A 72,089-nucleotide genomic window follows, 5' to 3' on the forward strand; every position below is an offset into this window, starting at 1 on the left:
CCAAGAACACTAGGCATGGCTGTTTGACATGAGTGGAGACTTTGGGGAGCAAGAGACTCATTTGGGAAGGAGACCTGGGCCTTGGGCACCAGTTAAGAATGCAGTTTCCTCCATGAAAACTAAGCAGGCGCACATACACTGGGTGTGTCTTCTTTGTAAGCAAGGACTTTGCTTACAAGGATGTGCTTACTTTGTAAGCAAGAAATCAATGACCTTTACAGAGATACTAAAATTTTTGCTACATAGAAATGGTGATTCAGACAGAGAAATTTTACTGATGAAAAAACAGCTACTTAGAGAACATTTGTAAATCCCATCGCACCCTCTTAACATTCAGTTGGTCACACTGATGGAGCACACTAATGGGACTGCCTTTCACACCACCCAGGTTAAGTGCCTGTGCATTTGCTTACAAGAACTGGGAGGAAATATATGGTGATTTAAAAAGCCAGAGTAGGCCAGGTGCAGTGGCTCATACCTGTAATTCCAGTGCTTTGGAAGGCCAAGGCAAGAGGATCCCTTGAGCCCAGGAGTTTGAGACCAACCTGGGCAATATAGGGAGACCCTGTCTCAAACAAACAAACAAACAAAAGCTAGGTGTAGTGGCACATGCTTGAGCCCCGGAGGTAGAGGCTGCAGTGAGCTCTGACTGGGCCACTGTACTCCAGCCTGGGTGACAGGGCAAGACCTTGTCTTAAAAAAAAAAAAATAATAAATAAATAAATAAAAGGCCAGGGTAGGATGGTGGCATTGTGGGTGATTCTTTTTCCCCCTTTTAAAGTTGACTTTAGTATTACTGTTAAGTATTAATTTGAAATTTTATATATATATACATTTATTTATTTATTTATTTTTTTTCTCACTCTGTCGCCCAGACTGTCACCCAGTGGTGCCATCTCAGCTCACCACAATCTCTGCCTTTTGGGTTCAAGTGATTCTCCTGCCTCAGCCTCCTGAGTAGCTGAGATTACAGGCATGTGCCACTATACCTGGCTCATTTTTGTATTTTTAGTAGAGACGGGGTTTCACCATGTTGAACAGGCTGGTCTTGAACTCCTGGCCTCAAGTGATCCCCTCGCCTTGGACTCCCAAAGCGCTGGGCGTGAGCCACTACGCCCAGCCGATATTTGATATTTTTTTTATAGAACACTTTCATGTTGGGATCCTTAGAAAAATTTTGAATTGAACATTATCTAAACCACTTCATCAGAAATTATTTCAGATTTTAAAAAAGTTCATTAAAAGAAAAACAATTACAGCATATCAAAGGAGATTGCACACACCATACCTTGGCCTAGAGTTCTTTGGCGACAGAAGGAACTCCTTTTCTTCCCTCAGAAACCACTGGGGGCTCACCCCCTAACAGAGTTTAGCATCCATGGTACCTTTTATCAGTAGAAAGCAGTAAAGTCCATTTTGGAGTCAATCAGGGTGTTTAAGAATCCCCGCTTCCTCTCTATTAGCTGTGTGACTCTAAGCAAGAAGTTACACAACTGAGCCTCAGTTTCCTCCTCTGTGAGGTGGGATAATAGTAGCTTCTGAACAGATGAGGAATGAAATACATGTGAAATGCGTTGAGCTGTTTGTCACATGTGTGTACAGAACGTGATTCCTTTCACCATTTCCCACGATTTGTGATTTCATTTACCTCACTGTATTCGCCACACGGGGTCGCGAGGGCAGAGACCCCGTTTTATTGATCTCTGGTACCCCATGCCTGGCCCATGGGGGCTTGCAATTAGGTGTTTACGGAAGAAAGAAAGGGAGCGACTTCGAGGGCTCTGCTGGAAGCTTCGGTAGCGGCTGCGAAAGTTTCCCGCCGCCTCGCCCGGCCGCAACCGGTTTTTTTGTGCTCCTTGCTCGGTGCCCTCAGGCCGCCGTCGCCCCGAGGCTGCCTAGCGTCTCCCCTCAGCTTCTGCTCGGGGGGCAGCGGGTTTCGCCAGCCGCTCCGCCGTCAGAAGGGCGGCCAGGGCTGGGACAGGAATGAATTCCCTGCGGGTCCCGCATTCTCCTCCAGCCCCGGGGGGCCGGCGGCGCGGCGGGAAGTGCTGGGACTCGCGGCGCCCGCGCTCCAGACCCCGCCCCGGGCCGCTACTGTCCGCAGGGCCCGCGGGACGCAGGCTGCTCCGCCACTGGGGCTCCAGGCCGCCTGCACTGTGTCGGGAGCAGAAGCTGGGGCGGGCAGTGCCTTGGTCCCCGCTCGGGGACGCGGTGAATTTTTTTTTTTTTTCTGACTGCCGGAGCCCGTGATGGTGGCGATGGTGACGGTGGTGGCGGGGGCGGGGGGGGCGTGGGCAGAGCTGCGCGGGCTGCCGGGGAGGCGGCCCGGGGAGGCCGCCCTGGGAGGGAGGGGGGCGGGCCGGGGTTTGAGGTGAGCGGCCGTAGTGAGCACTCGGAGGAGCAAGGGGCCAGGCGCAGGCCTCCAGGGTGGGAGGCGCTGACGCAGAGAGGAGGCAGCGGGGCAGCCAAGGGCCTCTGCGGGTAGTGTGCGGAGGCCGGGACGTAGCAGCGCGGAACTCGGAAGAGGATAGACCGGGCTGGTGGAGACGGGGGGAGAGACCAGCCAAAGCTAAAGAGCCAACGGGGCTCGGGGGAGGATAGAGGAGCGGGAGGAAAGGGGAAGGAGAGAAGAAAAGAGGGAGCGAAACCCGGAGAGAAAGTGGGAAGGAGGCCAAGGGGACAGGGGAGGGAGGGGAAGAACGCAGGAACGGGAGCAGAAAGGAAGGAGGGATCCAGAAACTGACCCGGAGTGAGAGAGGAAGGCGGAGAGCAGCTGTGAGGGAGAGGTCTGGAGGGAGCCTCAGCAAAGAGGAGGCTTTGAGGAGGCAAGTCGGGAAGCTGAGAGAGCTCTCTCCATGATTTGCCAAATAAAAAGGCTCAACAAACAGGAACAGTGCATTCCTTGGTACTCCGGTCGCTTGGTCAATAGCAGGCTAGGGCTGGCCTCAGGGGCTGCTGAGTACTTGCAGGTGACAGAACAGGAGGAAAGGGGTCCCAGGCCCCTTGGAAGGAGAGCGGGGCGGGGGGCAGGAAGGAGGGGAAGGAGGTGGTGGTTGGGGGAAAGAAGAGGAGGAGGAGGTGGGGGAAAAGCCAAGAGGAGGAGGAGGAGAAGGAGATGGTGGTGGGGGAAGGAGAGTAGGAGAGGTGTGGGAGGAGAGAGTGGAGGGAAAGGAGAAGAGGAGGAGGGGGAAGCAGTGGGGGTGAAGGAGAGAAGGAAGAGAGCAGAGGGAGAGGGCAGATTTGTTGTCTAGGCACTGGCTGAGGGTCACGATGGAAGGAGGCAGTATTTGTTTTTAAAATTTGTTTAACAAATATTTGCAAAGCAACTACAATGTCGGCACTGCCCTAGGCTCCAGGGCCACAGAGACAACCATTAGCGTCAGCCTCATGCTGTGAGTAGTCTTGTCGGGCGATGTAGAAAATATACATCCCAGGCTGGGCGTGGTGGCTCACACCTGTAATCCTAGTATTTTGGGAGGCTATGGCAGGAGCATTGCTTGAAGCCAGGAGTTTGAGGCCGGCTTGGGAAACATAGTGAAATCCTGTCTCTACAAAAAATAAAAAATTAGTTGGCTGTGGTGGTATGCATCTGTAGTCCCAGCTACTTGGGAGGCCGAGGTGAGAGAATCACTTGAACCCAGGAGTTCAAGACTACAGTGGACTATGATCGAACCACTGCACTCCAGCCTGGGCGACAGTGAGACCCTGTCTCAAAAAAGAAAACATACATCAGAGCAGTATGGGTAATGGACCAGTTACTCAGGTGCACTTTGCCTCCGTTTCCTCGTCTGTAAAATGGGGTTTATTAGGAGACCTACTCTGTAGGGGTTTTTTTTTTTTTTAAAGAATGTAATTGAACAGTCTTTCTTTATAAAGTAATAATGTGGTGGAAAGCACAAAGCACGCAGTCGGAAAGGGTTTACCTGTGAGCATTTGCACTGCTGGGTCTTGAAGGAGAAGGCATTTGCCAAGCGAGAGCAGAATGGGAAGAACTTTCCAGGCAGAGGCCACAGAGGCCGTAAGAAGGAGGGGTGGCAAGGATGACTGTGGGCTTAATGATGGTGGTGGGCATGAGGATTACCTGCAGCAGTAGCACCCTGTGGGGAGGTCTTGCTAAATATTCAGATTCCTGGGCCCCTCAGACCTACAAGATCTGAGTCTCTGGGTAAAGCCTGGAAATCTGTGTTTTAACTTGCTCCCCAGAGACTTCTGATGCATCCCTTTCCTCCACCAGATCCCAGGGCTCTGTCCTGGTTCAGTCTTTATTGTGTTCAGCTGTGCCAGAATAAACACCTTTTTAATGGATCCAGCCTATAACCTGATCCTCCTTCAATCACCTCACCTGAATGACATCTCCTCTCAGAAGTCTTCCCTGACTGTCCAGGCAGAATTAATGGTTCGCTTCCCTGTTCCCCTCTACCTTGAACATCCCTCTACAATTGAATGCTCCTTCATTCCATTTCATTACACCAGCATGTATCAAGGGTCTATTGTTATCTATCACTGAGAGAATGATTGCAAAAACCTTGAATGAACATGGAAAATCCTAATGATCAGATTTCCATTGAAAAGAAAGGGGTGCTCCTTGGGGTGGCGGTGTTGTGTTTATAATTATCAGAAAATGTTTAATAGAAGAAACAAATAATAATCTTGTTAGCATAATTGTGAGTGAACTTTTGCTCTTTTTTTATTCTCAAAAATACCCTAAACATCATGTTTCACGGTCTTTACCGTGAAACACCACAGAAACAACAGAAGCCCCCTGGCCTGACATGTCATACTGGATATGGCCACATGGTGTCCCTCCAGCTCAGTCTAAACCTTCCAGACTACAGCCTTCCACCAGTCTCCGCTTCGCCGAGCAGCTTCGCGGGGCTAGTCGGAGCTGAGGGAACCCTAAGCCAGGGGAACAGCTTCTTGGTGCTGTCACAAGAGTGGAGAGGAGACAAATGAACGTTTCTCAGGCTAGAGGAAGGCAATTTATTTGCTTCCAAGGGTTCCAGTAGACAGTTCTGACACGAAATTTCATGCTGGAGGAAGCTTTAGGATTGTCTGAAGGGAGGGAATGACAAGGGTTTAGATTTGCATAGTAGGTGGGTAGCTTTGTGGCGGTTGGGAGGAGGTTTGGATGACTTGAGAGAGACCAGGAAAAAAGCTTGAGTCTGGACTGAGAAACAGAAGGATTCGGAATTTTTTTGTAGGAGAGGGTAAGGGGCAGCAATGGGGTTGGAAGGAGGGATTGGGGATGTGTTTGCACAGCAAGCATACTATTTATATCACACATCCGTAAGAAAAAAGTTGTAAAGAGGCCCTTTCCCCTCAGTATTTTACTTCAGTTCTCTTGCCAATCTGGCCCCAAACTCTGTTCTTTTTTTTTTTTTTTTTTTTTTTGCCAGTTTGGCCCCAAACTGACTGTTAACCTACATACTGGGAAACTTATTTTTTCGGTTTGATAGCAGACAGGCAAACCTTTTAGCAGCATTTGGATTTCCTGTAGCACAGTGGTTCTCAAACTGGTGTGCATGAGAGTCACCTGGAGAGCTTGTTAGAACAGATGGCTGGGCCCCAACCCAGAGCTCCTCATTCAGTAGGTGTTGGGTGGAACCTGAGAATGTGCATTTTAAGATGTTCTCAGATGATGCTGATACTGCTGGTCTGGAGGACCAACAATGTAAAATAATTAATTTCCTAACAGGTTCTGCCAATGTTCCCTCCACTTAAAAAACCAAAAGCCAAAGAACCCCAGTTCTTCCCCTGGATGATGGGTATTTGTGATTGCAGGCACTTTAAAAAGTGGTAGAACTCACCTTCTGGTTTTAGTTTAATTTTTTGTTTCTTCTCACCACTGTCATTCAACACATAATCGTTTTAGATATTTATTGTTAGCTTCTGCCTGTTTAGAATTTTTGATCTTGTTGCTATGGATGGTGATTTGCTATAAAAACCTTGATGGCTAGGGAGTGGAGTGTTCCAAAGGAAAATGCTCTTATATTCAAGTCAGTTCCTCTGCTCTTATCTGTACACCACACTGTAATCCCTAGGAAGGAGACTCTAGAGGAAAAGGGGAAGGCGGGAAGGCTCAACAGCTGGGACTGCCAGAGGTTTAACCAGTCCCCAGCCCTAGAGGGGTGCACGCACACAGTGGAGCTGTCTCTTCTCCCTTTATGGGGCAGCTGTGGGCTTTGGGGTACCCAAGTCTACAGCAGGAGGGAAATGAGAACTGGTGTCAGCTCCTACAGGTACTTTGGACTTTACCTCTTCGGGTCTTATATTAGTTTCCTATTGCTGTTGTAACAAACTACCATAAATGTCATGGCTTAAAACAACTGAAGTTTATTAGCTTACAGTTCTGGATGTCCAAGTCCAAAATGGGTCTTTTGGGGCTAAAATCAAAGGCTGTGTTCCTGCTGGGGGCTCAAGGGGCGAATCTGCTCCTTGTCTTTTCCAACTTTGTTTTGTTTTGAGACAGGGTCTCCCTCTGTTGCCTGGGCCAGAGTGCAATATAGCTCACTGCAACTTTGAACTCCTGGGCTCAAGCAGTCCTTCTGCCTCAGCCTCTTATGTAGCTATGACTACAAGCACACACCACTACATCTGGCTAATTTTGTTTTTTATTTTTTGTGGACATAGGTTCTTGCTGTGCTGCCCAGGCTGGCCTCAAGCAGTCCACCCGCCTCAGCCTCCCAAAGTGCTGGGATTACAGGCACAAGCTACTGTGCCTAGACCATTTCCAACTTTTACAGACTGCTTGCATTCCTTGGCTCCTGGACACATTACCCTGATTTCTGCTTCCATCACCACCTCTTTTCTGACTCTGAGCCTCTGGTCTTTCTTTTAAAAGGACCCTTGCAATTACATTGGGCCCCCTTAGATAGTCCAGGAAAGTCTCCCCATTTTAACTTAATTCCATCTGCAAAGTCCCTTTGCCACATAAGGTAACATATTCATAAGGTCAAGGGATCAGGATGTGGACTTCTTTGGGGGGGGGTGTACTGTAATGCTCATTTATAAAGTATACTCATAAAAAATTGAAAATACAGTTCAGACAATAGAAGAGGAACAATAAACATTTCTTTCCATTTAAAAAAGAGTTTTTACATAGTTATACTGTATATACAACTTGAAATCCTGGTATTTCAATTAAATATTGTATTTAAATATATTCTAAATTATATAAAATGTGCTAAATTATACTAAATATAGTCTATATTAATACCTATAGCAAACATTTCCATTGACTACATAAATAGTTGAGTGACTGTATCATATTTTACCTAAGCCTTCCCTTAATTTTGGAAATGTAAATCATTTTGATTTTTAAATATAAATAACTCTATGATAAATACTTTTGCTCGTAAGGATTTTTATGTTTGTATTTGTAAGTTTTTCCTTGGGATAGGCTCCTGGATGTGGAGTCACTGGATCAAAGGCTTTTACACAAAAAGGTTTTCAAAGGGTTTATATTAATTTTCAGAACCATCAAGTTCTGAGAATTAGGATGTGAATATCTTTGGTGTCATTAGTCTGCCTACCACAGGCCTCAAGTTTCTCATCTGTAGAATGGTAATAATAATTACTACTCCCCAGGCAGCTGAGAAGATCAAAGACACATCTCTGAAGAAAGTTTGGTAAGCAGTGAAGACCTACACATGTGGTAGTTACTGCTCTCATGACCTGAGCTTACCTGGGTGGGCAGGTTGGGAAAGGGGCTCATGCTCATGACTCACTTATACCACACTACAACCCTGATATTTGAGAGACTGTGTGTGTGTGTGTGCGCATATGCATAGGGTATGGGGTGGGAACAGTTTTCTAAGCAGCAGCCACTTTCTTTCAGACAGGCCCAGCAAACCTATGGAAAACTGTCGGGAACTGTGTTTCTCCACCCTCACTGTGCATCAGAATTACCCCATGAGCTTTTAAGAAGCACAGATTCCCTGAGTTCCATACCCAATGATTCTGCTTCAGTTAGTCCAGGTGGAGCTCAGTCTTCTTGTTTTACCAAAGTTCCCCAGGTGGTTGTGATGCAATAGAGATTAAAAAAACGCTGAACTAGGCCATCTGTGGGAAGCCTGGGGAACAAAACCTGAGAAAAGCTGGAATGGCTTAATGGCAAAAGCAAGACATATAGATGGCTTTAAGAGGCACCAAGGGCTATTACCTCTCCCTGTCTCTCAGCTTTGTGGCCCAACTATTAACCCAGAAAAATCACCCAGTGGGAGCCGGTTGAGGAGCTCTGCTTTTAACAAGACAGTTAAGAGCTTTTGTTTTGTGCCAACAGATGTTGCTTTCCTCAGTCAATAAGGAGGCCAAGACAGGCCTCTAAGCAGCACATTCCTGGAGCAGTCCAAGCTCTGCAAGGGGAAGTGCTCCTTTGACATCCCCTTCTGTTTCACTGGTGAGTAGAGAGGATGTGAGCAGAGGCCTCCCTGACTGTCATGTCCCCTACCTACAACCTCCCAGTGAGCAGGAGGGCAATAATCAGTCTCCCAGGGCAAAAGCAGGAAACTGATTAGTTGGGGACAAGTGAGCGAGGCAGTGAGGGCACCTTTTCTCAGATGTGGTGTTTTTCCAGGATGGTTATTAAGAGGAGCAGCCTCCTTTGACCTGGAAAAAGAGGCCACTTGCAATCTGAGTTTCCAGTTTCAAGATGTGGAAGCATTGCCATAGGGGGCTGCATGGAATTTTAACTGCCAAATTAAGAGGCTTTAAGATTGACTTTGGATTCTGTCCTGTAGACAATACTCACTTCACCCAGAAGCCCTAATCATTTTTGTATAAGAGCAATGGGATACATACATACATACATATATATGCATTGTATGTCAGTGTAATGACTAACATAGTGCCTGACACACGATAAGCACAATAAGCATTACACACACACACACACAGTTTACACTACTTACATACATTATCTCATTTATTCTTCACAAGAACCCTGGGAAGCAGATATTACCATTTTCTCCATTTTACAAATGAAGAAATAGTGACTTAGGTTGATTGTGTCATTTGTCCAGTGATGAAAAGCTGGTGAATGGCAGGACCAGGGTTCAAGCCCAACCACCTGGGTCCAGATCTTGTTCTCTTACTACATTGCCTTTTACCAACAGATGTGTTCATTTGGTTGCAAGAGGCTGTGGGAAAGATTGGTTGGAGGGAGGGTGGGGCAGGAGTGCCTTTTCTAGAAGACCCTGAGGAAAAGGTTGACACATGCACAGTTCAGGGTCTGTTGCTGTCCTCTAACCCTGCCTGGACTCTGAGCCCACCTGAACCAGGGGCAAGGAGACCACTGGAGACCATGGCCCACCAGTGGTTGAGTCTGGAATTGCTAATCAGGGGCTTGATATTTCACATGCCAGGGGGAGCCTTGCATCTCCAGAGCCCACCAAAGCAAAGGATCTTGGCCCCTGCCATATGGCTTGCCCCTTGTCACTGGATTTCTCCTCTCCTTTCCCCTTCCCACCTCCTTCCCCTTCCTCTTCCTCATCATCTTCCTCCTCCTTCTGCTTCTCCTTCCCCTTCTTTTTCTTCTTCTGCTGCTTTTTCTCCCTTTCTCCCCATCTCCTCCACTGCTACCTCTGACTTCTGTCTGTCTGTCCCCTTCATTCAATTAGCATTTACCCCATCAGGTTCTTTGCTGTGTGAGGAGGTTCCAGGCTTGGCTGGAAGCCCTGCTCTGGTGTGAATCAGACTGCCTAGTCCTCTGGGGCTTCTTCCTTAGAGAGCTTGGTCCCATGCTCTTGGTCCTAAGCCCTCAGCCGGACCTTACTGAATGAGCCTATTGCTGATGCTGAATTCAATATGGCTGCCCAAAGGACCCATGGCCTTTGGATATAGTCCTTGGATGGCCCTGCTGACTCTTGCAGGCCTGTATAGCTGTGTTGGTTCAGTCCTGTGGGCCAGAGATTCTTTTTCTTCCTTCTGTAGGGAAAGCTGTTTAGTACTTGTACAGTTGCCAAACTGAAGCCAAGAGAACACTGGCTGCTGAGTGACTGCAGAGTGAACAACCCCAGCTCTCCTGTAGTTCCGACATTTTGCCCTGCTTGCTCTTACCCTTCGTGATTTCTTATGTGTGTGTCAAGGGATGTCTTTGTGGGTGTCCAGACATTCGTATGAACACAAAGCACTGGCTCCTGGGAAGAGAAAAGCGGTAGCTTCTTTATTATCTAACTTTGGAATCTGCATATTAAAATCCATACTGTCTCCAGGGGGATGCTTTAATAGCTCTAACGAGCCTTTCTGTAGGTCTCAAGGGAAACCCACCTAATGGCTGTGCACTAATTGTGAATTTCTATGTGTATCTGATTTGGGCCAGATGTGGCCACTTTACAGTCACTGTTAGATACTAGAAGCCTCTCTAGATTTTACAGATGAGGAAACTAAGGCCCTGAGAGGAGAGTGAGGTTAGGTTTGTATGGCCAGAACCTAAATGCTGCTTCAGTACATCTCCCTGGTTCAGGAAGGCGTTAAGCAGGCTGAGCACTCCGTACACAGGCTAATTTAACAGAGAAATCACCAACCTTGCAGCCATTGGTGAGCCAGTGTGTTATATTCTTGAAGGACCAGCAGACAGGACATCGCCCTGGCTTTACCTTCCAAATCCATGAAGGATGAATAAACTGGGAAATATAGGCTACTCTTTAAAGGAAAGAACTGCAGTTGCTCAGCAGCTATTACCAAAAGCACTGGAGGAAGAACTAATGAAAGGAGTCTGTTGTGGGTTACATTGTATCCCCACAAAAGATATATTTTAGTTTCAACCCTGGGTATTGGAGAAAGTGACTTTATTTGGCAATAGGGTCTTTGCAGATAGAATAAAGTTAAGATGAAATCATTAAGGTGGCCCTAATCCAATATGACTGGTGTCCTTATAAGAAAAGAAAAACACCATGTAAAGACAGGGACGCATAGGGAGAATGTTGTATGATGACAGACACAGAGATTGGAGTGGTGCACATGCAAGCCAAGTAATGACGAGGATTGCTGATCACCACCGGCAGCTAAGAAGAGGCCAGGAAGTATTCTACCAGGGTCTCAGAGGAAACACCACCCCCTCAACACCTTTATTTCATCCTCCTAGCCTCTAGAACCATGGGACAATACTTGTTTTAAGCTACTTGGTTTGTGGCACTTTATTACAGCAGCCTAGGAAACTAATACAGGACCCAACATAGTAAGCCTCTTTTCTGTGTGTACCTGATGCTTTGAGGCATAGGGCCCATGTGAATTGGGCCATCTCATCACGGCCATGATACTATTAGAGAGGGAGGCTGTGTGTGGGGCTTGGGGGAAAACTGGGGGTTGCTTAGAATGGCCTGCGCTACTCAACATCCCCTCTCCTTTCCACTTTCCCATTCCTTTATGCTGTCTCCCTTCCAATCTAAGTTCCAATCCCTTGAATCTGAGCTCTTGGGATCTCAGTTGATTCAAGTGATAGAACGGAAGGTGACTGATATATTCACACACTATTTGCCTCCCCAGCGAGAAGCTTGTTGGTCCAGCTGCATCTTCACTTGCTGGGCTGTCTGGGCCTTGAGTGGGGTTGAGGGGGAAGATGACAGAGAGTGGTGACGTCCAGTTTCTCCGCAACTTCAGGGGGGTGAGCCCTGGCTGTTAGTGTTAGTTCTCCTAGAATCAGCAGCTTGTTCGCCTAGCTATTTTTGTGGTGAACATTGCATTCTTCTTCAACATCCACATTCTCCCTCACTCTTTGTGTAAACTTTGTGATTTGGGAGGGAATGAGCAACCCTAAGAGGTCCAAGTCTAAGCCAGTCAGATAGTTCTACCCCCTCGCCACAGTGCCAACGCACAGATAGACCAGGTCTAAGCCAATTAGCACATGATTCTCCCCTGATCACAGGGGAGTTCTGTTGTGTGATCAAAGGAGTTCATACTTTCTCTGGCTAGATATGAACAAGGAAGTACATCACCCTCAGTGCCTGGCAGCCATCCTGTGACCATGAGGAGAGTCAGCTTCAAATGACCCTTTGGATAAAAGAGCAAAGAATCAGAAAAATCCTGGTTCCTTGACGACTTCAACAAGCCATTAGTCAATCAACATCCTGATATTTGCTCTATTTCTGGATTCTAGTGAGGTGAGTCCTCATCCTCATGTTTCAAACCCATTTGAGTTATTTTGTCATCTTATGTTGTGGTTTTCACATATGACTACACATTTTTTGTTTTCATATTCCTCCTTTAAAAAAGTGGAGCCTAATTTTCCCCTACCATTAGTGTGGGCTTGTCTTCGTGATTTTTTTGTAAAGCATAGAGAATGTGGCAGGAGTGACAGTGAGTGACTTCTGAGATTAGGACATGAAAGCATTGTGTCTTCCTCCTTGCTTTCTCTATTGGATCACTCACTCTTGAGGAAGTCAGTTCCTGTGTCATGAGGGCACTCAAACAGCCCTATGAAGAGGTCCATGTGGTAAGGAACAGAGGACTTCTGCCAACAGTCAGCACTGACTTGCCAGGTATGTGAATGTGCCGTCTTGGAAGCAAGTTCTCCAACTCCAGACAAGCTTTCTAATAACTGTGGCCCCAGCTGACATCTTGACTGCATCCCCACGAAAGAACCTGAGCCAGCACCACCAAGCTAAGCCACTCCTAAATTCCTGACTTGCAGAAAATGTGCGAAAATAAATGTTTATTGTTTTAAGCCATTAAGTTTTGGGGGTAATTTGTTATGTTGCAGAAGATAACTAATACTCTTATATCTGAAGGCATCCTCACAGATGCACCTTCCTAGCTATAATCACTGAGATCCAGTATTGAGTTGAACACAGTTCATTTCACCGGGGTCACTGTCTTTGTTTCATTCTGGAGGCCCAGAGAAGTAGCCAGACCAGAGAGAAGGAATGACTGGGTTGTGTGTCTTGGTCATATGTTTCCCTTGGCCAGCCTGTTGTGACATCATAGGGCATTGGACAGTGCCACAGTTTCCTGTGGCTCAGCATGATGTGGGAGGCACAGAACTAATTCCTAGTCACCAGAGAGAAGTATGAAAGTGGCTGGGTAAATAGAATATGAATAGGGTTTATAGCTGGGAATGAGAAGTGACAGGACATCTGAACTTATATCAGAGTGGGTAGATAATAACAGAAAAGCAGATTGCCACTCCTATTCCAATGCCTTGGTCCTCTGTAACTCTGGGAAAAAGAAGGGAACCTCAGTGGAATGGAGCTTAAAAATAAATTGTAATAGCAAAACAAATTCCTACTTTTTTAAACAAATGAATTTATTGTATATAAATATCTCAATAAAGCTACTTTTTAATTGATACATAATAATTATTCATATTTATGGGGTACATGTGATCTTTTGACAGGTGCATACAATGTGCACTGAAGTTCTATTTCTTGTGTGCTTGAGCTGTGGCCTTAATTTCATAGCCACAACACTGGTAAGAAAACTTGTTTGCTCCCAGTGTGTTCCTTCTTCCCCTGCGCCACAACATAAGCAGTGGATTGACTGTGTCTCAGGCTCTCTTCCCCAGGCAGCTCTCTTCCCTTGTGGGGTCCTGGAGACTCATGTTAACTCGCCTGCAGCCTACATCTTCCTGCTCATAATGTTATTTTACATGTCCCCACTCCCAAGCCTCGACAGCTCTTATTTTGCTGTAGTTCCTCAGACATGAGTTAGCCCTGTTTGGTCTGTAAAAATCTCTCATTTGTGCTGATGTCACCCTTCCTGTCATTACTGGTAAAGAGCGAGTCATTTTTGTATGGTGTCTGATGTTGTTACTGCTCCTTCCAAATCTTTCACCATTTCTTTTCTCTGTTCAGATAATTATTGAGCTGGGGTGAGAGAAGTGTTCTTTCCCAACTGTTACTATTTTTCCACGATGCTCTAAAATGAATAATCTTATTCTCATTTTAATATATAACTGAATATTTCAACCTTTATTGTATTCTTTCTTCATTCTTAGGCTCAAGCACCACTTCTTCCTTGAGGCCTTTGCTCATTTCTCTCCTCCCTTTCTAATGTAGGCCAATCTCCCCATTATGTATTCGTACTTCTGTGGTTTGCATACATTGTATTGTATTAAAATCATCTGTTCATGCATATTTCCCTCTCTGAGAGCTTACAGAAGCAGACACTAGATCTGATTTATTTGTGTATCCTCAGTGCTGGTGTAAAGTAGGTGCTCAGTAAATGTTTGATGAACTAAGGTCTAACAGCTCATAGCGCTGTGGTTCTGTTGAATTTCTATTGCAGATTTGTAGAGATTTCTCAACACTTAGAGCCTAGAAGAAAGGTCAGTATTTTTCCAGAGCTTTTGGCCTTGCTCAAGGGGTTTAGTGCATAAAGGGAATGGTTTAGGAGGAAGGGGTCTGACTTTCCAATACACGTAGATCAGGATTATTTTAAACATAGGAAAGAGGATAATCCTCATTTCTCATTAATAATTAGGATGAAGTTTGCATCCATGTTTCTACTCATATATTAGCTCAAAAATGTTGGTTCTTCAATATAACAAGGAAAACTTGAAATGAGTCCAGCCTTCAAAGGGCTGAATAGGCATGTCCTTCTCTTTCCACTTAAGTTCTGATTGCAGTCATTATCCACTGATGGTTCCTTGCCTCTGCCAGACCCAGACTCAGCAAGTAGTCTGAGTGTGCTCCCTATTGCTCAGGTCTGAGCTGAGCACATGCACAGTGACCTGAATACACAAGCTGGGTAGAGAGCAGCTGAGGACATACTGTCCAGGTATGCACAGCATCAGGAACTACAGACTGCGGCTGGGGTAGGTGGCTTTGGTTTAGGACTTGGTATTTCACAAGAGCTCTCTCCTTGCTCTTGGAGGCCTCTGGCCCTGAAATGATGGCCCCAGTGATGTTCCGTGGGTCTTCTTCCCCACCCTCACTCTACTTCTCTAGCAATTAGACTGGAGCACTGATCATCTGTAGGAAGATGATGATGGCATTCTTCCCTCTCTGGCCTCTTCTCCTACTCCCTGAGCTCAGCCCTGCATTCCTAAGAGGTCCAGTGATGATTCTGTTCTAGGACTCAGGCCAGCATAGCCCTATGTCAGCCTGGCTCCCTCTTCTACCTGAGCTCCAGATCAGCCTACTTCCTGCTGTCTGCTGTTTAGAAATACTCTCTGCAGCCCAGTCTCAACTGGGGCTTTTGGTTCAGCAGGCACCCCTTTCAACAGTCCCCTTACCTGCTTCACTAATTAGGCACCAACTGCTGACTGCAATCACTAATCTCAGGTCTCAGCTGTGGGGCTCGATTCATCCTCTCCAAACACATGCCTATCCAAGGGGAGCAGACACCATTGAAGTTGGTGAAGAGCAGTTTCACATGTGCTCACATCCTCCAATCCCACAGAGGAAATGAGCTACATAAAACCTTTGTTCATCCAATATGCTAGGGACCAGAACAAAAGGATTTAGAATAAACTATGATTGGACTATCCAATTCTTTGATTAAAAAGTACAGGGAAGTTGGTTGCGTGGGCAATTAGAGTGGCTCTAAAATGGCCAATGTTGTCGTTCCAATAAGCTGTTCAACAAGAAATGAGCATTACCCAGGCAGAGGGAAGCCATAATGAGGGAGAGTTACCAGCCATCCATGCTGCCCTTGACACATCATCTTGGGAACCTAGTGTTCGATGGACATTAAGGGATGGCTGTGTGACAATTGCTACCAGTTTAAGGTTTTTGCAAGAGCCACTGGTTATTTCCTCCAGGAATTCATATGCCATATGGGCACTTGTCAGGTGAATTTAGTGCCAGGATTATGTTTATGGAGTTAGAATTTTCTCAGCTGCTTTAACTGAGAGAGAACACCTGGGACATGATCCAGTTCAGTAGTAGCCAATTATTGCTGCATGTTAGACTAACGTGAGTTTAAAAAAATTCCTATTCCCACACTGCATGCCAACCGATTACATCAGAATCTCTGGGAGTGGGACCTAGGCATCAGGATTTTAAAAAGCTTTTTAGGTTATTGAAAGCTGCTAGTCTAGTCACACTTTCCTGATCAAAATCCTGTATTAAAATAGTCTGAATAGTTAATATATACAAAATGATAATTCATAAGCAGCATCTAAATAAATGTAACTACTTAGGTGCAATGCAGAAATTCCTTTGTGCTGGATTTTCATTGCTGTCAGTTATTGCTCTCTATTATCCTGGTTTTCTTTATTCTGCTTTCAGGAAAATCCATAAACATTTGCTTGCTTTGATTCCCAGTGCTGAAAAGTCTTGGGCCTGTTCTGGGAAACTGACAAAGTGCTGCGAGCTTAGAGAAAAATTCCACCTTTGGAACAGAGATCAAATTTTAAAAGCCCTCTTAAATATTTGGAGTTCCTAAATTTCCTTTAAATATTTGGTGTTGAAAGAGATGGAAAAGATGATAACAGAAATGAAAACTCAGACTAAGCAGGGTATCAGAAACTTTAAAAAATATACAAAAACAATGTTACCAAGTTTAAAAATCCTGAAATTAGAGATTAACCATCTGTGCATCATCCAGCTCTTTGATAGTTTCACAGAGTTGAAACAAAACCCATCAGCTTAAACCAACTCCAAAGTGTCAGCATTCAAATTCAACGGAGACTGGCTCATTATGGACCTGCTTTAGATAACTAAAGCCAGCCTCACCCATGTGAAGTTAGTCACAGCCTGAATTCCATTGCCTGTTACTTTTAAAACATTTTATTATTTTATGAAAGTTCCAAAAACATATAGTTTAAAAAGTTAAAGAGTACTATAAGGATTACAATAAGAAGCAACAGTTTTATGCACCACTTCCTCATTCCTGATTTTCTGCTCCCCAGAGATGCTTTGCATTCATTGGCTATTTCTATTGGTATTGATCTCCATATTTCTAAGTAACATGCTTATACTGCTATTTCCTAAACTTTCTGTTTTAGACCTTCCCTATTAACTTCCTATTATGGAAGATAAGGATATCTTTTAGTTCTCTTACCTCTTTTCTACCCTCCCCTCAAACTTCCCTCCTTTGTCACTCCCCTAATATAGTTATAAGTTTTAGTTAGATCAAAATTCAATATTTACCTTCTTATGACCACTTAGGTATATTACAGCTAGCCAGGAAATAACCTATGATTATATTTCCTTTTATTTATGACATTTTATTTTTCTTGGAGTTAATGATTATCTTATTTTCTCAGTTGCTGGGGATTTTTTTTTTTTTTTTTTTGTATACACGTGCCATGGTGGTTTACTGCACCCATCAACCTGTCACCTATATTAAGTATTTCTCCTAATGCTATCCCTCCCCTAGCCCCCCACCCCCAACAGGCCGTGGTGTGTGATGTTCCCCTCCCTGTGTCCATGTGTTCTCACTGTTCAACTCCCACTTTTGAGTGAAAACATGTGGTATTTGGTTTTCTGTTCCTGTGTTAGTTTGCTGAGAATGATGGTTTCCAGCCTCATCCATGACCCTGCAAAGGACATGAACTCATCCCTTTGTATGGCTGCATAGTATTTCATGGTGCATATGTGCCACATTGTCTTTATCCAGTCTGTCATTGATGGGCATTTGGGTTGGTTCCAAGTCTTTGCTATTGTGAATAGTGCTGCAATAAACATAAGTGTGCATGTATCTTTATAGTAGAATGATTTATAATCCTTTGGGTATATACCCAGTAATGAGATTGCTGGGTCAAATGGTATTTCTAGTTCTAGATCCTTGAGGAATTACCACACTGTCTTCCACAATGTTTGAACTAATTTACACTCCCACCAACAGTGTAAAAGCGTCTCCACATCCTCTCCAGCATCTGTTGTTTCCTGACATTTTAATGATTGCCATTCTAACTGGCATGAGATGGTATCTCATTGTGGTTTTGATTTGCATTTCTCTAATGACCAGTGATGATGAGCATTTTTTCATATGTCTGTTGCCCACATAAATGTCTTCTTTTGAGAAATAACTGTTCATATCATTTGCCCACTTTTTGATGGGGTTGCTTTTTTCTTGTAAATGTGTTTAAGTTTCTTGTAGTTTCTGGATATTAGCCCTTTGTCAGATGGATAGATTGCAAAAATTTTCTCCTATTCTGTAGGTTGCCTATTTACTCTGATGATAGTTTCTTTTGCTGTGCAGAAGCTCTTTAGTTTAATTAGATCCCATTTGTCAAGTTTGGCTTTTGTTGCCATTGCTTTTGGTGTTTTAGTCATGAAGTCTTTGACTATGCCTATGTCCTGAATGGCATTGTCTAGGTTTTCTTCTAGAGTTTTTATGGGTTAAGGTCTTACGTTTAAGTCTTTAATCCATCTTGAGTTAATTTTTGTACAAGGTATAAGGAGGGGGTCCAGTTTCAGTTTTCTGCATATGGCTGGCCAGTTTATCCCAACACCATTTATTAAATAGGGAATCCTTTCCCCATTGCTTGTTTTTGCCAGGTTTGTCAAAGATCAGATGATTGTAGATGTGTGGCATTATCTCTGAGGCCTCTGTTCTGTTCCATTGGTCTATGTATCTGTTTTGGTACCAGTACCACGCTGTTTTGGTTACAATAACTTGTAATATAGTTTGAAGTCAGGGAGCCTGCTGCTTCCAGCTTTGTTTTTTTTTTTTTTTTTTTTTTTTTTGCTTAGGATTGTCTTGGCTATATGGACTCTTTTTTGGTTCCATATGAACTTTAAAGCAGTTTTTTCCAATTCTGTGAAGAAAGTCAATGGTAGCTTGATGGGGATGGCATTGAATCTATAAATTACCTTGGGCAGTATGGCCATTTTCAAGATATTGATTCTTCCTACCCATGAGCATGGAATGTTTTTCCATTTGTTTGTGTCCCCTTATTTCCTTGTGCAGTGGTTTGTAGTTCTCCTTGAAGAGGTCCTTCACATCCCTTGTAAGCTGTATTCCTAGGTATTTTATTCTCTTTATAGCAATTGTGAATGTGAGTTCATTCATGATTTGGCCCTCTGTTTGTCTGTTATTGGTGTGTGGGGATGCCTGTGATTTTTGCACATTGATTTTGTATCCTGAGACTTTGCTGAGGTTGCTTATCAGCTTAAGGAGATTTTGGGCTGAGACAATGGGGTTTTCTAAATTGTATAATCATGTTATCTGCAAACAGAGGCAATTTGACTTCCTCCCTTCCTATCTGAATATCCTTTATTTCTTTCTCTTGTCTGATTGCCCTGGCCAGAACTTCCAATACTATGTTGAATAGGAGTGGTGAGAGAGGGCATCCTTGTCTTGTGCTGGTTTTCAAAGGGAATACTTCCAGTTTTTGCCCATTCAGTATATTGGCTGTGGGTTTGTCACAAATAGCTCTTATTATTTTGAGATACGTTCCATCAATACCTAGTTTACTGAGAGTTTTTAGCATGAAGAGGTGTTGAATTTTGCCAAAGGCCTTTTCTGCATCTGTTGAGATAATCATGTGGTTTTTGTCATTGGTTCTGTTTATGTAGTGAATTACATTGATTGATTTGTGTATTTTGAACTAGGCTTGCATCCCAGGAATGAAGCCGACTTGATAGTGGTGGATAAGATTTTTGATGTGCTGGTGGATTTGGTTTGTCAGTATTTTATTGAGGATTTTTGCATCAATGTTGATCAGGGATATTGGCTTGAGATTTTCTTTTCTTCTTGTGTCTCTGCCAGGTTTATCAGGATGATGCTGGCCTCATAAAATGAGTAAGGGAAGAGTCTCTCTTTTTCTATTGTTTGGAATAGTTTCAGAAGGAATGGTACCAGGTCCTCTTTGTACCTCTGGTAGAATTGGGCTGTGAATCCATCTGGTCCTGGACTTTTTTGGTTGGTAGGCTATTCATTACTTCCTCAACTTCAGAACTTGTTATTGGTCTGTTCAGGGATTCGACTTCTTCCTGGTTTAGTCTCGGGAGGGTGTATGTGTTCAGGAATTTATCCATTTCTTCTAGATTTTCTAGTTTATTTGTGTAGAGGTGTTTATAGTATTCTCTGATGGTAGTTTGTATTTCTGTGGGATCAGTGGTGATATCCCTTTTATCATTTTTTATTGTGTCGAGTTGATTCTTCTCTCTTTTCTTATTTATTAGTCTAGTGGTCTGTCTATTTTGTTAATCTTTTCAAAAAACCAGCTCCTGGGTTCATTGATTTTTTGAAGGATTTTCGTGTCTCTGTCTCCTTCAGTTCTGCTCTGATCTTAGTTATTTCTTGTCTTCTGCTAGATTTTGAATTTGTTTGCTCTTGCTTCTCTAGTTCTTTTAGTTGTGATGTTACGGTGTCGATTTTAGATCTTTCCTGGTTTCTCTTGTGAGCATTTAGTGCTATAAATTTCCCTCTAAACACTGTGTTAGCTGCATCCCAGAGATTCTGGTATGTTGTATCTTTGCTCTCATTGTTTCAAATAAGTTACTTATTTCTGCCTTAGTTTCATTATTTACCCAGTAGTCATTCAGGAGCAGGTTGTTCCTGTTTCCATGTAGTTGTGTGGTTTTGAGTGAGTTTCTTAATCCTGAGTTCTAACTTGATTGCACTGTGGTCTGAGAGACAGTTTGTTGTGATTTCTGTTCTTTTGCATTTGCTGAAGAGTGTTTTACTTCCAATAATGTGGTCAATTTTAGAATAAGCGCAATGTGGTGCTGAGAAGAATGTATATTCTGTTGATTTATTGTGGAGAGTTCTGCAGATGTCTATTAGGTCCACTTGGTCCAGAACTGAGTTCAAGTCCTGAATATCCTTATTAATTTTCTGTCTCGTTGATCTGTCTAATATTGACAGTGGGGTGTTAAAGTCTCCCATTATTATTGTGTGGGAGTCTACATCTCTTTGTAGGTCTCTAAGAACTTTATGAATCTGGGTGCTCCTGTATTGGGTGCATATATACTTAGGACAGTTAGCTCTTCTTGTTGCATTGATCCCTTTGCCATTATGTAATGACCTTCTTTGTCTCTTTTGATCTTTATTGGTTTAAAGTCTGTTTTATCAGAGACTAGGATTGCAACCCCTGTGTTTTGTTTTGTTTTTTTTTTTTTTTCTTTCCATTTGTTTGAGAAATATTCCCCCATCCCTTTATTTTGAGCCTATGTGTGTCTCTGCATGTGAGATGGGTCTCCTAAATGCAGCACACTGATGGGTCTTGACTCTTTATCCAATTTGTCAGTCTGTTTCTTTTAATTGGGGCATTTAGCCCATTTACATTTAAGGTTAATATTGTTATGTGTGAATTTGATCCTGTCATTATGATGCTAGCTGGTTATTTTTCCCCTTAGTTGATGTGGTTTCTTTATAGTGATGATGATCTTTATAATTTGGTATGTTTTTGCAGTGGTTGGTACTGGTTGTTCCTTTCCATGTTTAGTGCTTCCTTCAGGAGCTCTTGTAAGGCAGGCCTGGTGGTGACAAAATCTCTCAGCATTTGCTTGTCTGTAAAGGATTTTATTTCTTTTCTTATGAAGTTTAGTTTGGCTGGATATGGAATTCTGGGTTGAAACTTCTTTTCTTTAAGAATGTTGAATATTGGCCCCCACTCTCTTCTGGCTTGTAGGGTTTCTGCAGAGAGATCTGCTGTTAGTCTGATGGGCTTCCCTTTGTGGGTAACCTGACCTTTCTCTCTGGCTGCCCTTAACATTTTTTTCCTTCATTTCAACCTTGGTGATTCTGACGATTATGTGTCTTGGGGTTGCTCTTCTCAAGGAGTATCTTTGTGGTGTTCTCTGTATTTCCTGAATTTGAATGTTGGCCTGTCTTGCTAGGTTGGGGAAGTTCTCCTGGATAATATCCTGAAGTGTGTTTTCCAACTTGATTCTGTTATCCCCATCACTTTCAGGTATACCAGTCAAACGTAGGTTTGGTCTTTTCACATAGTTGCATATTTCTTGGAGGCTTTGCTTATTCCTTTTCATTCTTTTTTCTCTAATCTTGTCTTCATGCTTTATTTCATTAAGTTGATCTTCAATATCTGATATCCTTTCTTCTGCTGGATCGATTTGGCTATTAATACTTGTGTATGCTTCACGAAGTTCTCGTGCTGTGTTTTTCAGCTCTATCAGGTCATTTATATTCTTCTCTAAACTGGTAATTCTAGTTAGCAATTCCTCTACCCCTTTTTCAAGGTTCTTAGCTTCCTTGCATTGGATTAGAACATGTTCCTTTAGCTCAGAGGAGTTTGTTATTACCCACCTTCTGAAGCCTACTTCAGAAGTAGTAGTTAGTTCGTCATACTCATTATCCATCCAGTTTTGTTCCCTTGCTGGTAAGGAGTTCTGATCTTTGGAGAAGAAGCATTCTGGTTTTTGGAATGTTCAGCCTTTCCATCTTTGTGGATTCATCCACCTATGGTCGTTGATGCTGGTGACCTTCGAATGGGGTTTTTGTGTGGACGTCCTTTTTCTTGATGTTGATGTTATTCCTTTCTGTTTGTTAGTTTACTTCTAACAGGCCCCTCTGCTGCAGTTCTGCTGGAGTTTGCTGGAGGTCCACTCCAGACCCTGTTTGCCAGGGTTTCACCAGTGGAGGCTGCAGAACAGTAAAAATTGCTGCCTGTTCCTTTCTCTGGAAGCTTCGTCCCAGAGGGGCACCTGTCAGATGCCAGCCAGAACTCTTCTGTCTGTATGAGGTATCTGTCAACCCTTGCTGGGAGGTGTCTCCCAGTCAGGAGGCACAGGGATCAGGGACCCACCTGAGGAGGCAGTCCATCCCTTAGTAGAGCTCGAGTGCTGTGCTGGGAGATCCCCTGCTCTCTTCAGAGCTGGCAGGCAGGAGTGTTTAAGTCTGCTGAAGCTGCGCCCATAGCTGCCCTTTCCCCCAGATGCTCTGTCCCAGGGAGATGGCAGTTTTATCTATAAGCCCCTGACTGAGGCTGCTGCCTTTCTCGCAGAGATGCCCTGCCCAGAGAGGAGGAATCTAGAGAGGCAGTCTGACTATAGCAGCTTTGCTGAGCTGCAGTGGGCTCTGCTGAGTTCGAACTTCCCAGGGCTTTGTTTACACTGTGAGGGGAAAACCGTCTAATGAAGCCTCAGTAATGGTGGATGCCCCTCCCCCTACCAAGCTCGAGCATCCTAGTTCAACATCAGACTGCAGTGCTGGCAGCGAGAATTTCAAGCCAGTGAATCTTAGCTTGCTAGGCTCTGTGGGGGTGGGATCTGCTGAGCTAGACCACTTGGTTCCCTGGCTTCAGCCCCCTTTTCAGGGGAGTGAATGGTTCTGTCTTGCTGGTGTTCCAGGTGCCACTGGGGTATGAAAAAAACTGCAGCTAGCTCAGTGTCTGCCCACACAGCCACACAGTTTTGTGCTTGAAACCCAAGGCCCTGGTGGTATAGGCATCTGAGGAACTCTTCTGGTCTGCAGGTTGCGAAGACCATGGGAAAACTGTAGTACCTGGGCCAGAATGCACCTTTCCTCATGGCACAGTCCCTCACGGCTTCCCTCGGCTAGGGGAGGGAGTTCTCTGACCCCTTGTGCTTCCTGGGTGAGGCAACACCTCACCCTGTTTTGGCTCACCCTCTGTGAACTGCACCCACTGTCTAACCAGTCCCAGTGAGATGAGCTGGGTACCTCAGTTGGAAATGCAGAAATCACCCACCTTCTGTTGATCTCTCTAGGAGCTGCAGGCTGAAGCTGTTCCTATTTGGCCATCTTGCCAACCACTCCAGTTTTTGTTTGTTTTGTTTTGTTTTGTTTTTGTTTTTGTTTTTAAACCTGAACTCATCCCCAGTTGTTTCCTTAACTTTCACAGAGCTGTAAAACTCCTCTCAGCAAGGTTCAGCCAGTACACTGGGAAATCTAGCAGCTCCACTTCTTTCTGAACACATCCCTCCCACAGCCCTCTGTCTTCCTACTCTAGTTTGAATGGGCAGTTCTCCAGGACCAGCTATCTTTATTGAACTCCTTTTTCCTCTCTCCCATTTGGATCTTTGCCTCTAGAATTCAATATTTTTCTCTCTAGTTTTACTCTTTTATTTTGTTGGAGTATACCCTTCAGTTTGTTTTTCAGAAAGGGTGCATGTAGCTATTTTTTTGGTGACTTTGCATATTTGAAAAGTCTGAAAAGAAGTGAGGATGGGAAAGGGGAAGCTGGGCAGGGCCAGGGTGCTGGATGGCTGGGGAACAGAAGACAAGAACCTATCCTAGGGAGGCAGAAAGGTAGTAGGAAGCTGGACTATGTTGAGGCTCCAGGCCCCCTGCTCAGTGTTCCATTGGAATTCACTTACAAAACACAATTTAAAAGATAAAATTAAGAAGAATTTCAAGATGATGATAGCAAGGCAATAATCCAAGCATGTAGGTTCCTTCTGGTCTGGGGCCTTGTGTAACTACACATTGCAATATCCTTATGAAGTCAATCCTGGTGGAGGAAAAATGGTTTATGTATTAAGTCATACTCTTCAACTTTACCCATCTGGAAGAATACAAAGACACTTTTTAACTCCTTCCATATACTAAAATAAATTCCAGGTGTATTACAAATTTATATGTAAAAAAACAGACAAAACAATAACACAAGAGCAAAATGTAGGAGAACACGAACATAACCTGGTGATGGGGAAGATGTTTTTAATCAAGACAATGAATGAAGATGCCATAAAGGAAAACATAGTCATATTTGCTTGTATAAACTTTATATTACATGGAAACATATTTATAAACAAAGCCAAAAGACAAATGATAGACTGGGGGAAAGTTGCAGCTTATAAAACGGGTAAGGGGCCAGGTGTAGTGGCTCACATCTGTAATCCTAGCACTTTGGGAGACTGAGATGGGAGGATGGCTTGAACCTGGGAGTTTGAGACCAGCCTGGGCACATAGCAAGATCCTGTCTCTACAAAAAAAAAAAAAAAAAAAAAAAAAAAAAAAAAAAAAAAAATTAACTGAGCATGGTGGTGTGTGCCTGTAGTCCTAGCTACTCAGGAGAGTGAGGCAGGAGGATCCCTTGAGCACAGGAGTTTGAGGCTGCAGTAAGCTATAGTCACACTACTACACTCCAGCCTGGGCACCAGTGCAAGATCCTGTCTAAAAGAAACGGGCAAAGGATTTTATGTTTAAAACATTTAAATACCTCTACAAACTGATAAAGACAACTCAGTTGGAAAATAGGCAAAGGATATAAATAGGCAATTTCTGAGAGGACGTCTAAATACTATGTAAAAAAGTGTTAAGGAAATGCGAATCAAAGGGAAAGCGAGATAATACATCTCACACATTATGTTGAGAAAAATTAAGCAGATAAAATCTGTAGCAGGGATTTTTGCTAGGGAAAGGGCACTCTCTCACATTACTGATAGAAATTGAACTGTTACAGAATTTATGGAGAGAAAAAAATATGCATATGATGCAATAATTTCATGTCTGGGAATCTATCATGTGGAAATTAAGGTACTAAGAAATAAGGATACACTTACAAATGTGTTTGTTGCAGCATTTTTGTTGTGGCAACAAACAATAATAAAACAAACATACAAATAAAAATAATGGAAGATAACCTAATATCCATCAATACATACATTGTTGAATACATAGTAATATGTTCATAATTTAAATAATTATGCAACCATTAGACAAAAATGAGTTATATCTATATTAATTGATATGGATTGGATTTGTGTCCCCACCCAAATCTCATGTTGAATTAGAGGAGGGGCCTGATGTGAGGTGATTGGATGATGGGAGCAAATATCCCCCTTGCTGTTCTCATAATAGTGAGTTCTCATGAGCTCTGATGGTTAGAAAGTGTGTGGCACTTCCCCCTTCCCTCTCTGTCTCTCCTGCTCTACCATTGTGAAGATATACATGCTTCCTCTTCACCTTCCATCGTGATTGTAAGTTTCCTGAGGCCTCCCAGTCATGCTTCCTGTTAAGCCTGTGGAACTGTGAGTCAATTAAACCTCTTTTCTTTATAAATTACCCAGTCTCAGGTAGTTCTTTATAGCAGTGTGAGAATGGACTAATACCGAAAATTGGTACTAGAAGAGTGGGGCACTGCTATAAAGATACCTGAAAATGTGGAAGCAAATTAGGAACTGGGTAATGGGCAGGAGTTGGAACAGTTTGGGGGCCTCAGAAGAAGACAGGAAGATGAGGGAAAGTTTGGATCTTCCTAGAGATTTGTTGAATGGTTTTGACCAAAATGCTGACAGGGATATGGACAATGAAGTCCAGGCTGAGGTAGTCTCAGATGGAGATGAAGAACTTATTGGGAACTGGATTAAAGGTTACTCTTGCTATGCTTTAGCAAAGAGACTGGAAGCATTTGCCTCTGTGCTGGCAGCACTTTGCCCTGCCCCTGAGATCTGTGGAACTTTGAACTTGAGAGAGATGATTCAGGCTATCTGGCAGAAGAAATTTCTAAGTAGCAAAACCTTGAAGATGTATCCTGGCTGCTCCTAAAAGCCTATGCTCATTTGCATAAAGAAAGAGATAGTCTGAAATTGGAACTTATATTTAAAAGGGAAGCAGACTATAAAAGTCTGGAAAATCTGTAGCTCTGCCATGTGGTAGAAAAGAAAAACCCATTTTCTGGGGGGAAATTCAGGCCCAAGTCAGCTGCAGAAATTTGCATAAGTAAGGAGGAACTGAATGTTAGTAGCCAAGTCAATGGGGAAAATGTCACCAGGGCATTTCGGACACCTTTGTTGCAGCCCCTCCTATCACAGGCCTGGAGACCTAGGAGGGAAAAATGGTTTCCCCCGGGGCTCCGCTGTTCTGTGAAGCCTCTGGGCATGGCACTGTGCATCCCAGCCATTCTAGCTTCAGCTATGGCTAAAAGGGGCCAAGGTACAGCTCAGGCCATTGCTTTTCCAGGTGCACAGTGCAAGCCTCAAACCTTCTACATAGTGTTGGGCCTTCCAGTACACAGAAGGCAAGAGTTGAGGTTTGAGACCCTCTGCCTAGATTTCAAAGGCTGTATTGAAATGCCTGGAAGTCCAGGCAGAAGTCTGCTTCAGGACCAGAGCCCTCATGGAGAACCTCTACTAGGGCAGTGCAGAGGGGAAATGTGGGGTTGGAGCCTACATCCAGATTCCCCACTGGGGCACTGCTTAATGGAGCTGTGAGAAGAGGGTTACTGTCCATCAGGCTCCAGTATGATAGATCCACTGACAGCTTGCCCTGTGCACCTGGAAAAGCCACAGGCACTTAAGGCCAGTCCATTAGAGCAGCCACAGGGGCCAAGCTTCCCAACGCCTTGGGAACCTACCCCTTGCATCATTGTGGCCTGGATGCAAGACATGGAGTCAAAGGAGATAATTTTGGAACTTTAAGATTTAATGATGACCCTGCTGGATTTTAGACTTGCATGGGGCCTGTAGCCTCTTTGTTTTGACCATTTTTTCCCATTTGGAATGCGAGCATTTTCCCAATGCCCATACTACCATTGTATCTTGGAAGCAGTGAACTTGTTTTTGATTTTACAGGCTCATAGGTAGAAGGGACTTACTTTGTCTCAGATGAGACTTTGGACTGTGCACTTTTGAGTTAATGCTGAAATGAATTAAGACTGGAGTACTGTTGAGAAGGGATAATTGTATTTTGTAATGTGAGAAGGACATGAGATTTGGGAGGGGCAAGGGGTGGAAGGTGGAATGATATGGTTTGTGTTTGTGTCCTCACCCAAATCTCAGGTCGAATTGGAGGAGGGGACTGGTGGGAGGTGATTGGATCATGGGGACAAATTTCTTCCTTGCTCTTCTCATGATAGTGAGTGAATTCTCACGAGATCTGATGTTTTAAAAGTGTGTGGCACTTCCCTCTTCCTTCTGTCTCTCCTGCTTCACCATTGTGAAGATGTGCCTACCTCCCCTTTGCCTTCCACCATGATTGTAAGTTTCCTAAGGCCTCTTAGTCATGCTTCCTATTAAGCCAGTGGAACTGTGCACCAATTAAACCTCTTTTCTTTACTCAGTATCAGGTAGTTCTTTATTGCAGCATGAGCATGGACCAATACACTAATTGACCTAGAGAGATTTTTAGTTCAGTAAGAAAAGCATAATGTAGAGAAATGTATACAGTGAAGCCATATTTGTGTGTGTGTGCAAAATAATGCTCAAATTCCCAAACTATGCATACTGGTGTATGATTGTGCTAATGTATGATAGTAGAGAAGGTGTGAAAGACACATAGTTTTTGAACCTTGGTTTTGCTGTTAGCTGGAGATGAGGAAGGGAGGATAATATATGGAAGGATAGGATAGATATTGTTTTGGTGAAAAGAAGTAGGTCTAAAGCCAGAATGAAATGTGAATGATTGTCTAATGGAGAAAGGCTTTTGGTCTCTGAAACCTTTTGCAAAGCTTACTGTTGTGAGCTAGGCTTTGGTTGTTGCTCCAACTCTTGACTTTTGGGCTCCAAAGTCAATAATAGTTGTAGCATAATTTAATTTCAAAGGTTTAGGAGTCCTACAATCAAGCCAAAACATGAAGGATCCTTTTAGAGGAATTAAAAGCTGACTAACATTAGATTTCTTCTCTGAGCCAATACATTCTAGAAGTCAGCAATAGAAGGTCTGCGGAAATTTAAGAGAAATAGAATGTGATAAAGACGTTTTCCCCAGCCATTTTGTCATCAATATAGGGCAGCAACAGTTTCATTTTCTGATCTCCAAAGGCTAAGAAAAGTTACTACTCAAGTATCCTTTCTGTAAAAATGACTCAAAACATTTATCCACATGATATGAATATAAGTCAAAACAAGACCCTAAGTTGGGGAATTTGGGATTGGAAAGAGGCAGTAGTAAGCACTAAAACCAATTAAATATACAAAAATTTAGGATGATGTCAGGAAGATGGCAAAATAGAAAGTTCTATCCCTCATACCCCTGTAGAAACACCAATTTTAGCAACCACTCATAGAAAAGAATACTTTTGTGGGCGCCTTAGAGTCCAGCTGAGAGATTGCAACACTCTGGTGGAACAAAAAATTCAAGAGCCGGTATATTGAAGAGGTTAAAAAAGTAATTTCACTTTACCCACATCACCCCCTCACCCAAAAGCTCAGGGCTGAGAGAAGCCCCCTGTGCTGAGAGAGGCCCATAACTTCTCCTACAGGGGAAGTGAGCACTCAACGTCTACAGTCTTTTGGGACACTGCCCAGGAGGCTCATTTCTATCTCATCTCAGTGAATGAGAACAGAATGCCAAGAGGACTGGCATGGCTGAGTTGTCTGGGAGCAGCTAGGAGGAGGGAGAAAAGGTGGGAGTATATAGCCACTGGCATGTGATTATCAGCAGCCTCACAAATGGTACCAAGAGGCCTGCCATGAGCCCCATAGGACAACTCACCTGTGGAACTCCCAACAAGTAGACATATGATCCCAACACCCTGCCCCTCCACCCTGTGGACAGTGCCCTACATGTTCCTATGTGTAACACACACAAGCTCCTACAGACAACACATGGATCTCAATAGCAGGTACAGATATTAGCAGCTGGCTTTTTTCTGATAGTTTGGGAAAAAGCACACAATCTTGAACACCTCAGAGCACGGTCCTAGGGAAAATAAATGGAAGACTCTTAGCAATAGGCATGGCTTTTTAAGATCAAGAGAAGTCACACAATCTTAAGACTTCTCCTCTAAGAAGGATCAAGACGAGTGGATAGATACATCAATAGAACAGGCCTGAGAGACACCCAAAGTCTCTAGCCAGGCTCACTGGTGTAGGTCTTTCACTCCTAAAGCCAGTCAACAAAGACTGGAGGAAGTGATTCCCTCTTCAAATGTGAAGACAACAATGTAAAGTTTCAAGAAACCTAAAGAATCAAGGAACTATAATACCACTGAAGGAGCAAAATAAAGCTCCAGTGGCTGACATCAAAAAATGGAGGTATATAAATCACCAAATAGTTTCAAACAATCATTTTAAAGAAGCTCAGTGAACTACCAGAGAAAATAGATAAATAATTTTAAAAAATCAGTTAAACAACACATGAATAAAATTAGAAGTACGACAAAGAAAAATAGACCATTAGTAAAAACCAAACTGAAATTCTGGATATGCAGAATACAATATCTGGACTAAAAAATTCAATAGAGATCTTCAATAACAAACTCAATCAGGCAAAAGAAAGAATTAGTAAACTCAAAGATCATTTGAAATTATTCAGTCAGAAAAATAAAAAGAAAAAAATGAAAAATAATGAGGAAGGCCTGCAGAACTTACGGGACACCACTGAACAAACCGATAGATATGTTATGGGAATCCAGGAGGGAGCAGAGAAAGAGAAAGGAGCAGAAAACTTATTAAAGAAGTAACAATAGAGAACCTCTCAAATCTGGAAAGGGAAATTAACATCTAGATCTGTGAAGCCCAAATAACTCCAAATAGGTTGAGCTGAGCATAAATAGGTCTGCAAGAAAAGTGTACCTAGCAAAGCTATCCTTCAGAAGTGAAGTAGGGATAAAGACTTTCCTAGACAGACAAAACTGAGGGAGTTCATCACCACTAGATAGCCTTACAAGAAATACTAAGGAAAATTCTTCAAGTTGAAATGAAAGAATGCTAACTGGCAATTAAAAATGTATGAAGGTGAGATCGGGAAGTGGCGGGCGGAGTCCCGGGTCGAGTCGTCGCCTCAGCCACCGCCGCCGCCGCCGCCGCCGCCGCCGCCGCCAGTGGCGAGACCCCGACCTGGCGGGTCAGCGCTGGGCGTGCGTGCGGGCAGGCGGGGGCGCTGACGAGGAGCAGGAAGAGGCTGCAGTGCCGGCGTGGGCGGCTGGCCGAGGCGGAGGCGCAGGAACGGGGCGGCGAGTCGTGAGAGGCTGCCGTCCTCACTCAGCATTATGGATCCAAGCCTGTTGAGAGAAAGGGAGCTGTTCAAAAAACGAGCTCTTTCCACTCCTGTAGTAGAAAAACGTTCAGCATCTTCTGAGTCATCATCTTCGAAAAAGAAGAAAACAAAGGTAGAACATGGAGGATCGTCAGGCTCTAAACAAAATTCTGATCATAGCAATGGATCATTTAACTTGAAAGCTCTGTCAGGAAGCTCTGGATATAAGTTTGGCGTTCTTGCTAAGATTGTGAATTACATGAAGACACGGCATCAGCGAGGAGATACGCATCCTCTAACCTTAGATGAAATTTTGTATGAAACACAACATTTAGATATTGGACTCAAGCAGAAACAATGGCTAATGACTGAGGCTTTAGTCAACAATCCCAAAATTGAAGTAATAGATGGGAAGTATGCTTTCAAGCCCAAGTACAACGTGAGAGATAAGAAGGCCCTACTTAGGCTCTTAGATCAGCATGACCAGCGAGGATTAGGAGGGATTCTTTTAGAAGACATAGAAGAAGCACTGCCCAATTCCCAGAAAGCTGTCAAGGCTTTGGGGGACCAGATACTATTTGTAAGTCGTCCCGATAAGAAGAAAATACTTTTCTTCAATGATAAGAGCTGTCAGTTTTCTGTGGATGAAGAATTTCAGAAACTGTGGAGGAGTGTCACTGTGGATTCCATGGACGAGGAGAAAATTGAAGAATATCTGAAGCGACAGGGTATTTCTTCCATGCAGGAATCTGGACCAAAGAAAGTGGCCCCTATTCAGAGAAGGAAAAAGCCTGCTTCACAGAAAAAGCGACGCTTTAAGACTCATAACGAACACTTGGCTGGAGTGCTGAAGGATTACTCTGACATTACTTCCGGCAAATAGGGAACAGCTTTGCCCTGGAACAGAGTCACAGATACACAATCAAGAGCGTTCCTGCTGATGCTCGGGGTCTGAAGACAGTCTTCCCATCTGCTGCTTGTGGCTGCGGAGAGGAGCAGTTCAGAAGGTATAAAACTCATTGGTAAAGGTAAGTAGAGAGTCAAATTTAGAATACTCTTAATACTTTAATGGTGATGCATAAGTCACTTTGAACTCTAGGATAAAGGTTAAACAAAAAAGTATTAACAATAACTACAGCTGCAATAATTAGTGATACTCAATATGAAAGATGTTATTTATTACATCAATAACATGTGTATGGGGGAAAAGTGTAGAATTGTTATATGCAATCAAAATTAAGTTGTTAAAATAGACTGCTATAAGATGTTTTATACAAGCTTCATAGTAATCATAAAGAAAAAGCCTGAAGTAGAGACACAAAAGATAAAGGAATCAAAGCAGACTACTACCCTAAAAAAATCAAATCACAAAAGATGATAAGAGAGAAAAAATTATAAAACAGAAAACAAATAACAAAATGTCAATAATAAGTCCTTACTTATCAATAATTACTCAAATATAAATGGCCTAAGTTCCCCAATCAAAAGATATGGAGTGATTGAATGGATTAAAAAAATCCAACTCTGTGCTACTTAAAATTGACTCACTTAAGATTTAAGGACACACATATGCTGAAAGTGAAGGGATAGAAAAATATATTGCATGCAAATAGTAACCAAAAGAGGGCAGGAATCACTGTACTTATATCAGACAAGACAGACTTTAAGTCAGAAATTGTCACAAGAGATAAAGAAGGTGATCATATAATGAGAAGGGGCCAATTCATCAACAGAATATAATAATTGTAAACATATATGCAACCATCATTGGAGTACCTCAGTATATAAAGCAAATATTACCAGAACTGAAGGGAGAAATAGACAGTAATACAATAATGGTAGGTGACTTAAATGCTCCAATGTTAATAATGGATGGATAATCCAGACAGGTAATCAATAAGGAAACATGGACTTGAACAACACTATAGATCAAATGGACCTAACAACATGTATAGAACATTCCATCCCAAAGCAGCAGAATATACATTCTTCTTAAGTGCGTATAAAATATTCTTTGGAATACATTATATATTGGGCTACAAAATGAGTCTTAATACATTTAAGAAGACTGAAATTATATTGAATATATCTTCTGACCACCCTAGTATGAACCTAGAAGTCAATAATAGTAGAAAATTGGAAAACTTGCAAATATGTGTAAATTAAGCAATATACTCCTGAAAAAATCAATGGGTGAAAGAAGAAATCAGAAATATTTTGAGACAAACGAAAAGTGAAAACAAAGTATAATAAAACTTATGAGATGTAGCAAAATCAGTTTGAAGAAGGAAGTTTACAGTGATAAATACCTACAGTAATAAAGAAATTTCAGATAACCTAACTTTATACTCCAAGGAACTGGAAAAATAATAAATAGCCCAAAGTTACCAGAGGAAGGAAATAATAAAGATTAGAACAGAAATAAATGAAGTAGAGGTTAGAAAAACAATAGAAAAGATCAATGAAACTGAGAATTGTTTTTTTAAAAGATAAAATTGACAAACCATTAGCCAGACTAAGAACAAAAGACAGAAGACTCAAATAAACAAAATTATGAATGAAAGAGAGAAACAGATAAATTTCTAGACATATACAACCTACCATGACTGAACCATGAAGAGATAGAAAATCTGAACAGACCAGTAATGAGCAAGGAGATTGAATTACTAATAAAAAATCTTCTAATAAGGAAAAGCCCAGGACCAGATGGCTTCACTGGTGAATTCTGCCAAATGTGTAAAGAAGAGTCATTGCCAGTGCTTCTCAAATTTTTCCAAAAAGTTGAAGAAGGAACTTCCAAACTTATTCCATGAGGTAGGCATTACCCAATGCTAAAGCCAGACAAGGATGACACAAGAACATCCCTTGTGAACATAAATACAAAATTCTCAACAAAATACCAGCAAATTGAACTCAACAGGATAGTCAAAGGGTGATATTCAATAATTGAATGGGAGTCTTCCCTCAGATGCAAAAATAAATCAACATATGCAAATTAATAAAGCATATTAACAGAATGAAAAATCATATGGTCATCTCAATAGAGGCAGAAAAAGCAGCAGACAAATTCAGCATCTTTTTATGATAAAAATTCTCAACAATTAGGTGTAAGAAGAATATACCTCAATATAATAAATGCCATGTATGACAAGCCCACAGTTACCACATTTAACAGTAAAAAGCTATAAGCTTTTCCTCTAAGATCAGAAATAAGAAAAGGATGAGGCCGGGTGTGGCGGCTCACACCTGTAATCCCAGCACTTTGGGAGGCCGAGGCAGGCGGATCACGAGGTCGGGAGATCGAGACCATCCCATCCCGGCTCACACAGTGAAACCCCGTCTCTACTAAAAATACAAAAAAAAAAAAAAAACTAGCCGGGCATGATGGCGGGCACCTGTAGTCCCAGCTACTTGGGAGGCTGAGGCAGGAGAATGGCATGAACCCGGGAGATGGAGCTTGCAGTGAGCCGAGATTGCGCCACTGCACTCCAGCCTGGGCGACAGAGCGAGACTCCATCTCAAAAAAAAAAAAAGAAAAGAAAAGGATGCTCACTCTCACCATTTCTATTCAACATAGTTCTGAAAGTGCTAGCAGAGCAATTAAGCATGAAAAAAAGATAATTTGGAGACACAAATAAATGGAAAGATATCCCATATTTATAGATTGGAATAATTAATACTGTTAAAATGTCCATACTATCCAAAGTGATCTCTAGATGCAATGCAATCTCTGTAAAAAATCTAATGTCGGCCAGGCATGGTGGCTCATGCCTGTAATCCCAGCACTCTGGGAGGCTGAGGTGGGCAGATCACCTGAGGCTAGGAGTTTGAGACCAGCCTGACCAATATGGCAAAACCCTGTCTCTGCTAAAAACACAAAAAATTAGTTGGGCATAGTGGTGGGCACCTGTCCTCCCACTACTTGGGAGGCTGAGGCAGGAGAATCACTTGAACCTGGGAGGTGGAGGTTGCAGTGAGCTGAGATTATGCCATTGCACTCCAGCCTGGGCAATAAGAACAAAACTCCATCTAAAAAAAAAAAAAATCTAATGTCGTTTCTCACAGAAATAGAAGAAAAAATCCCCAAACTTGTATGGAATGACAAATGACCCCAAATAGCTAAAGAAATCTTCAGCAAAAAGAACAAAGCTAGAGGCATTACACTACCTGATTATAAAATTGACTGTAAAGCTATAGTAATCAAAATGGCATGGTACTGGCATATAAACAAACATAGGCTGGGCACGGTGGCTTATGCCTGTAATCTCAGCACTTTAGAAGGCTGAGGTGGGTAGATTACTTGAGCCCAGGAGTTTGAGACCAGCCTGGGCAATGTGGTGAAACTCTGTCTCTACAAAACAAAACAAACCCCAAAATTACCTAGATGTGATGGTATACCCCTGTAGTCCCAGAAACTTGGGAGGCTGAGATGGGAGGATCACCTGAGCCTGGGGAGGCTGAGCGTGCAGTGAACTGTGATTTCACCATGGCACTCTAGGCTGTGTGACAGAATGAGTCCCTGTTTCCAAAAAAGAAAAAAAAAATCTCAGACATACAAGTCAATGGAACAGAATAGAGCCCAGAAATCAATCCATACATTTACTTACAGTCAATTTATGTTTGACAAAAGGTGCCAAAAACACAAAAGGGGGAATGGACAGGCTCTTCGATAAACAGTGTTGGGAAAACTGAATGTTCCAATAGAGAAAACAGGGACCCTCTTTCATACCATATACCCCTGTTGGACCTTTATTTCATACCGTGTACAAAAACAACTCAACATGGATTACAGCCTTAATCGTTAGACCAGAAACTGTAAAACAAAACAAAACAAAAAAACTAGAAGAAAATATGAGGAAAATGCTTTATGACATTATCCTGTGCAACGATTTTTTTTTGATATGCCCTGGAAAGTACAGACAATAAAAGCAAAAATAGACAAACAGGATTGCATCACACTAAAAATCTTCTACACATGACTGTTTCCTTTGTTATATAGCCCATGTCCTTCCTTTCTTTTCCTATTAACTCTTTCAGATGTATGGTTTGCAAATATATGCTCCTATGGGATGGGGGTATGTATTTGCAAACCATACATCTGAAAAAGGGTTACTATTCATAATATTTAAGGGACTCAAACAACTCAATAGCAAGGAAACAACTCAATTTAAAAATATGGAAAGGAGAAACGTCCCTGCCTGACAGCTCTAAAGAGAGCAGTGGTTCTCCCAGCATGGCGTTTGAGCTCTGAGAATGGATAGACTGCCTCCTCAAGTGGGTCCCTGACCCCCATGTAGCCTAACTGTAACCTCCCAGTAGGGGCCAACAGACACCTCATAAGGTGGGTGCCCCACTGGGATGAAGCTTCCAGAGGAAGGATTAGGCAGCAATATTTGCTATTCTGCAATATTTGCCATTCTGCAGCCTCCGCTGGTGATACCCAGGCAAACGGTCTGGAGTGGACCTCCAGCAAACTCCAACAGACCTGCAGCTGAGGGACCTGACTGCTTGAAAGAAAACTATCAAACAGAAAGGAATAGCATCAACATCAACAAAAAGGACATCCACACCAAACCCTAGGTCACCAATATCAAAGACCAAAGGTAGATAAAACCACAAAGATGGGGAGAAACCAGAGCAGAAAAGCTGAAAATTCTAAAAACCAGAGTGCCCCTTCTCCTCCAAAGGATGGCAGTTCTTGCCAGCAATGGAACAAAGCTGGATGGAGAATGACTTTGATGAGTTGACAGAAGTAGGCTTCAGAAGGTTGGTAATAACAAACTTCTCCGAGCTAAAGAAGCATGTTCTAACCCATCGCAATGAAGCTAAAAACCTTAGAAAAAGGTTAGACAAATGGCTAACTAGAATAAACAGTGTAGAGAAGACCTTAAATGACCTGATGGAGCTGAAAACCATGGCACGAGAACTTCGTGACACATGTACAAGTTTCAATAGCCAATTCGATCAGGTGGAAGAAAGATACTAGTGATTTAAGATTGAATTAATGAAACATAGTGAAAAGTTTAGAGAAAAAAGAGTAAAAAGAAACAAGCAAGGTCTCCAAGAAATATGGGACTATGTGAAAAGACCAAATCTACAATTGATGGGTGTACCTGAAAGTGATGAGGAGAATGGAACCAAGTTGGAAAACACTCTTCAGGATATTATCCAGGAGAACTTCCCCAACCTAGCAAGACAGGCCAGCATTCAAATTCAGGAAATACAGAGAACACCATAAAGATACTCCTTGAGAAGAGCAACCCCAAGACACATAATTGTCAGATTCCCCAAGGTTAAAATGAAGGAAAAAAAACATTAAGGGCAGCCAGAAAGAAAGGTCGAGTTATCCACAAAGGGAAGCCCATCAGACTAACAGCAGATTTCTCAGCAGAAACCTTACAAGCTAGAAGAGAGTGGGGGCCAATATTCTACATTCTTAAAGAAAAGAATTTTCAACCCAGAATTTCATATCCAGCCAAACTAAGCTTCATAAGTGAAGGAGAAATAAAATCCTTTACAGACAAGCAAATGCTGAGAGATTTTGTCACCACCAGGCCTGCCTTATAAGAGCTCCTGAAGGAAGCACTAAACATGAAAAAGAACAACTGGTACCAGTCACTGCAAAACATGCCAAATTGTAAAGACCATTGATGCTATGAATAAATGGGCAAAATAACCAACTAGCATCATAATGACAGGATCAAATTCACACATAACAATATTAACCTTAAATGTAAATGGGCTAAATGGTCCAATTAAAAGACACAGACTGGCAAATTGAATAGTCAAGACCCATCAGTGTGCTGTACTCAGGAGACCCATCTCGTGTGCAGAGACACACATAGGTTCAAAATAAAGGGATAGAGGAAGATCTACCAAGCAAATGGAAATAATAAAAAAAAGGGAGGGGTTGCAATCCTAGTCTCTGATAAAACAGACTTTAAACCAACAAAGATCAAAAGAGACAAAGAAGGCCATTATACAACAGTAAAGGGATCAATTCAGCAAGAAGAGCTGACTATCCTGAATATATATGCACCCAATACAGGAGCACTCAGATTCATAAAGCAAGTCCTTAGAGACCTACAAAGATACTTAGACTCCCACACAATAATAATGGGAGATTTTAACACCCCACTGTCGATGTTAGACATATCAATGAGACAGAAGGTTCACAAAGATATTCAGGACTTGAACTCAGCTCGGCATCAAGCAGACTTAATAGGCATCTACAGAACTCTCCATTCCAAATCAACAGAATATACATTCTTCTCAGCACCACATCTCACTTATTCCAAAATTGACCACATAGTTGGAAGTAAAGCACTCCTCAGCAAATGTAAAAGAACAGAAATTATAACAAACTGTCTCTCAGACTACAGTGAAATCAAATTAGAACTCAGGATTAAGAAACTCACTCAAAACCACACAACTACATGGAAACTGAACAACCTGCTCCTGAATGACTACTGGGTACATAATGAAATGAAGGCAGAAATAAAGATGTTCTTTGAAACCAATGAGAACAAAGATACAACATACCAGAATCTCTGGGACACATTTAAAGCAGTGTGTAGAGGGAAATTTATAGCACTAGATACCCACAGGAGAAAGCAGGAAAGATCTAAAATCGACACCCTAACATCGCAATTAAAAGAACTAGAGAAGCAAGAACAAACACATTCAAAAGCTAGCAGAAGGCAAGAAATAACTAAGATCAGAGCAGAATTGAAGGCAATAGAGACACAAAAATCCCTTCAAAAAAATCAATGAATCCAGGAGTTGGTCTTTTGAAAAGATCAACAAAATTGATAGACCACTAACAAGACTAATAAAGAAGAAAAGAGAGAGGAATCAAATAGATGCTGTAAAAAATGATAAAGGGGATATCACCACCAATCCCACAAAAATACAAACTACCATCAGAGAATACTATAAATACCTCTATGCAAATAAAATAGAAAATCTAGAAGAAACAGATAAATTCATTGATACATACACCCTCCCAAGACCAAACCAGGAAGAAGTTGAATCTCTGAAAAGATCAATAACAGGCTCTGAAATTGAGGTGATAATAGGCTATCAACCAAAAAAAGTCCAGGACCAGACAGATTCACAGCCAAATTCTACCAAAGGTACAAAGAGGAGCTGGTATCATTCCTTCTGAAACTATTCCAATCAATAGAAAAAGAGGGAATCCTCCCCTACTCATTTTATGAGGCCAGCGTCACCCTGATACCAAAGCCTGGCAGAGACACAACAAAAAAAGAGAATTTTAGACCAATATCCCTGATGAACATTGATGCAAAAATCCTCAATAAAATATTGGCGAAATTAATCCAGCAGCACATCAAAAAGCTTATCTACCACGATCAAGTTGGCTTCATTTCTGGTATGCAAGGCTGGTTCAACATACACAAATCCACCAACGTAATCCATCACATAAACAGAACCAACGACAAAAACCACATGATTATCTCAATAGATGCAGAAAAGGCCTTTGACAAAATTCAACAGCCCTTCATACTAAAAACTCTCAATAAACTAGGTATTGATGGAACATATCTCAAAATAATAAGAGCTATTTATGACAAACCCACAGCCAATAGCATACTGAATGGGCAAAAACTGGAAGCATTCCCTTTGAAAACTGGCACAACACAAGGATGCCCTCTCTCACCACTCCTATTCAACATAGTGTTAGAAGTTCTGGCCAGGGCAATCAGGCAATAGAAAAATAGGCAAAGGAACTGAATAGACATTTATTAAAAGAAGACATGCAAATGGCCAACATATCAAAATACTCAGCATCAGTAATCATTAGAGATATATAAAATAAAACCACAATGAGATATCACCTTGCACTTGTTAGACGCCTGTAACTAAAAAGACAAAAGATAACAAGTGTTGGTGGGAACATGGAGAAAAGGGAAATTTTTTTTTTTTTTTTTTGAGATGGAGTCTTGCTTTGTCACCCAGGCTGGAGTGCAGTGGCACGATCTCAGCTCACTGCAACCTCCACCTCCCTGGTTCAAGCAATTCCCCTGCCTCAGCCTCCCAAGTAGCTGGGATTACAGGCGCACGCCACCACACCTGGCTATTTTTTTTGTATTTTTAGTAGAGACAGGTTTTCCCCATGTTGGCCAGACTGGTCTCGAACTCCTGACCTCATACGATCCACCCACCTTGGCCTCCCAAAATGCTGGGATTACAGGTGTGAGCCACCACACCCGGCCGAGAAAAGGGAACTTTTGTATACTGCTGGTGGGAATGTAAATTGGTAAAGCCGTTATGAAAACAGTATGGAGTTTCCTCAAAAAAGTTATAAACACAACTATCGTATGATCCAGCAATCTCACTTCTGAATATGTATCCAAAGGAAATGAAGTCAGTATGTAAAAGGGATAGCCACACTCCCATATTCATTGCAGGATTATCCACAATAGCCAAAATACAGAATCAAACTAAGTGTCCATCAACAGATGAATAAATAAAAGAAAATGTTATACAGTCATGTGTCACTTAATGATGGAGACATATTCTGGGAAATGTGTTTTTAGGTGATCTTGTTGTTGTGTGGACATCATAGAGTATATTTACATAAACCTAGAAGGTATAGCTAACTACACATCCGGACTATACATATTGCCTATTGCTCCTAGGCTGCAAACCTTTAGCATGTGACTACACTGAATACTGCAGATAATAGTAACATAATGGTATGTATTTGTGTATCTAAACATAGAAAAAGTACAATAAAAATATGGTATAAAAGATAAAAATGGTATACCTGTATAGGGCAGTTACCATAACTGAGCTTGCAGGACTGGAAGTTGCTCTGGGTGAGTCTGTGAGTGAGTGATGAGTGAATGTGAAGGCCTAGAACATTTCTGTACACTACTGTAGACTTTATAAACACTGGACACTTGGTCTACACCAAATTTATAAAAAGATTTTTTCTTTCCTCAATAATAAATTAACCTTAGCTTATTGTGATGTTTTAACTTTATATACTTTTCAATATTTTACAACTTAGTGACTCTTGTAAAACTTAGCTTAAACCACAAACACATTGTACAGCTGTATGAAAATATTTTTTCTTTATTTTCTTCTATAAGCCTTTTTCCATTTCTAAATTTTTTATTTTCTCTTTTGACTTTTAAAGGTTTTGTTAAAAATGAAGACATAAACACACATATTAGCCTAGGCCTGCACAGGGTCAGGGTCATCAATATCACTGTCTTCCAACTTCACATCTTCTCTCACTGGAGAGTCTTTTGGGGCAATAACACACATAGAGGTGTCATCTTCTGTGATAGCGTCTTCTTCTGCAATACCTCCTGAAAAACTTGCCTGAGGCTGTTTTAAAGTTAACTTTTTAAAAAAAATAAGTAGAAGGAGTACACTCTAAAATAATGATAAAAAGTATAGTATAGGCCGGGCGCAGTGGCTCATGGCTGTAATCCCAGAACTTTGGGAGGCTGAGGCGGGGGGATCACCTGAGGTCAGGAGTTTGAGAGCAGCCTGGCCAACATGGTGAAACCCCGTCTCTACTGAAAATACAAAAGTTAGCCAGGCTTGGTTGTGGCGTGCCTGTAATCCCAGCTACTTGGGAGGCTGAGGCTGGAGAACCGCTTGAACCCAGGAGGTGGAGGTTGCAGTGAGTGGAGATCACGCCATTGCACTCTAGCCTGGGTGACAAGAGTGAAACTCCATCTGAAAAAAAAAAGTATAGTATAGTAAATACATAAACCAGTAACATAGTTGTTTATTATCATTATCAAGTATTACTGTACATAATTATATGTGCTATGCTTTTATACTGCTAGCAGTACAGTAGGTTTCTTTATACTAGCATCACCAGAAACATGTGAGTAATGAGTAATGCACTACACTACACCATTATGAGGGCTACAATGTAATAAGACAATACGGATTTTTCAGCTTCATTATAATCTTATGAGATCAGTGTAATACATGTAGTCCATCATTGACTGAAATGTCATTGTGCAGTGCATGACTATACACACACACACACATGCACACACACAATGGAATATTACTCAGCATTAAAAAAGAAGGAAATTCTTTCATTTGCGACAACGTGGATGAATCTGGAGAACATAATGTTAAGTGAAATAAGCCAGGCATAGAAAGACAAATACTACATGATCTCACTTACGTGTGGAATCTGAAAAAGTTGAACTTGTAAAAACAGAGTAGAATGGTGGTTGCCAGGGAATGGGGGTGGGGAGTGGTGAGAGAATGGGGACATATTGGCCAAAGGTTATAAAGTCTTTTTTTTTTTCTTTTTTTGGGACAGAGTCTCTCTGTCACCATGCTGGAGTGTAGTGGCACTATCTCAGCTCACTGCAAACTCTGCCTCCCGGGTTCAAGTGATTCTCCTGTCTCAGCCTCCCGAGTAGCTGGGACTATAGGCGCCCTCCAGCATGCCCGGCTAATTTTTGTATTTTTTTTTTTTTTTTTTGTAATTTTTGTAGGCACATCCTGCACAGCCCTAGATCCCTTAAACCTTGATTCCATACAACACATGTTTTTGTGAGCTCAGAGTTGGGGCAAAGTGGCTGGGGCAAAGTTACAAATTAACAGCATCTCAGCAAAGCAATTTTTCAAGGTACAGGTCAAAATGGAATTTCTATGTCTTCCCTTTCTACGTAGACACAGTAACAGTCTGATCTCTCTTTCTTTTCCCTACAAATTATACTTCAATAAAGAAAAAATAATGCCACTATAGGCAACAAAATGGAATGCAAAAGGCATACACCTTTAAGTATTTACCTAGTTATTTTTAATAGCATATTCAGGTTGTAAAAGAACACAAGCTCATTGTTATTAATTTTAAAATGCAGAAAAATTATAAAGAAGAGAGAAAACCCCATAGTCTCATCATCCAAAGGCAACACTATTAATGATTTTATGAATTTTTCTTTCTCTGTGCATCTCTCTATATTTTAAAAAATACTGTTTAATATTCTATTGCATTATATTATGAATATTTACTCCATTAAATATTCTTTGAACAGTTAACTTTTAGAGGTTTTATGATATTTCATTGTAAGATGTGCTATAAGTTATTCACTTTCTCACTTGGGGACATTTATGTTGCTTCTAGTTTTTAGGTATATTTAAGAAAAAATTATTCTACAAGTGCCTTATTAATTATGTTAAACTGCATCAATAACATTTTCTTTACATACATTCTGAGAATTACTGGGTTAAGAAGCATAAACATTTAAAAATAACTTGATGCCTGTTGCCAAGTAATTTTCCAGAAAGTTAGTTCTAATTTTTCCTTCCACTAGCTGTGTATGAGAGTGCTCATCTCACTGCGCTCTTTAATGTCGGAGTAGGAAATAAAAGCTCTGCCAATTTGATAGGTAAAAGGAACTGTTTCCTTAAATGTTTTTCCTTTTGAAAAATTAAGTGTAATTTGTTCTTTCTTTCTTTTAAAATCAATATAGTAGAACATTTGGAAAATACAGAAAACCATGGGGAAGAAAATCACAATCATATGTTTATCACTTTTGAGTATACACAGTGTTTTCACACATTTTCTATTGAGTCCTTCAGGCAATTTCATGAGGTATGGCCGTTAGTGTTGTTCCTACTTTACAGGTATTCCTACTACAGGTCAGAGAGGTTAAGTGAGTTACCTACGTCATGCAGGTAGTGAGAGGTGGTGCCGGGCACTAGATCAGCCCTTTGGACATTTAATCTCAGGATTTACCCATTGTACTAGTTTCCCTGGAGGGACTGGAGATGAGAGGTTAGGGGTATCAAATACATTCCTGGTTACTCAGAGCAAGGGGTTCATTGTTTGGTGCTGGAAGAATTAGTGGGGGTGCGGTCCAGAAGCAGTGGAAAGAAAGCCTAGGACCAAGAGTGAAGGGTCCTGGTTTCCAGTCCCACCTTGCCCATGGATTTGATGTGTGATATGGAAGTCATGTCTCCTTCTGAATCTCAGTTTCACAATTTCATAAATTAGGATGGGCCTGAAAAGCCAGGATACTATTAACTGCTGAGCCTTTGATACTTGGCTCAGCCTCATCCACCTCTGCTATAACTCTAGTGGCTGGGCCTTTGTTTTGCCTCAGCAGGGAGAGACTGGTTTCCAGGCCACATTCCAGGGAAGCAGGCACTGGGAACAACAGAGGAAGCTCTCCTGCTATGTAGTGATTCTTAGCACAGGTTGGGGAGGTCAGCCTCAGGTGGTACAGAGACCCTGACAGCCCTAGGGATTAATGTAGCACCCTGGGGTCCTTTCGACTCTGCTTCCACAGTGAAAGTTTGGAAGGTCATGAGCTATATCACAAGAGGTTGACACCGGTGTGGGCATAAGCTCCTTCTACATTTACAGAACTCTTCTGATTTATAACGGAAGGCCAGGTTTGGGAGGCAGAGCCTGGGCTTTGTAACCTGTAGTAGGTAGCCTCACACTATCCAGATCACTTTGGCAATGAATACATTGTTATCTGCACTGTTATCTGGCTTTCTTCCCTGTTTGCTCTAAACATCAAACTTTGATTCTCTGGCCTTCTTTAAAATTCTGGTTTCTTGATTTCAGGTGCTGGCAGGCTCTGCTTCTGGCCCTGGATTTCACACCCCTGATGTGACATTATATCCTCTTCACCCCTCAAACAAGTTCTCTCCTCTTGGTTTGGACATTTCTTCTTCCTTTCCTGTTGGACTTCCTGGTTAGCACAGATTCACTGGGTCTGAGAGAAACAAACTGAGAATGGCAGTCCTAAGAATGCCTCCTTCCACTTCAGCCTTTTAGTTCACACCAGGTCTTGAGGATTTAGATTTCATTTTAGTTTATACCTTGTAATCATAAATTGTCAATGAAATGACCACATAGGATGGTCTGAGATATTACATTTGGGGTTTTGGTTAGTCTTGGTTTTATGCAAAGACACACCATGGGAGCTGGGTGGTGTGTTAGTAGATGTATAAGGCTAGGGATCCAGAGTGTCCCATATCCCAGCACTTGAAATTCCCAAGGGAACCTTATGCATAAGACAATATGCTGCCAACATCCATCCATCCAACAAATGCTTATTGAACACCTGTTACGTGTCAAGCATTGTTCTAGGTTTTGGGATACAGTAGTGAAGAAAATAGACAAAAACTCTTGTCCTCATGTGGTGAGAATGGGAATAGAACACAAGAGAGGGGGCAGCTCAGGGCACCAGGAAGGAGGGTGAGGGGTATAATTTGTATAATCGCAGAGGCAGACTCTCCACATTTCACAATCACATGAATGACCAGTCTGACTGGCTCTGCTGCAGTGTCATTTGGAAAGATGGCTGTTGTTTTCTGTTTTTAGATTACTCATAACTATAGCAGCCAGCATAGAATATGCCCTTTATGCCAGGCACTATGCAATATATTAATTCATCCTCATGTCAACCCTGTAAAGGGGATATTATCACCCCCATTTTACAGATAAAGAAATTGAGGCATGGTAAGGTTAAATAATATTCTCAGTGTCACACAGCTAGATTGTCTATCTGCCTAAAAAGATGTGCTCTGAAACAGTACCCGTTACTGCCCCAGCCCTGGAGAAATGCCACTAGGCCTACACAGGAAAACGGAGGCAAAGCCAAGCAGAAGGATGGCATGAAACCAGTTACATATTGTTCAGAGTCCTATTTAACTTACTCTTTTCCACATCAAAGCCACCAAACAAAAACTGTTTATAAAACAGTTAGAGGAACTCTCTTATAGAAGCAGCTGGTGAAAGTGGCTGGTTGCTAGGTGTTGCTAGGGCAACTTAGCTGGGAGTCTGGTCGTGAAGTAATTAAGCAGGGTGTATAAATTACCTCAGTTGGCTTTCCCCAGAATAGGCAGTTCTCTGCATACAAGGAGGTGACTAGGTTCTCTCTTTTCTCCCAACTTCAAAAACAGATAGGAAGCCTTTTGAAGATGCATAGGAACATGTCATGGTAGGGTGATGGGCTCCTCTTCAGATCCCACAGAATAGCTGGGGTCAGCCAGGGCAAGATCAAGGGTGAATGTAGGTAGATGCCAGCAAGGGAAGAGCATGATCGGAGCCTGTAGTGGGCTGGGAGTGAGGGTAAGAGCCAGGAGGGAGGACCAGAGCTGACAGAAACCAGAGAACAGGCACAATAGCAGGAAAAATACCCCCACACGTGCCACAGCAGGCAAGGCCTTGCCAGTATGAGGACTCACCAGAATTTACAATGAGATGGAATAAAGGAACTACACAGGGCTAGAAAGGAATTATCAACTTGTGATAACCTGTCTACTCCTATTAACAGCAACATTTATTGAGTAAAGTGTCAGGCCCTGTACCAAGATTTAATTTAGATTTAATGTAAGATGAGATTTAGATTTACATTTTAAAATCTACATTTAGATTTAATGTAATCGTATTAACGTAGGTAGTATTATCTGCCATTTCACAGATGAAGAACTGAAGGATTAATTATTTAACTTGTCCACTGTTATTCAGATAATCAACAGTGGATTCTGGAATCAAACCCATTTCTGTCTAGCTTTAAAACAGAGACCTTTAACCACCCTGCTAACTTGTAGTTATTCCATTTATGGGGGTTTCCATGTCCAGCTTGCTTTAAAAGCACCAAACGACTTTTGACACTGTATGCCATGGCCAGGGTTGGTGAGCTTGTTGAAGGCCTTACCAGCTTCCTGAGACTGTCACGCTCACTTTTCAGTGTCTCTAGAGCCTTGCTGTGGAGGCAATGTTCATTTTGGCCTTTCACTATCTGGGAGAAAAAATAAATTATTTCCACAAATACAGTGATCAGAGTCAAAAGAAGTCACAGTGTGTATTCATTATCTATTGCTGCACAGTAGATCACCCCAAACTTTAACTGCTTAAAACAACAAACATTTGTTATGCCACACAGTTTCTGAGAATCAGGAATGCAGGAGCAGCTTAGCTGGGTGGTTCTAGCTCAAGGTCTCTCATGAGGTTGTAGTCATGATGTTGGCAATGGTCTCATCTGAAAGCTTGACTGGAGCTGAAGGATCTACTTTCAAAATGGCTCACTCCTATGGCTATTGGCAGGCAGGATGCCTCAGTTCCTCTCTGTAGGACTGTATGCATGGCTTCATGAAATGGCAACTCATTTTACCCAGAGTGACTGACTGGAGAGAGAAATTGAGAGATGGAGAGATTGAGAGATTGAGAGAGAGAGAGAGAGAGCGCAAGAGAGTGCAATGCATTTTTTTTACCTAGAGTCTGAAGTTACACACCATCACTTCTCCATATTCTGTTTGTTAAGAGTGAGTCACTAAGTACAAGGGGAGAAAAGTTAATTTGCACCTCTAGAGTGGAAGCATATAAAAAATATGGGACATATTTTTGAAATCATCACACAGCATAAACAAAATTTTTTCATATAATGAAAAAATTATATGGCTAAATGCAGAGATGTGGAGTGGACAAAAGTCCTCTTGAGATGGCTGCTGGTGCTAGGCAACACATTTGTGTTCTGAACACAGGGGAGCATGTGCTTGCATGAGTCTCTGATGACTGCCACCATCCAGATAACAATGATTCATTCCATTTTCTCTTTGTCTAGAGAAAAATCTCATTCTATGCAAGCCAAGCTGTTTATGGATCTTTCTATCTATTCATCCATTCATATGGGACCCAGGGCATGATAACAGCTATTCAAACTGTGGAATGTTAATTAGATGGAAAAATGTACACATCAGCTATCTCCGTTTCAACTGAGAAATCTGGCCGAGGTACATAATTTGCTTCAATGTCATCTGTGTCAAGATTTTGAAAGGGTGGCAATATATCACTGTGTTAGACAAAAGGCATGGGATAAAAGGGGAAGGAACTATTCATGGCAACATGGGTTTCAGGATATTAATAAGTGCAAATATTTGCTTCTCTATGCAAGCATTAAAGCTCCCTTCTTATTTCTCGGTTCTCATGCCCAAAGTTATTTGCTTTTTACTACTGACATTGAAGCAGAATATTAGCTTATCTTTTGGCTCTGAAATGTAGCTTTTATGACAGGGAAGTGCAACAAACAACCTTAGTACTGACTAGCCCCCTCTGTCTTGGCTGTGATTCAGGGAGTTTATAGTGAAAAGAAGTGATAGATAGCCAAGTGTGATATTAAATAGACTTTGAAAGATAGCTCCTAATGGTGTCCACTTTGGCCCTGGCTCTTTCCTTCTCTTCCTTCCTTCCCCTCTCCTTTTCATGGTAGAATAGCTGACCCCATTGAGTAGATGGATGTCATTGGCCTTGACATCATGCACCTTGATCCTAGAGCAGTCTCAGTTGTTCCCTTGGAATATAGCTCAGATACCTCTCACATGGAAGATTACATTGCCAAGGAAGTCAGAATTGCTTCCTAAGTATAAGGGTGATGCAGACTCCTTGCAAAGGAGACAGGATAGCCCCCCGCCCAAACTTCTGGTGACTTATAGGGTAACTTATAGCAAGCAGGGCAGTCTCAGGAAGAGCATACTCCATATGTTAGACTCTGTGTGCTATGTGGATTCTTCCTCACACATTGGGTGGTGACTGGGTAGCACTTAAACTACATACTCCTCTAGGCCACAAATATTCCACAAGAGGGAGAATAGACATTTTTTTTTCTCATTTCTCCATTCTCTCGTGTACTCCATTAGTAGGGGAAGTAGGGGTTTATCTTGTGGGAGAGAATTAGTCTGGAAGGAAACTTCTCCTTGGGTTGTGAGATGTCTGATTTTAGACATAGTACAGGAACATCCACTGCAGCCCAGAGGGGAAGACCTGCCTGTTTCTTCTACCCTCAGGCATCACAGAACCAGAATCTACCCTCTTCTCCGAGGGGAGTCAGTAGCCCCTGTGTAAACGTGACAAGAGAAGGAGTCACTGACCCACGTTACCTGTCTCTAATTTCTAAAAGCCAGATGGCTAGAGATAATAGATATGAAATCGCCTTCACATAGTGGGCTGTTGGTCAATATTTGTTGAATAAATGAATAAACTCTAAGGTGGTACAAAGGTACAGCAATATGATTACAGGTATTTATTTCATTGCTGTAATCCTCATGTCAAAGCAAGAAAGGTCTGGGTTCTGTCAGAGGACACCATCCTGTTATCTTCAGTTTACATTCCAAAGGGAGAGAAAATTATTATTTTCCTCCTCCTCCTTCCCCTCCTCCTCCTCCCCCTCCCCCTCTTCCTCCTCCTCCTCCTCTCCTTCCTCCCTCCCTTCCTTCCTTCCTTCCTTCCTTCCTTCCTTCCTTCCTTCCTTCCTTCCTTCCTTCCTTCCTTCCTTCCTTCCTTTCCTTCTTTCTTCTTCCTTTCTTCTTTCTTCCTTCTTCTTCTTCCTCACTACTATGTTAATGAGGAGAAAACTTTTTAAAGTTTAAATTTTTTACCTAAGAATACAGCTAACCAGGGAGGTGAAAGATCTCTACAGGGAGAATTATGAAACACTGCTCAAAGATATCAGAGATGACACAAACAAATGGAAAAGTTTTCCATGTTCATGGATAGAAAGAATATCATTAAAATGGCCATACTGCCCAAAGCAATTTACAGATTTAATGCTATTCCTATCAAACCACCAATGACATTCTTCACAGAACTAGAAAAAGATATTTTAAAATTCACATGGAACAAAGAAAGAGCCCAAATAGCCAAGGCAATCCTAAGCCAAAACCAAAAACCAACCAACCAAACAAACAACAAAGCTGGAGGCATTACATTATCCAACTTGAAACTATACCACAGGGCTATAGTAGTCGAAACAACATGGTGCTGGTACAAAAACAGACACACAGACCAATGAAACAGATTAGAGAGCCCAGAAATAAGGCTGCACACCTACGATCATCTGATCTTCAATAAAGATGACAAAAACAGGTAAAAGGGAAAGGACTCCCTATTCAGTAACTGGTGCTAGGATAACTGGCTAGCCATATGCAGAAAGTTGAAACTGGACCCCTTTCTTACACTATATACAAAAATCAACTCAAGATGGATTAAATACTTAAATGTAAAGCCCCAAACTATAAAAATCCTGGAAGACAACCTAGGCAATACCATTCTGGACATAGGAATAGGAAAAGATTTCATGACGAAGACTCCAAAAGCAATCGCAACAAAAGCAAAACCTGAAAAGTGGAATCTAAGTAAACTTAAGGGCTTCTTCACAGCAAAAGAAACTATCAAAAGAATAAATAGACAACCTACAGAATGGGAGAAAATATTTGCAACCTACGCATCTGGCAAAGGCCTAATATCCAGCGTCTATAAGGAACTTAAACAAATTTATGAGAAAACGACAAACCACCTCATTAAAATGTGGGCAAAGGACATGAACAGACACTTTTCAAAAGAAGATATACATGTGACCAACAAGCATATGAAAAAAAGCTAAATATCACTGGTAATTAGAGAAATGCAAATCAAAATTACAGTGAGATACCGTCTCACACCAGTTAGAATGCCTGTTATTAAAAAGTCAAAAAATAACATGCTGATGTGGTTGCAGAGAAAAGGGAAAATTTATACACTGCCTGTGGGTGTATAAGTTAGTTCAACCATTGTAAAAAGCAGTATGGCAGTTCCTCAAAGAGCTAAAAAACAGAACTACCATTTGATCCAGCAATTGCATTGTAGGGTATATACCCAAAGGAATATAAATCATTCTACCACAAAGACACATACATTCATATGTTCATTGCAGCACTGTTCACAATAGCAAAGACATGGAATCAACCTAAATGCCCATCAATGACAGACTGGATAAAGAAAATGTGGTACATATACACCATGGAACACTATGTGGCCATAAAAAAGAACGAGATTTTTGCAGGAATATGGATGGAACTGGAGGCCATTTTCCTTAGCAAACTAACACAGAAAACCAAATACCACATGTTCTCACTTAGAAGTGGGAGCTAAATTATGAGAACTCATGGACACATAGAAGGCAACAACAGACATCTGGGTATACCTGAGGGTAGAGGCAGAGAGGAGGAAGAGGATCAGAAAAATAGGCATCTATTGGGTACTAGGCTTAGTAACTGGGTGATGAAATAATCTGTGCAACAAACTACCATGACATGAAGTTGTATAACAAACCTGCATATGTACCTCAGAACCTAAAATAAAAGTAAAAAAAAAAAAATACAGTTTAAATTTTTGTCAGAATTGTACATGCACATAAAATCTCAATTAGTCCTACCTGGTTTACTTAATACAAAAAGGAGCCCCCAGCCACCTCACCTATTTCCCCTTCCACAGAAGCAACCACTTTCACCTTTTCTAGTTATATTTTGATCCTTACCACGTTACCTTCAACAATATATCTATATTGATGCTTCCTGATTTTTCGTTTGTTTCAGGCATCATATATTGACCTCTCACTATGGAAATTGAAGATTTAGCTCTGTTTTTTCCTCTTACCCCACCAAACACATGCACCCTTTCCATTTTCCCATCCTCTCAACATAATTATAATTTTGGTTAGATCAATATTCAATGTTTAAAATATTATGGCCATGTATGCTATTCAGGTCTGAGCCATTATAGTAAATAACTTTTTGGTTTCTCTGGAATTATCACACATGCCTTTTGCTCATGTGTATGTTGGCTATTTCATGTACTTATCACCAATTCGGCCCCAAACTCTCCAAAGATTGTCTAAATTTCCTTTCATTCACATCAGATATCCTTTCAATTCATCTTCTTAAAGTAGTTTTTTCCATAGCCTTCTGAACTGCTGATTGGTTTCCCTAGTTGGTACGAAGCTATTATCCTGAGACATCCTTTCATCATCAATTTAGGGATTCCCTTTGCATCTCTCACCTGTGGGACTCCTATTTCCTGAATTCTATTCTTCTTCTTTTTTGGTTTAACCTCTAATTTGGGTGAAGCACATCCTCAGTAGCTTCTTGAGAAAGGGGAAGTGGGAGATACATTTTTTGAGACCTTGCCTATCTGAAAATTTATGTTTGGAATTTCAGTCTTGATTGATAGTTTGGCTAAGATTTTTAGACTACATATTTGTTATATATGACCTATTTTTTTTCCCCTCTGGAAATGTGTAGGCTCTTCTTTGTCTCCTGTGTTTTGAAAGTTCACATTGATGTGCCTTGGTTTGGGTATTTTAAATTATTTTTCAGGGCACTCCCTTTCAGTCTGGAAACTCATTGCCTATACATCTGGGAAATCTTTAATTGGTGTTAGAGGGTCTTTTGTTTCTGGAATTCCTATTATGGAGATATTGGAGCTACCGAATTGGCTCTTTAATTATCTTACCTTATATTCTTCCTTTTCCATCAGTCTGGGTAGTTTCCTTAGCTCTTCAGTCTTTCTGCTGTGTTTCTCATTTTCACTCTTGTATTTTTTAATTTCCTAGAGCTCTTCCTTGTTCTTTGAATGTGCCACTCCCCTTTTATAGCGTCCTATTCTTGTTTCATAGATATATTCTTTTAGTTCTGTGAGCATATTAAAGTTATTTTTAAATGTTTTCCTTGTATGGCCTGTTTCCTCCTCACTCCCACCCCCTGTCCCATTTCTTTTTGTCTCTGTCCTTCATGTTGGAGACTTTCCTAAGCTGCCTGGTAATTCTCAGATATCTGCTCATGCTTAGGAGCCAGGGACTAAAAATCTGTAGAGGATGTTTTTACACTGGAAACTTTTCTGTAGGGTTATCCAGCTATGCCATTGCTGTGGAAAATCCCAATGCCAATTTTTAAAAACTATTTTCTCTTGAACCAGCCAGATACCTTTTATAGACCCTACCACTCTGCTGACTGGAAGGCAAAGGCCTGGTTGCTGATGTTCTAGGAGCCCAGTGCAGGTAGCAAGATGGGAATCTCAACACTTCACATGTATATGTTCACTTAATTTAATGTGGTATCTTGGCCTTCAACTGTTTCTGTTGTTCTTCAGTCCAGACACGTTTTATTTTGTCCCCTACAGAGAATAAACCTCCTGTATTCTTGAGAAGGGGGAAGGGTAGTCACCTGGGGGCATACAGGCAGAGAAATAAGCTCTAATTGCTTCTTAAATAATTCTTAACCAATCTAACTTGTGTTACCTTCTCCATCCCCAGATCCAGAGGCATCAGTGCTGCTCATCTCCATGCTTTTTATTATTGTGTTAATTCTCAGCTTTCTCCACTGTCAGCTTAAGATTGAGCTTCAGCTCTACCAAGTCAGTGACCATTTAACCAATTCCTTACCATTTCTCCAGATTTTGTTGTTGTGGTCTCTTCCTTATGTTCCCTGCCCTTGTTGTTTTTGTTTCTTATGAGGTCTCTGACCGTGGGTAGCTAACTCTTGCTCTCCTGTGACTGCTTTCCCTCTTCCCACCACTGCCTGCTCTCTAGTGTCATCACACTGAGGTCCGGGGCAGGCCATAGCACCTTCAAGTCCTTGGCACAGGGAGTTTTACCCAATTGCAGTGGGACTGTCTATGGAAGTGATCAAGAGCCATTTTGAGTACCAAGGCCAGCTCAGAGATTAAACAGAGGAAAAAGAGATGACTTCTGTCAACAAATTAAGAGAGGCCGTCTGGGAGGAGGTGGCGTCTGAACCAGGTTCTGAGAAGACCATTCATGTTTCAGTTCAATTAAATTCAAATTCACATGTTCTGTGAATAAGCAGGCATTGGGTTGGGATACGAAGTTGCTATAGCAAAGGGGTTTAAATAGGGGGTTCCAGATAATGCCTGCATTTGAATCCTGGGTCCTTGATTACTGACTGTAATTTGCTTAGATTCTATAATCCTCAGTTTCCCAGTTGAGAAAATGGGGGTAATAATAGTACTTTTCTCAGGGGTTGTTGGGAAAGTTAATTAAATGCAAGAGTGCATATAAAGTAGTCAAGGAACTATAGCATAGTATATATAGACAGTGGCTCAGTATGCAGACTGTGCCAAAACACCTGGATCTGAGTCCTGGCAGTGACTTAGTAGCTCTGAGAACTTGGGCAAGTTACTTAAACTTTCTGTGCCTCAGTTTATTTATCTGTACACTGGAGATAATGTACTGTCAGGATTAAATGAGGTAAAGTGTAGAAAGAACTTAATACAATGCCTGGCGCATAGACAACAATAATACTTGTTAAAAGGAGTATAACATGTTACTAGGACAACCCTTGAACAAGAGTGCCTGTGTAAAGCCCACATCTGTCACAACCAGGTGTCCTGGGTTAAGTTCCTTAATATTTCTTTGCCTTAGTTTCCTCATCTGTAAAATAAATAGAATCATACCCACTTTGCAAGGTTGTTGTGAGGATGAAATGAGTTAATACATACATGGCACTAAGTACCTGTAAGTGTTGGTTATTACTATTGCACCAGATTTAGTTGTCTTTCTTTTCTCTTTTCCTATTCTCTTTTCCCTTTCTCTCTCTTCCTTTTTTCTTTTGTTTCTTTCCACTCTCTCTCTGTCTTTCCCTTCCTCCCTCCCTTCCTTCCTTCCCTCCCTCTTTTTTTTTTTTTTTTTTTCTGTTCCTTGTAGAGCAGGGCTAACCCACAGGCAGTGTACCCAGAGTAGCCCAAATTAACTTGTTTTTCTTCCATTTGCTTTTTCCCTAGTGTATTCCACCAAGGGAGGATTCTGTCACAAGTGTACCTCACAGGTCATGTAGCAGGGATGTCCTGGGAACACAAATTGAACCCGGGCCTGCCTGATTTCACAGTCTGATCACTTAAACTTATCACAGACTACTCTGTCCTGCTGCAGAAAAACTGAGGAGAAAGAGCAACTTCTGCCAGGGTATAGAGAATGGCCCTGTCAGAGGACGTGGTGGTTCAGCCAGGAGCTGAGTCACTCATAATCTCCTCTTCCTGCATTAAAAGGTGGTGTCAGGAGGAGACCTTGGAGACACTTCTGCCAAAGGCAGGGGCTGCTGGATCCCCCAGGAGGTGATGGGAGAAGAAAGCCAGGCTCTTCTGTGGGTGTCACCTGCCAGGCCCTGGCCCTAACAGGTGTGTAGCTCAGAGCCCAGACTGAATGCAGTGAGGACAGGAGGCTGCAGACATCACTCAGTGGCCTGATAATTGGATATTTCTATAACGACAAATTACAGTTGTTTCTCTTGTCATCAGTGTGAAAACATTTCCGAGGCTGTGATTTCCCAGGAGGGGCCGTGGTTGTTATCCAGTTAAGATTATGGAAATGCTGGCATAGGGGACGTGAAGCATGGCTGAATGAAGCTGTGTTTCTGCAACACTGGCTTCTGGGTATTTGGCCCTAATGTTGAATGCAGAGAGAGGACCAGGCTCCTGTCATAACATTATCACTGTTAATTCTGCGTGAGTGTCATGTTGAGATGAGCTGGGAGCCTTGTAGTTTGTTATTTGGCTTCAGTTTCTACTGTTTTTTAATTTGACCAAAAGACGTTGTCAGATATAAACATCAGTGGAAGGTCCAGCTTTCCTTTGCTTGGAAAATGCTGAGAATTCACAGTGAAGATTCATCTTGGAAGCTTGCTCTCCAGTCACTGGCCTGTTACCTGAGCACTGATGTTCAAACATGGGTAAGAAAGTTCAAAGTGTCTGCTTTTCTGCCTTGTCCTCTCCAGGAAGTCAAACATCTGCTGTCCTCCAAAACTTAATCCTCATTGACAGAAATTCTAGAAGATAGGCTGAAGCCATCCTTGTCCTAGGGCTTGTTGGGGGTCCAGAGAAGAAAAAAAGCCCTTGGATAGAGGCAGTATCATGTTCATTTAACCTTTCCAAGTCTCGATTTCCTCATCTGCAAAATGGGGTTGTTGTGAGGCTTGGTGGCTAGCGCTTGACATATGGCATGGGCTACATGTAAGTGTTAGCTATGAAGAATAGGTGTTTCAGAGCTCTCAGGGTTTGAGCCCTTCTTGGCCTGAGAATCCCATGGAGATGGAGATGCAAGCCTGTCACAGGAGCCAAATCATTCTCCCTGTCTTCTGTGTTTTTCTGGGTAGATCGGCCTTCATGACCTGTCCTGGCATCCCTGCTTTCCCCAGTCTGGTTCAGTTGCTTACAGGGAGGACCATCTGCCTGCAGGATCAGACCCACCCAGGTGCTGAGCTGGTCCTTACTCAGGTCATCCATTCATCCAACAGTCTCAAGCACCAGTGCCAGACATGGTACAGAGATGAAAAGAGTGAGGCCTTTGCCCTCAAGGAGCTCACAATCTGGTGGGAAAGATGGGCATGAAAACAGATTATAGTCACACATTGTGAAAACTCTGAGGTGGACATAGAGACAAGAAGAGGCCCTGTGGCTGCAAGAACCAACAGCCCACCAAATGCGATGCACCCTTGACAACAGGGTGGAGCTGAAAATCTCCTAGACTACACTTCCCAGACCTCCTTGCAGCCAGGCATGAACTTGTGACTCGTTCCCACCAATGGGATGTGGGTGGGAGTGAGGTTACCACTCTGGCCAGAAATCTTAAGAAGTGGGTGTGCCTCTTCCAGTCCCTCTTACCCCTTTCATCAGCTGGATGTAGATGACTCTGAGACCCTAGGGGTTATGGAGCCAAAAGATGCATCTCTAATTTCTGCATGAGGGAAAGCTGCTTCCCAAACAGGGATGCCTACTTTAGACTATGCTGGAATGACAAACTTCTGTTGCATCCAACCACTGAAATTTACAAACGTGTTATCTAAGATTATCCTAATGGACACAAATATCTAATCCAACGGGTGGCTTCAGAGAAGGATTCCAGGAAGAAGTGATACCTGGGTCTTAGGTGCTAGCTGGGTCCAGGAGCTGGCAAGCAATGATGGGGGTAGTGACAGTGTTGAGATGAGGGGCGGGTGGAGGGAGATGGGAGAAACTGGGAGGATATTTCAGGCAAATGAACAAATGAAGCATGGAGTGTGTGCGTGTGTGTGTGTGTGTGTATCTGTGTGTGTGTGTGAGAAGGAGTGGTCTGTGTGTGTGTGCACCTGTGTGTATGGTATGGGTGACAACAGGAAAGTTTGTGTTCCTGGAGTGTCAAGAGTAGGGGCAGGAGATAGTAAATAAAGCTGCAGGAATTTGTAGGGGACACTGTAGGACCTTGTGTGCCAAGGAGTTTTAATGACTCCTGTAGACAATAGGAGAAGCCCAATAGAATGGTATTAAAAATTAAAATAGACAATGTGATCAGATTGTGATTTATAATGACTGCTTTGCTGTAATGTGATGAATGGATTAGATAAGGTGAATCTAGAGCTAGGGAGACCAGAGGCAGTTAGGAGGTAAGCCGTAGCCTCGTCCAGGAGAGGCACAATGGAGGCACAGATGGGCAGTGGTGGAAGGGGCAGGAAAACTGGGTGGTTGATTGGGTTGGTGGGGTGCAGAGACAGAAGCATTAAAGATGAGTCCTGGGTTTGTAAAGCCATGTATAATTTTTACTCATACAAGTGAATAGGAAAGGAAAAGGCAATTAAGTTTTCTGTGAAAGGAAGTGGGCATGGTGGCCTGTGCCTATAGTCCCAGCTACTCAGGAGGCTGAAGTGGGAGGATTGTTGAGCCACTCCAGCCTGGGCAACACGATGAGGCCCTCATCTCTGAAGTAATAATAATAATAATAATAATAATAATAATAATAATAATTCTGTAATAGGAGAACTTGTTTTAATTTTGTTTTTAAAACTCTCCCTGTGTAGCATGTCCTAACTGCCAAACACTTTTCTAAGCCCTTTACGTATATTAAGTCATTAATCTTAACAATAAATCCTTGAGTATCATGGGTACAATGACTTGCCTCATTTTGCAGATGAGGAAACTGAGTCACAAAAGGTTAAACACTTTGCCAGCTGGTAAGTGGCAAAGTAAGGATTTGGACCCAGGGAGTCTGTTTCCTGGTTCATGTTCCTGACCACCATGCTCTGTTTCTTGTTTCACATATGGTACAGTGTCCCAGTTAGCCTCCTTCTTGAACCCAAGGGCCTATGTGGAATTTAGACACTGATGCTTGAACCTGAATATTCAGTGACCCCATCTGGACACTGAGATCTGGATTCTGGATTTTCCCATTCAAGAATCTGTTCTCCAGGCAGACTATAGGCCCAACTCCAGACCTCCACTTTCTCAGCTTCCTCCATCAACCCTCCTCAGCCCCTTCCCATTGCTGAGACCCAGCATGACTTGCAGCCTGGTGCTCACAGCTGTGACACCCTTGAGGCCCCCATAGCCCCCAAAACTAGGGCACCTGTCCAAAGCCACACGGTCAGCAAGTAGTTAGGTTTGGATTCAAACTGAGGTCTGTCTCCAAAACCACATCTTTTCAACTATTCCCTGTGGCTTCCCCCATTCTCCCCAAAGGTCTACACTCAATCCTCAGGACTCCAAGATCAAGCCCAGGGCAGTTCCACTTCTCCTTGGCAATACAGAGTAAGATGAAGAATGCCAAGTCTCCACCCTTGGAGATATTCTTATCCTCCAGGAATGAAGTAGGAGGGAAACAGAGCCCAGGCTGGCTGTCCAGGTAAGCCCAGCAGGCCGAGCTGCAGCTCATGGACTTTGGCTAATTTGTTATTAATTTCTTAGGAGCAGAGAACAACCCTAACAAGATGCAAAAATCAATAGCTGAGGGAAAGACAAAGCAACTTCCTGAGTACAATGTGAGGGAGGAAAGTGGTTTTTAAAAGATGTTGACAAACTATTTGCTGTGCAGCCTATAAAGTGGCATTGATTCATATTTTTTTTCCTAAGTTGAAAACAGGAGAGTGGTAATGGGTTAGGATAAGGGGCCTGGCTAGCCTGGCAATGCCAAGATAATTATTGCTTTGTTAGGAGCCTAGTGATTTTTTTTTTTTTTTTTTTTTTTTTTTTTAACTTTTCGGAGGCAGAAAGAGCAATTGGGGCTGAAATGGGTTTGTAAGCGATGGAGAGAGATAAACATCAATTAGCAGTAACGGCATTGGATAGAAAAAAAATCCTCTACAACCTGGAACCCAGTGCCTTCCTTCCTGACTCCTTTATGCCCAGCAATGAGGAGAAAAGCTGAGTACAGGGAGAGAGTGAGCCCTGTAGAGAAGGAGTCCCCAACCCCTGGCTGCAGACTAGTTGGTGGCCTGTTAGGAACCGGCTGCACCGCAGGAGGTAAGCAGCAGGTGAGTGAGCATTACCACCTGAGCTCTGCCTCTTGTTAGATCAGCTGCAGCATGAGATTCTCAGGAGCACGAACCCTGTTGTGAAATGCGCATGTGAGGGATCTAGGTTGCGTGCTCCTTATGAGAATCTAACTAATGCCTGATGATCTGAGGTAGAATAGTTTCATCCCAAAACCATCCCCCACCCCCCTCCCATCTGTGGAAAAATTGTCTTCCATGAAAACAGTCCCTGGTGCCAAAAAGGTTGGGGACTGCTGCTGTAGAGGGATGGGGTGGGGCAGGATATTCCTGGGTATGTGGCCTGTGTGAGGACCATACTCCAAGCCTGTGTCTCGGCTGCCCTGTTCTACTTTTTTCTTTTTTCTATAGCACCTAGACCTTTCTGAAAAAATTATATTATTTGTTTATTTATTACATATTTATTTTATTTATTGCGTGTCTTCCCTCCTCGAGAATGTGAGCTCTGTTAGGGTAAGAGTTGTTGTCTGTTTTGTTCACTGTTAGATTCCTACCTTTTGGAAAAGGGCTGGGACATAAAAGGCTCTTGATAAATGTTGGCTGAATGAATTAATGAGGCAGGACCAGTCTTCAGAGGTCAAACATTCCAATGTGCTTCTTCACAGTTGGGATGACAGTGTGGGTGCCAACAGGTATGTTATCACCCCCACTCTAAATCTGTCTCCCCACTCCTTTTGTCACCCACACTGTCTGTTACAAAACCTTGAAAACCATTTGCTCTGCAGCCTATAAAGTGGAGAATACATGACTTTGTTGCATTGATTCTTTTATTTTCCCTAAGTTGAAAACAGGAGAGAGATAATGGGCTAGGGTAAGGGGCCTGGTTGGCCTTGTAATGCCACGATAGTTATTGTTCAGTTAGGAGCCTAGTGATTAAATTTTTTTTTTTTTGTATTTTTTAGAGGCACAGAGGACAATTGGGGCTGAAATGGGTTTCCAAGTGATGGAGAAAGATAAATATCAATTAGAAGTAATGGCACACCGTCTGTTACAGTGTGGGTGACAACAGGCAGTTGGGAGACCGAGATTCAGATTGGGGGTGTGACTTGCTCAAGGAGTGCCAGAGCTGGGACTGGATACTCTGTCTTTGAACTGCAACCCAGTGTTCTTTGTTCGTGCTGTAACTTGACAGAGGGCAGAGATAACTTCATCTGTGTCTGCTATATGCCCCTCAGAGCTGTACCTAGGCCTCCTCTTTCCCTCTGTACCTGCCTACTGTGGGGAAAAGAAAGAGAGATCAGCCTGTTACTGTGTCTATATAGAAGGAAGTAGACATAAAAGACTCCATTTTGTTCTGTATTTGAGATGCTGTTAATCTGTGACCTTACCTCCAACCTTGTCCTTGCAAGAGACATGTGCTGTCGTGACTTAAGGTTAAAAGGATTTTGGGCGGTGCAGAATGTGCTTTGTTAAACAAGTGCCTAAAGGCTGCTTATGGTTAAAGGTCATCACCATTCTCTTTAATCTCAAGAAAGAGAAAAACATTTGTCTCCTGCCCCTCCCTGGGCTATGGAACATCTCCGGGTAATACCCATTGTGTGCCTTGTTTACTGAGTGAGGAGAAACCGCCTTTAGGAATAAGGTGGAACTTGCTGGAGCAATACTGCTAAAAGGTTTATGGAGATGTCGAATATACATCTCAAGGCACAGCATTTTCCTTTAAACTTATTCATGTTACAAGGATTTTTTGTTCATATGTCTTACTGCTGATTTCCTCCCTACAATGATCCTATTGTCCAGCCACTCCCTTATCTTTTTGATGGTAAAGATAATTATCAATAAATACTAAGGGAACTCAGAGGCCGGTGCCGGCGTGGGTCCTCTGTAAGCTGAGCGCGGGTCCCCTGGGCCCCGCTTTTCTTTCTCTACACTTTGTCTCTGTGTTTTATTCCTTTTCTCAAGTCTTTCGTTTTCACCTAACGAGAAACACCCACAAGTGTGGAGGGGCAGGCCACCCCTTCACCTACTAGCCCAGAAACTGCTCGTTCCCTTTCTCCTGTTCCCGCTTCTTCTCTTCACAGTCCTCCCATTCCTCTTGGTCTTCAGGTCTCAGCTTTATTACTACTGCCTCTGGGATGCTCTTCCTGATGATCCAGATTAGACCTGACCCTGTTTGCTGTTCCCAAAGCCCTCTGCGTGTCCTCGTCCTTGCACCCAGGAAACACTCTGAAATCTCCTGGCCCATTGCCTGTCTTCTTTGCTCAGGTAGGTGCTGCGTAAGGACAGATTTTGTCTGTCTGGTTCACGGCTATTTCCCTAGGGCCTAGAATTGTGAAAGACATTCAAAATATATGTGAGGACTTGGGAAGGTGGGGTAGGGGGATTGCTTGAGGTCAGGAGTTTGAGGCTGCAGTGAGCCATGATTGTGCCACAGAGCTACAGCCTGGGTGACAGAGAGACCCTGACCCTGAAAAAAAAAAAAAGTGTGATGAATGAATAATGAAGTTAATTTGCTTCTCCGTGCCTTAGTTTCTTCATCAATAAATGAGAACTAATAGTATTTACTTTGTAGGGTCCTTGAGAGAACTATATCCGGCATGTAATAGGTGTTCAGTTATTAGCTTTGCATCAATCCTGGGAGGTAAGTATTACTGTCTCTATCTTATAGTGGAGAATCTGAGTCTCTTAAAGGTTAAATTACTTGTCCAAGGTCATGTACTCAGTAAGCATGAGGACTTGAACACTGGTCCATCTGATGCCGAAACTTGAGCTCCTCCTGCACGCACACTGCCTTGCCCTGGCAAGCAAGGGGAGCTTATTTGCTCCTTCAGCTTTAACAGTGCACTGGAAATTGTCTGGTAAATTTGGAGTCTAATACCTGTCACAGAGAAACTTAGAGAAAGTTTATTTAAAAGTGCATTTAAAGATATAGTGAGTTCTGTTGCTTCTGTTATCCCCATCCCATCCTAAAAGCAGCTTGGCCTGTCCTGCCTGTGGACCTGGTCTCCACCTAGATGAGGGCAATAACTTGACCATGACTTCTCCTGGAGACTTTGTCTTGCCCTGGGAATTCCTGGGGGCAGAGTGGGCCTCCAGTGTTTGTCCTCCTTAAAACCTTTCATGCAGGGCATGGCAAAAGGAAGTCAACCTATGTTTTCTCCTATATTCCATTGAAATGGTGAAGTACATCAACTAATTTTTTTTATTTCAGGTTTTTTCTATTGTGGTAAAATGTGTATACCATAAAATTTACCATTTTAATCATTTTAAAGTGTATAAATCAGTGGCACTGAGTACCTTCACAATGCTGTGCAACCATCCCCACCATCCATTTCCAGAATTTTTCATCATCCCAAACAGATGGCTCTCTACCCATCAAACAATAACTTCCCATACCCTCTTTCCTCCCAGCACCTAACAACCACTATTCTACTTTCTATCTCTATGAATTTGGCTATTCTAGGTACCTCATATAAGTGGAATTATATAATAGCTGTACTTTTGTGTTTGGCTTATTTTACATAGCATGTTTTCAAGGCTCATCCATGTTGTAGCATGTATCAGAATTTCATTTCTTCTTCGGGCTAAACAGTATTCTGTTGCATGTCTATCCTACGTTTTATCTTGTTCATCTGTCAGTGGACACTTAAGCTGCTCTCACCTCTTGGCTATTGTGAATATGACTGTTAGAACATTGGTGTGTAAGTATCTGTTTGAGTTCTTGCTTTTAATTATTTTGGGTACCTTGGAGTGGAATTGCTGGATTATATTGTAATTCCATGTTTAACTTTTTGAGAGGCCAGCAAACTTTTTTCTACAGTGACCATAGCAGTTTACATTCCCAATTTCTCCACATCCTTAATAATACTTGCTCTTTTTTTTTTTTTTTTTGATAGTAGCCATCTTAGTGGGTGTGAAGTGTTATCTTATTGTGGTTTTGATTTGCATTTCCTTAATGGCTAGTGATATTGAGCATCTTTTCATGGGCTTATTGGCCATATGTATGTTTTCTTTGGAGATGTCTATTCAGATGGTAGCCTCCTAGTCCCCTGGGTACAGGAACAGAGGGAGTGTCCTGTTGTCTGTCATTGCCCTGCCTGGGGCATCTGGGCGTGCATAGCCACTGACCAAGAGGCTGCGATTTGGTTGGGTTGGTATCTTCAGGGATGGAGCAGGAAAGGGGTACTAGGTGCCCTGTGGTCTTCAGGATGAGCTAAGTCATAGTTCCCAGGGGAGAGGTGAGGCTGTGATGCCAGTGAGTCCTTGCACAGACAAAGTCTCCAGGGTTGGAGAATGGCAGGGAGGGGGGTGGATGGCAGATACTGAGTTCAGAAAGGGAGCAAGTTAATGGTAAGAAAGGCTAGTTATGGGCTGCAACAGCCACTGTGGCCCGGGAGGGAAGTGGTGTAGGGGTGAGTAGCCTGCATCACTGAGAGAGTAAAGTGTCTACTCCACCATCCTGCAACCAGTCCAAGGCACAGGCTTCATACCCCTGCAGCTTCTGCTTCTGAGTTTCCTGGAACCTGGGCTAATCAAGTAGCTCTGTTCTCCCATCTTCACTCCATCACATCCACACTGGGTGCTGATGTCCAGCAGTGGGGAGTTTGTGTGTGTGCATGCATGCATGTGTGTGAGGTGCTCCAGAGTAGGAGGAATTAGGAGAAATGTAAGCCAAGACAGGAGATGGGGCTGCTGGTATTTGATGTCCCACTTTTACTTGATAGCAAATTGGTGTTTGCTTCTGAGCCCAGGCTCTGAGTTTTGCTTCTTCACAGCCAAGCAGGGAGAACAATGGACTGGGAGTCAAGACATGGGAGACCTTGTCTTGGGTCTGCCTCTCACCAAGTGATAAGGGAGTTTAAAGTGTAAAGAGAGGTTCCCACACATTAGCAAAAATAGGTTCTCTCTCTTTCATCTTGGGGCAGGATGAAAAGGGGACCTGCTTCCTGAGTCTGTCCCTGTTGAGTATTATGGTGGCCACTGTACACACTGACTATGCCCTTGCAATTTAGCTAGTCTTCCTTAAGTATCAAAAGTCACCTTTTATTCAGGAGTTTGTATATACACCAAAAAGATTAGCAAAGAAGTGAGCTTATCATATTTCACTTACTCAATAGTTAATTTAACATCAGCCATAAACAATATGAGGCACCATTTCAGAATGGGCTGTGTGCTGACTGCCAACCCTGCCTTCCTGGGGTAGCACTGACCTCAAGACAGAAGCAACTTTAATCACCATTCAGTTCCTTGTCATCTGCTTTGTCCTGATTCTGCATATTCTGTTGAATCATTTCTGCTTCCCATGTGGCCCACAACCTGTACAGCCCCACACTGGTCATTTCCTTGTTCAGAGTGAACACTTCACTCTCCCCAAACTCTCAGGCATTCCTGCTTTAGAGGATCAAAATTTAGTCTTCAAGTTAATGGAGTTTTCATTCCTGTGTTTCTAGCTATTTCTAATCCTATGTGCTACTGCACAGATTGATGTAATGGGGAAAGATTGGAGGTATGCTATTCTCTCATATGAAATGACAATGGCTACTATAAAACACAGTGTCAGCTCAGTTCTCACTTGGGCTCCCAGAGACAAGCCCAATAGACCAGGCCCCAGGATCAACAGTGGTCAGTTTCCAGACCTCACTTTATCTTACTGTTTTGCCAGGGTGTCATTCTGGCAAATTCCTATTCCTCCAGCGCCTGAGTGGATGGGATAGCTAATATTATGAGTCAACTTGACTGGGCCACATGGTGCCCAGAAATAATGCTAAACATTATTTCTGGGTGTGTCTGTGAGATGTTTCTGGATGAGGTTAACATTTGATTTGGAAGACTGAGTAAAGCAGATTGCCCTCCTCAGTGTTGGTGAGCCTCATGCAATCCATTGAAGGCCTAAAGAGAAAAAAAGACTAAGAAAGAATTCTTTCTCTCTGACTATCTTTGACCTGGGATATCAGTCTTCTGCCTTTGGACTTGGACTCAGACTGGAATTTGTACCGTTGACTCTTCTGGTTCTCAGACCTTTACACTCAGACTGGAACTACACCATTGGCTCTTCTAGGTCTTTATCTTGTTGGGTACAGATCTTGGACCTCCCAGCCTCCACACTTGTGTGCGCTAATTCCTGATAGTAAATCTCTTTATTATTTATCCATATATCTGTATCCATCTACCTACTTTATTGGTACTTCTTCTCTGGAGAACCCAGACTAATACAATAGGGCAAAGTCAACTGGGCGGGGCTAGGCAGGCAGACACTCCAATTTGTGTCTCTCCTCCTTTAGACATACAGACCAAAGGTGGGTATTGATCAGAGGGTCCTCTGATATTGATGTAGCTTGGTCATTTTATTTTTTTATCATGTTTTATTCTTATGTCATTTTATTTTATGGGCTTGGTTGTTTTTGCAACCGACCTCCTGCCTGGCTCTCTGCAGTTTTTCTGAATCACAGCTATAGTCCCTGGGAGGTCCTCTCTCCAGGGGGCATTGGCAGAAAAGGGAGCATATGTCAGGGGGCTGGGCAAGCTGGCAGAAACCTTCTTTATCTGTTTAATGTTTTATTAGAGTCCATGTAGCAATGTATATAAACAAGTCCCATGGTGAGAGAATTCAGAATAAATTACTGCCTGCAATTTCCTGTTTGGCAATTGATCTTGTAGATTGGAGACTCAAGATGGAAACTGCCTGGTATTATTATCCCAGCTTCCATGTTGAAGGGCCCACAAATTCCTTATGAATCCTACGACGTCAGAACCACATGAAGCCTTAGAGACCAGACAGTCTAATGCCACATAACGTTGATCAGGCTCAGAGACTCAGAAAGACCTGAGGTCACGTGGCAAACAGAGGCATAATCCTGGCTGTGATACTAGTTCAGGTTTAGCACCCTGAGGGAGAGATTTTAATAGGTATGAAAGATTATTTTAAGACAGCCAAAGTCTGTTATTACTTGTTGAAGGTCTCAGAGCAATTGGCCTGCATTTTCCCTCCCTGTTGTTTCTTAATGTGTGTTTATGGCCCAGCCTTGGCATTTTTTTTTTTTTTTTCTGAGATGGAGTCTTGCCCTGTCACCCAGGCTGGAGTGCAGTGGTGCGATCTTGATTCACTGCAACCTCTGCCTCCTGGGTTCAAGCAATTCTCCTGCCTCAGCCTCCTGAGTAGCTGCGATTACAGGCACGTGCCACCATGCCTAGCTAATTTTTTTTTTTTTTTGTATTTTTAGTAGAGACGGGGTTTCACCATGTTGGCCAGGCTGGTCTTGAACTCCTGACCTTGTGATCCACCCGCCTCAGCCTCCCAAAGTGCTGGGATTACAGGCATGAGCCACCATGCTCAGCTAGCCTTGGCATTTTGAATTCTGATTCTTTTGGCAGCCAAAGGCAGCTCTGTGCTGCTGAGGGCTGTTATGGAAAAAGAAAGTACCCAGGGCTCAGACAAGCCAATTACCCAGTGGGACCCTCAGTTTTATCCTCTGTTTTATAGGCAAGATAATCCCTGACCTGCCTCTGTCCCACAGTGACAGAGTTAATGAAAACAAGCTCTGTAAACGGAAAGATCTCTTTTGCAACAACAAAGCCAGGACCTGATAGAATTTAATGCTTTAAGGAGAACCTTCTCTCTAAGGTGCCAACTCACCTCTTGAAACTGTCTCCCAAAATCTTACCACCCCCAGGCTCCTCATTTCTGCCAACACCCCAGCAGGAGAGAGAAATTGTCCTTTAACAAGTTGGTCAAGTGAATCTCATGCTGCCCTAAACTGTGTGTGCTTCAGTGTCTATACATTTTCTTCTCACTCTATTGCAAGTCCTTTGCATGTTCTATAGAGTTGTTTTAGTTATCTACTGCTGTGTAACAAATCACCCCAAAACTTAATGGCTTTAAATAACAATAATTATTTTTCCCTCTCATAGTTTGTTTGGGACAGAAATTCTGGAGCAGCATGGCTGGGTGGTTCTGGCTCAGGGTCTCTCATGAGCTTGCCTCCAATGTCAGTTAGGGCTGCAGTCATCTGAAGGCTTGACTGGGGCTGAGAGAGGAGGATCTACTCTCAAGGTGGATCACTCACTGGCAGGTGAGTTAGTGCTGGCCATTGGAGGGGGACTCGGTTACTCTTCATAGGGCACCATGGATGTTTCACATCATGGCAGCTGGCTTCCTTTGTAGCAAGAGTTCTGAGGGTCCAAGGCAGAAGTTGCAAGGCCTTTTATGACCCAGCCTCATTTCTTTTGTATTGTATTGGTCACTCAGGGCTAGCTGGGATTCAGTGTAGGAGGGGATTACATGAGGGCAAGGATATCAGGAGGCAAGGATCATAGGAGGCTGGCTACCTCCATCTACCTCTGACTCCTGATGATTCATAGCTTTCCCATTGAACATACACTTGTCCCTTCCCAAGGCCCACAAAAGTCTCATCATATTATAGTATCAGTTTGAACTCCCAGGTCTTGTCCTCTAATTGGGTCCAGGTTCAAATGAGGCTCCTTGGGTAAATTTCTAAAATATAGTACCTCCTGCACAGTTCCTCTTGATCTATAGACCCATGATAAAAGAAACCTATTATCTTCCCTCTACCTAATATACAGTGGTAGGGCAGGCATAGGATAAGCATTATAGATCATCCTGTAAAAAGGAAGAAGAAAGGAAAATGGGAGGTACACCGGGGGCCTTAGCAATTCTGAAATTCTGCTGGGAACATGGGCAGTTTCTTGATTAGAACTCAGTCCTACTGCCTGAGAATGGTTCTCTATGGCTCTTGGCTCCAATCTCTGGGCTCAGAGGCAGAAGCTGAGTCATCTTCTCTTTTCCATAAAAAACAACCAGTGTTTGCAGCTAAGTAGTTTTCTCAGCCTGCTTTCTTATAGTGATTTAAAGGTCCAAAGACCTATTTTCTTTTCTTTTCTTTTTTTTGAGATGGAGTTTTGCTCTTGTTGCCCAGGCTGGAGTGCAATGGTGTGATCTCTGCTCACTGCAACCTCCACCTCCTGCAAAGACCCATTTTCATTGTATACGATCACTGTCCCTTTTAATCCATGCAGACAATGTTTCACACAATGTAATAACCTTGTAATCTATGAATAAGACTCTATAAATCCTATTGGCATTCACTCTTAGTTAAAAGTCACAACCACAAGTATCAATGTGATAGACTACTTTGCATCTTGAGTTTCCTGTAAGGCTGCTATGGGATATCGCAATTAAGATTACCAGAAGCCCTATTGTTAATGGGTGAGGGACCTCTTTTTTCCCCTGTTTGAAGCACCACCTTACATATATCTGAGGTCTTAATAAAGGGCTTTGCATTCAGTCTGTCAGTTTCATCTTTAGACCATTTTTCCTACCGGGACACTGAATTTGATCTTTGCCTGGAGGACATTTTAAAATTTCAGTATCATTTCCTATCTGGAAAATTTAGCAATAAGACATTTTTATTTTCAAACTCAGCAAGTCCTGGCCCCTTTATGTTCAACGGTTCTTTCTTTAACACATCTTCTCATTTTTCATATTTTTATTATAAGCAATCAGAAGCCAGGTGGCACCTTCAACACTCTGCCTGGAAAGCTCCTTTGCTAGATCATCCAATTCATTAGGTACATTTTCTACTTTCCATTTTACTGCAGAAGATGGTATTGCTGAATTTTCCCTCACTGTATACTATGGATTGAGCGTTATGTCCTCTCACATATTCATGTGGTGAAGGCCTAACCCTTAATGTGACTGTATTTGGAGACAGAGTCAGTGAGGAAGTGATAAAGGTTAAATGAGGTCACTAAGAGTGGGGCACTAATTCCATCAGGCCAGGGCCCTTAAAGAAGAGGAAGAGGGCTGGGTGCCATGGCTCACACCTGTAATCCCAGCACTTTAGGAGGCTGAGGCAGGCAGATCGCTTGAGCTCAGGAGTTCAAGACCAGCTTGGGCAACATGGTAAAACCCTGTCTCTACAAATACAAAAAGTTAGCTGGATGTGGTGGTGTGTGCCTCTAGTCCTAGCTACTTGGGAGATTGCAACGCGACAAGATTGTGTCACTGCACTCCAGCCTAGGCAACAGAGCAAGACCCTGTCTCAAAAATAAAAAATAAAAAAATAAAAAAAAAAAAAAGAAGAGAAAAAGACATCAGAGCTCTTCCTCTTCCAGGTGAAGACACAACAGTAAGACAGCCATCTTCAAGCCAGGAAGAGAGCCCTCACAAGGAATCAAATCAGCCAGAACCTTGATCTTGGATTCCCAGCCTCCAAAACTGTGAAAAATGAATTTTGTTGTTTAAGCCACCCAGTTGACGGTATTTTGTTATGGCAGTTCAAGCAGACTGATAGACCATATTATAAAGATTCCCTTTCCTCTATTTTCTAATATCACCTTTCTTACTTTCCATTAAGCACTCATGGATAGCCTTCTTGCAGTGCTGGTTATAACCCCAAAAGACACAATTCCAAGAGCCATATATCTGAATGTTGAAATATTAAAAGATCAAAATCCCTAAAGATCAAAATCCCCAGAGTCTAAAATCCTATAAATCACAATCCTGAAGGATTAAAATCTAGAATGTTGAAATCCTGAAAGCCAAATTCTGGGGGGAGGAATTACTGTGTTTTTGGTCATACACAGGATAGTTGCATCATGTTAGGCGGAACTATTACCTTCTTATTGTCTTTATTTAAGGAGATTAAAAGAGGTATGTGTGTGTGCCAAGTTGGCAAGGGGTGGAGTTGTGGACTTAATTTGAAGTGTCAGCTTGACTGGAATAAGGAATACCTACAAACTTGGTGAAGCATTATTTTGGGTATGTCTGTGATGGTGTTTCCAGAGGAGGTTAGTGTGTGAGTCTGGGTGGACTAGGTGGGGAAGATCTGCCCTCAATAGTAGTGAGCACCATTTAATCATCTGGGAGCCCAGGAAAAACAAATACAGAAGGTGAATTGGTCTCTCTCTGAGAGCTGTGACAGGTTTTTCTTCTGCTGCCTTGGACATCAGAACTCCAGGTTCACCAGCCTTCGGACTCCAGGACTTAACACCAGGTTTTACCCAGGTCCCAAGGCTTTTGGTCTCAGTCAGAGAGTAACACAGCTGGCTTCCCTGATTCTCAATGTAAAAACATGGAAAATTCCTCAATAAATGATGATACGTCCTTTTTGTACATCTGCATTGTTAAAAATAAAATCTCTTGAGAATTTCCATATAACACACACATCCTCCCATGTACTTTAAATAATATCTGATTACCTGTAATATCTAATATAATATAAATGCTATATAAATAGTTGTTATTCCATATTGTTTAGGAAATAATGACAAGAAAAGATATGTGGAACCTATGGATATGGAGGGCTAAGTATCTATATATAGTCATTTTTGGGAAATGTAATCTGACATAAACACTCAGCACCCACCATCTAGCAGGTCTTTGATGATTACTTGTTGCTCATTTGTTGTTTTACTGACTTTGTGGCTTAATCATAATGAAAGTGGTAGTAAAAGTAGTAATGATAACAATAACTACAACAACCATTCATTAAGCTCTTATTACCCTGTGAAGGACTTGTTTTAAAATTTCCCTTTTGATTGAAGTATAACTTGTTTCAATAAAGCTCACAAAACTTAAGTGTACATCTCAAAGAATTTTTATGTATTTTTAAAACGTGTAAACAAAACTAGAGCCAGACATAGGACATTTGCAATACACCATAAGGTTCCTATGTACCCCCTCACTGCCAAGCTCCCTTCCTCCTCCCAGGTAAACACTTTTCTCATTTCTCTCCCTATAGACTAGTTTGCCTCTTCTTGAACTTCATATAAATGAATCATAAGTATATGAACTCTTTTTGTCTGGCTCCTCTACTGTGCAAAGCACTTTATATTCATTATCTCACTTAATTCTTGCAACAACCTTATGAGATAGCCAACAATTCACATGCTGGCTATATGCTGCCCAAGTGCATTTCGTTTAGTCTGCACAATATTTTAAAATGTTTGAGTCTGACTACTTTTAGGATTAGAATTTAATGCAGTCACTAGTGCTTGTTATATTATAGCCAGGCAATGTTATTTACCTTACTTTCCTGGCACCTACAGACATTGGGTTTACATACTCTAAGGGGAGCATTATTATTGTCTCTAGCACCTGAAAAAATAGTTGTTCACCAGGGGTGAACCACTTGCATAAAACCTCATATCACAGAAATGGCAGAAGTGGGATTTGAACTCAGGTCTGTCTTCCTACCGCACTCCTAAGTTAGGATCAGAAAAGACAAATTTGTCCCCAAATTCTATTGCTTTGAAGTCTGAATGCCTTTGTCTGCACACCCTCCTCTGCAACTTCACGCCTCTGCTTAGCCCAGGGGCAGTGCAGGGGCCATTGCAGTCAGCCTCACCCTGACTCCAGGTCAGCCTCCACTGCTCACCAAAACACCTCTGAACTCCCATCTGATCCTGCCAGTCCCAAACACATTCCCCATTTCTTACTTCTGTCTCTTTGCTCACACTGTTTTTTCCTGCCTGGAATTCCCAACCCTACTTAGTTATCCTTCAATGCTCAACTAAAAATGCTACTTTCTACTTGTTGCTCCCACATCCCCTGGCCAATCAAGCACTCCTTTTTCTTCTCAGGACACAAAGACTCAGTTTTTAAAATTTGTACTTCAATTACCAAATGATATATCAAATTAACCCCAAGTGACTTTTGGGAATGTAACCAAAGTATCAGTCCCATAAAAGGCTATTTCATTTATTTAATCTCTGCTAAATGCATCACTACTTTTTTATTGATTCTTAAGGAAGAGAGGTGAGAAGAATCTGTGCTACCCCCACTGGGTTCCAAATGAACAAGCAGTCAGAAGTTTATTACTTCCAAATATCCCACTTGCTTTCTAGATATCCTATAGGGTTTCAGTTCCATCACAGCAATGCTTACTGAGCAGCCCTGGGCTTGATCATGTAGCTTGGGTGTCTGGGAACAGAAAGACAAGGCTGCATCTCTGGGCTAGGATGGGTTAGAGTCTGGTTGCGGGTGTCCATGGAGACAATGGCAGGGTGGAGTGGCAGCTGGTTTGGGAGTATCTGGGGATGCTATTAGAGTTCAGGGTTGTTGATTCCAGCCCTGTCTCTTCTTTTTTGGATCTTGGGATAGTTATTAACTTCTCTGGGTTTCAGTTTCCTTATTTGAAAAATGCATATTCCAGGTAACTTTATGAGTTTTTGGACCTCGGGCAAATATAATTGGATTTTTCTTATCATCCATGCTTTGAAAATTGGCTCAGAAGTTTGAGATGCAAAATTTTATTTTCTTATAGCAGTATTCAGATAATAAATGTAATAGATGTTATCTTCTATTGGACATTTACTATGTGCCAACCCTGTGCCAGGAAGGGTTATTATATGCATTATCTCATTTATTC

At 42.3% G+C, this 72,089-nt stretch overlaps 1 pseudogene across 1 annotated transcript; it reads left to right on the top strand.

Annotated features, from left to right (window-relative positions):
- Positions 1-30,441: 30,441 nt before the first annotated feature.
- On the top strand, positions 30,442-31,670 carry LOC115893688 (annotated as a pseudogene). Its single transcript, XR_004053753.1, has one exon. The product of XR_004053753.1 is annotated as a transcription initiation factor IIE subunit beta pseudogene (transcript).
- Positions 31,671-72,089: the final 40,419 nt, after the last annotated feature.

This window comes from Rhinopithecus roxellana, chromosome 15 (assembly GCF_007565055.1).
Source record: "Rhinopithecus roxellana isolate Shanxi Qingling chromosome 15, ASM756505v1, whole genome shotgun sequence".
NCBI lineage: Eukaryota > Metazoa > Chordata > Mammalia > Primates > Cercopithecidae > Rhinopithecus > Rhinopithecus roxellana.